Source organism: Pyrus communis, chromosome 16 (assembly GCF_041283825.1).
Source record: "Pyrus communis isolate YQ-2024b chromosome 16, ASM4128382v1, whole genome shotgun sequence".
Taxonomy (NCBI): Eukaryota; Viridiplantae; Streptophyta; class Magnoliopsida; order Rosales; family Rosaceae; genus Pyrus; species Pyrus communis.
In genome coordinates, this window is record NC_142580.1 from 19,614,716 (window position 1) to 19,686,251 (window position 71,536).

At 36.8% G+C, this 71,536-nt stretch overlaps 4 protein-coding genes and 2 long non-coding RNA genes across 10 annotated transcripts; 4 read left to right on the forward strand and 2 right to left on the reverse strand.

Annotated features, from left to right (window-relative positions):
• The first annotated feature begins 14,093 nt into the window (after positions 1-14,093).
• LOC137731915 (nitrate regulatory gene2 protein) lies at positions 14,094-18,925 on the forward strand. 4 transcript variants are annotated; one of them, XM_068471177.2, is made up of 6 exons: positions 14,176-14,307; positions 15,789-15,879; positions 15,968-17,140; positions 17,254-17,465; positions 17,590-17,813; positions 17,913-18,925. In XM_068471177.2, exons 3-6 carry the CDS (start codon positions 16,000-16,002, stop codon positions 18,634-18,636), a joined length of 2,301 nt encoding a protein of 766 aa, XP_068327278.1. In that variant the 5' UTR covers positions 14,176-14,307; positions 15,789-15,879; positions 15,968-15,999; the 3' UTR covers positions 18,637-18,925. The 4 variants fall into 4 exon arrangements, with proteins under 4 accessions (XP_068327276.1, XP_068327277.1, XP_068327278.1 ...); XM_068471175.2 differs by having other exon boundaries at positions 14,094-14,307; positions 15,789-17,140; XM_068471176.2 differs by lacking the exon at positions 15,789-15,879 and having other exon boundaries at positions 14,158-14,307; positions 15,880-17,140.
• A 3,579-nt stretch (positions 18,926-22,504) lies between these two features.
• LOC137731904 (mitochondrial outer membrane import complex protein METAXIN) lies at positions 22,505-28,956 on the reverse strand. 2 transcript variants are annotated; one of them, XM_068471158.2, is made up of 6 exons: positions 28,652-28,956; positions 27,398-27,732; positions 27,213-27,289; positions 26,981-27,041; positions 23,620-23,782; positions 22,505-23,001 (listed from the first exon to the last, which is right to left on the reverse strand). In XM_068471158.2, the coding sequence occupies exons 1-6, from the start codon at positions 28,791-28,793 to the stop codon at positions 22,829-22,831; spliced, it is 951 nt and encodes a 316-aa protein (XP_068327259.1). In that variant the 5' UTR covers positions 28,794-28,956; the 3' UTR covers positions 22,505-22,828. The 2 variants fall into 2 exon arrangements, with proteins under 2 accessions (XP_068327259.1, XP_088544286.1); XM_088688160.1 differs by having other exon boundaries at positions 23,598-23,782; positions 28,652-28,934.
• Positions 28,957-37,791: 8,835 nt separating this feature from the next.
• Positions 37,792-45,344, forward strand: LOC137731593 (pumilio homolog 6, chloroplastic). Its single transcript, XM_068470749.2, has 10 exons — positions 37,792-37,958; positions 38,963-39,638; positions 39,931-41,213; positions 41,295-41,436; positions 41,545-41,652; positions 42,469-42,681; positions 42,791-42,901; positions 43,714-43,908; positions 44,067-44,238; positions 44,806-45,344. The coding sequence occupies exons 2-10, from the start codon at positions 39,006-39,008 to the stop codon at positions 44,817-44,819; spliced, it is 2,871 nt and encodes a 956-aa protein (XP_068326850.1). The 5' UTR covers positions 37,792-37,958; positions 38,963-39,005; the 3' UTR covers positions 44,820-45,344.
• A 3,050-nt stretch (positions 45,345-48,394) lies between these two features.
• On the forward strand, positions 48,395-53,042 carry LOC137731640 (18S rRNA (guanine-N(7))-methyltransferase RID2). Its single transcript, XM_068470810.2, has 8 exons — positions 48,395-48,670; positions 48,797-48,880; positions 49,001-49,056; positions 49,191-49,247; positions 49,860-49,909; positions 50,098-50,250; positions 50,649-50,784; positions 52,600-53,042. Exons 1-8 carry the CDS (start codon positions 48,499-48,501, stop codon positions 52,762-52,764), a joined length of 873 nt encoding a protein of 290 aa, XP_068326911.1. The 5' UTR covers positions 48,395-48,498; the 3' UTR covers positions 52,765-53,042.
• A 3,773-nt stretch (positions 53,043-56,815) lies between these two features.
• LOC148690117 (uncharacterized) lies at positions 56,816-58,302 on the forward strand. The gene is made up of 2 exons (XR_015957412.1): positions 56,816-57,163; positions 57,867-58,302. It is a non-coding gene; the product is annotated as an uncharacterized LOC148690117 (long non-coding RNA).
• Positions 58,303-58,904: 602 nt separating this feature from the next.
• Positions 58,905-60,434, reverse strand: LOC137732528 (uncharacterized). Its single transcript, XR_011068345.2, has 2 exons — positions 59,871-60,434; positions 58,905-59,766 (listed from the first exon to the last, which is right to left on the reverse strand). It is a non-coding gene; the product is annotated as an uncharacterized LOC137732528 (long non-coding RNA).
• Positions 60,435-71,536: the final 11,102 nt, after the last annotated feature.

A 71,536-nucleotide genomic window follows, 5' to 3' on the forward strand; every position in this document is an offset into this window, starting at 1 on the left:
TATAGGAGTAGTGGAGGGAACATATGGCTATGTCATTTGTAGGTGAAGTAGGTGGATGTTGTAGGTGGATGTTGTAGGTGAAGTAGGTGGATGTTGTAGGTGAAGTAGGTGGATGTTTAAATGGTTGAAATGTGTAGATGATTATGAGTGATAAGTGATAAGTGTATGATATGTTAAGTGATAAGTGAATGATTATGATAAGTGATGAATGATATGTGGTGAATGATAAGTGGTAGTGTTTAAGTATTTAAAATAGGGAACAAAGCCCTTCCTTGCATGGCAAGGAAGGGAGACACAAGGAAACACACGACAATGTCCTAAGGTTGCTAGGAATGTTGTTTTTGTGTTCTAAAATGCGTAGGAGTTTTCAATGATGCTCAAACATGAGGTCTTTTTAGGATTTAACTTTCCTACTTCAAGTCTTCAATTTCGTCCATCCTTTTGGCTCCAAGCATATGATATCCATTCCAATCTCTAATTTGCTCCAAAAGGCTCCAAAATGCATCCTTTTGCATACTTTGCCCTTAGAACCTGAAAACACACAAAAGAAGCATAAAGAACTAAAATAACTAAAGAAACATAACGTAAATGTACGAGAACAAGCCATTTAAGTCGCATAAATATGCTCCTATCAACAACAATACCCCTTATCTTTTTCATTGATTCCACTATCTACCCTCTCTCTCTCTCCCGTAGCCTCCCTCTCTTATCCTCCTCCTCGACCACAAATCCAGCAACCCAACCATGGCCTCTCCACCATCTTCCCCGTAGAACGACTTCATCCTCCTTCTCCAATTGGCCCCAACGCTAACCCAATCCCAACAAACCCACCCGAACCCAATGTCACCTTCCTTCCGCTACCTCTCTCCTCCCTACTGGTCCGACGATGACACCATCGCCCTTCGTCGTGCCAACATCAAGGCCACCGGATATGGCAGATGCCGTTGCTCGACAATGCCCCGCTGCTTCTCTGGCGTCGTCACAAGATTAGAGCTTCTACCCTCTCTCTTTCTCTCGTAACCTCTCTCTCTTATACCCTTTCGTCGTTATTTGGGGTGGTGTCAAAGGTCTTGGGGAAGGTCCGGTGGCACACTAGGTGATGAGGTATAGAGCTCCAGCGACGATGATCCTACATGATGGTCCTGATGATAGTCTCGCACGTTGCCTAACCTTCCTTCCCACAGCCATGATGGCTACAAAACATCCAATTTCTATAGAAAATCTATGGGGTTGAGTTGATGAAGTTGACGGAGAACTATGGGTACATTTGTCATTTAATCCTTTGTTCCATTTCTCCATGCACATACCAAATGAGGAATAGAACAACTGTCATATTCCGTGCTGTGCGTACCAAACATAGCACAGAACCTTCATTCTGTCCCGTTCTGTTCCATTCCATCCAGTTCTGTCCTGTTCCATCCCATCTACGTACCAAACGGTACCTTAAGGAATACATGTTAGAGTAGTGGAAGAACCCACGTTTAGAGCAAGAAAACTGCTTGCAGTTGTCAACTGCTGTCCATAATGGGTGGGAGGCAGTTTGATATCGTGTAAATGTATCGGTTCCTGCTCATTTAAAGTACACGTTCCATCTAAGAATTTTCTAGATCCATTACTAGAGTGAAACTAAGGTTTCCATTGAGTAGAAGATTAATCGAGGGAAAAGCTTTATCGATCAACAGAATGTCTTCATCAGGTATAGGTCTTAATCAACACTGCACAAACCAAAGCTAATGATTGAATAAGCATCATGATTTTATACTGTATTATTTCATGCTAACCCTATTTCTAATATTATGCATGTTAACCCTAATGTTTTACATTGCAACACCAAATCATCAACCAATTCACTTCTTTATTCGATTCCATAATGGATTAGAAAATTGAGTTCTGTGAGAATGATTCTGATTTTTGAGTTCAATCTAAACTCACGAGTTTGAAATGGCTAACCATTTGAAAAAAAAATGAGAATAACTAATTAATAGATAGAACTCATGTTTATCAAACTCACACTTAATGTTATAGAAATCAAAATAACATGTCGATATAAAACTCACCCACCATGATTAAAGGACTTATCACTTGTACTCGTTGTTGCTTGTCAGATTCTTAAGACACCAGTTTTCCTTTGCTGGTGTTTGAATGGAATCTAAAGGGTAAAGTATCAGATCTTTGGACTACATGGCAAGATGGAATCACATTAAAACGCTAATAAGGGTTTTCCAATATGTAAAACAATGGATGAAATCTAGTACCCATGTTCACAACCAAAACGGCTTGCAAAAGCGTTCATTAAGCGTCTTCAAGTGATCGCTTAGACCTTAATCATGCGCACCAAGCTATCAATCTTGGCCTGGGGCTATGCAATTTTGCACGCAACTGTGTTGGTCCATCTCAAACCCACCACTACCTAATCATGTTCACTGTTACAGTTGGCTACTAGGTACAAGCATGATGTCTCGCATTTACGCATGATTAGGTGCGTAGTCTATGTGCCAACAACGTCGCCATTGAAAAGAGAGGTAAGAATGTTAATGTTCTTGAAGAACTCCACGAAGGTTTTATCGATCTAATGAAGGTGAGGAGACCACATATACCCGTTGCAAACGCACCTACAAGGAAAGATGTACCTCACCTATGTCGAAATATCGACCCTAAAGGACAAACTTCCCTTGAAGGACAATTATCTGCACATAATGTACGACTTGGTACATTAGCAACTAGCCAATCATTTGCTCTTAAGCATGGTAGACTTGTCAATTCAAAGGATTCAAAACCCCAGAACAAGAAAACCAAGGCTTAGTGAAACAAGTGTGAATTCGACCATCGCCTACTCAAATGTTGCAAAGCATGAAGTTATTCTAGATTACGTAAACATCGTTGAAGAGATGCATCCACTTCCGAGAATCGTGAGATTTTGGTCCATTATGCCAGCTTGGATGAGTTTGGAATCGAAATGAGATGGTAGTCGACGATGCATTTGCATACACAGTAACTACTAATATCATGCTAAGTAATGAAATTGTACCACATTCTATTGATCAATATTGACGTAGAACAAATTGGTCCAGCTAGAAACAAGCAATCCATGTCAAACTCAAATCACCTGCAACATGCAAAGTGTTTGGGCCTATAGTTCCTACACCTCCACATGTGAAGCTTGTTGGCTAAGCGAGTTTTCATAAGGAAGTGTAATGATTAGAATGAAATTGTGTGATATAAGGCACACCTCATAGAGCGAGGCTTCTCTTAACGCCCTCAGATTGCTTACGAAGAGACATATTCCCTCATAATGGATTTTATAACATTCTACTACCTTATTAGTTTGGCAATTTCCCCAAAAAAAAAATAAAAAAAATAAAAAAATAAAAGAAGAACTAATTATTTAGTTTATGGATGTGGTAACCGGAAGGACTTGCATTGACTGGATCAAATGGTTATAGGCCACTAAAAACCTCTTAATTAGGTTGAGGGGTGCACTCTACGGATTGAAACAATCGAGGCAGATGTGGTATAACCATCTGAGTTAGCCTTTGATTAGTTAGGGTTATGTGAACAATGAACTACGTAAATGCGTTTCTATTAAGAAGTTACATTCCAAATTTGCGATCGTTATAGTTTATGTTGATGACATGAATCTCATGGGAACTCTTAAAAATCTTGAGAAAAATCTTGCGCAATTGAAGTCAGAATTTGAGATGAAAGATCTTAGGAATAATCGATACTATCTTGGCCTGGAGATTAAGCATTATTCAGATGGTATTCTAGTTCATAAATCGACATACACTCATAAGGTGTTGCATTATTTTAATAAGGATAAAGCAAAGACTTCGAGCACTCCTATGGTTGTTTGGATGATAGATGCAAAATGAAATCATTTCCAGAGGTTTTGGAGCTTGAAGTTCCATACATTAGTGCAATTGACGTTTTATTGTACTTAGCTCAGTGCAATTGACAGGACAACTCCTTCAATATTAATCTTTTGGCAAGATATAGCAGTGCACGTACACACAAGCACTTAATTGGTATTAAAGACATCTTCCATTACCTCAAAGGTACTATGGATTTGGGCTTGTTTTACCCCTATGTGTCCTTAAGTGTCACTGCCCCCTTGGTCCTCAAGTGTGGTTACCCCTCGATCCTCAAGTTAATTCTCCCTTTTTGGTTATGCTAAAGCAGGTTACTTATCTAATCTGCACAAGGCACGTCCTCAAACAGATTATGTATTTACGGTTACAGACACTACAATATCTTGGACGTCAACCAAGCAAACCTTTATTTCAACTTCCTCGAACCATGTTGAAATTCTCGCCTTACATGAAGGTACACTAAATGTTTCTGGCTGAAAGCAGTTGTGGAGCATATACGAAGCATTTTCGAACTCTCCTCCATCTTTGATGTCCCTATACCGATTTAAGAATATAACGCATCATGTATCAACTAGATTAAGAAGGGATACATCAAAAGAGACAACACCAAGCATATTACACCGAAATTCTTCTTTTCACACCAACAATAAGAGTCGTCAAAAGATTGAAGTCAAGCAAATTTGTTTCCAAAACAACCTAGCCAATCTCTTTACAAAGCCACTATCGAAGTCTACTTTTCAAAAGCTTGTTCATGAAATTTGTATGTGTAAATTGTCTGATTTGAATTGCTTGTACTTCTCATTTGGAAGTTTTGTCAAATTAGGGGAAGTATCCAAAAGTATACTCACTTGATATTAATGTACTCGTTTTCATACAATTATAGGTATTTTTTTTCTACTGTGTTTTTGCTACCTAACTAGGTTTGAGCAAGACACCCATCCTAGGCTGATCGTATCCTTGTATGCATTTTACTTACGTCCTATAGGCGTTTAATTTTGGCTCAGTGCAAGTTCTCATTTTTCTCCTTAGACTATGGGTTTTTATCCTACTTTGGATTTTCCTATAGCGAGGTTTTATGAGTTCTACTACTTATGCATTTTTCTGTTTGTTTTGAAACTCGCATGTGCTCATTGTGTCGACGACTTCATCAACTACTTTTGCTTCATCGCTGAAAACCTGGTGCAACATTTTGTTTAAGTATTTACACACTAAAGGGGGAGTGTTGCAGTCCTAATTTGGTTAGGAATGTGATTGTGCAAATTCTTTTAGGATTCTATAGTATCTTTTAGATAGTGTCCTACTTAAGATGCATTACTTGAAAAACAAAGATTCTCCCTTACTACTATAAATAAATGCATGATGGAGTGAGACAACACACAACTTAGAATTCACTAATTCTCTCTTCTCTCTCTTTCCGCCACACCCTCTTTCTCCTCTCTATAATTCTTCAGTTAAATAAGCCTACAACATAATTTAATTTGTTGGAATCTCATTAGTTATAACTAACAAGATGGGCAACTATAAAGAGTTGAGGCAGTCATAAGTTTATATAATGGGTGACTTTGAATGCGATCCTTATTTATCAACGTTCTTTGACTGAAACCTTGTTGGTTTTTAGTTTTTGACCAAAAGTCCCTGAAATTAGCAATAATGCATTTCTACGTAGGTTATTATAATTTTAAATTAAAATTTGTGTTGCAGTACTATTTATTTAGGAATCTGATCGTGTAATCCTATCATATCTGGTATATCCTTATGGGATTCTACCATATTTATTAGACTAGATATTATCCTTTTAGAGTTGTAATCCTATTAGGATAAGGAATTTACCTTCAAAACTACTATAAATAAAAGCACAATGAGGTGAGATAACACACTCCTCACAATTACACATCTCGTTTTCTCTCTACTGCTGCCGCACCCCTTCTCTCTGTCCTTTATAATGATTCAGTAAATTAGGCTTACAACACATTATCAACATGCTCTTGACGCTGTGCTAAAGAGAGTTTGATCTTCAATCAGGGGAGTATTACGTTTTAATCATTCCTTTTTATGATTAACTTATTATTTTATTGAATTGATCTACCTGCTATTTATTCAATTTAATTTTTCTTTGTTGAATGTGATACAACACATTAGAGATTCAATTCCGGCTTTCCGAGAAGGATCTTCTACAAATTCAAAGGCTTTTGTTGTTTTCTGCCAATTAGGTACGCTTAAAATAAAGGAAGATATTTGAAATGACCGTGAAGCATGAAAACATTCCCCATGATGCATGAACCCCCTACATTTACATTTACCTTCCGATATATATTGTATATGTTTCATATATTTATCAATATTTATACACACACACGTTTCATGCATTACGCAATTTTTGCTATGTGAAATTTGTGAGTCAAAGAATTGAAAGAAATTAGAGGCAATTAGGGTTTTTCAAACCCTAGAGTCAAAAAAAAATATATTAAAATCCTAGAGTCGAAAAAAATTAAAAAATATTAGGGCATGTTTGGTACTCTACTTGAATCTAACTTTTTAAACTCAAAAACAATTTTCAGGTTTTACGCCTAAAAAACTTGTTTGGTAGGATTATTTTCAAAAACTGAACTCAAGACTAACTCAAAAATATACTCTATTATCTAAAAACATAAAAAGTAAGTTTTTAGAGTTTTTAAATTTAAACTCACTCATTTCTTTTTCCTCCCTCTTTCTCTCTTCTTCTTTCTCTCTCCTTTTTTTTTTCTTTTACCTTTTTCGTCTCTCCTCCAATCCGCTCTCTTCATTCTCTTGGTTCTTTCTCTCACTCATCTTCCTCTCTATCTCGTCTAATCCTCTCTCTTCTTTCTCTTTCCTTCAATCATCTCTTACTTTCTTTCCTCCTCTCTCATCTGTCTCCCTCTCCTACGACCTCCTCTTTTTAGATCTATTTGTCTAGTTTAAGTCATAAGATCTAAAAATTTTAAATCGCAAACTAATCAAGTTTTTGAGTCTTAAAGAAAATTGTTTTCAAGAGACATTTTTAAGAAATGTTTTGAGAAATGATAAAAATTTTCAAATAGGATACCAAACAGGCTCTTAGTGTTTTTTGCGACTAAGCTACGACCTCCAGCCGTGCCAAGCTGACGCCGTGCGAACTTCGCCAAGCCTGAAGCTTGGGTCAACGACAGGGCAGCCCTCTGGACTTACTACCTAAATTGGACTAGGTGTGCTACATGGGTTTCACGCCCTCGGTCAATTTCAGAAGCCAGCAGCCTTTAATGGGCTTCTCGGGACTTGGCCTGCCTCAGAAGCCTAGCGAAACCTGAAGCTTGGGTCAACGACAGGGCAGCCCTCTGGACTTACTACCTAAATTGGACTAGGTGTGCTACATGGGTTTCACGCCCTCGGTCAATTTCAGAAGCCAGCAGCCTTTAATGGGCTTCTCGGGACTTGGCCTGCCTCAGAAGCCAGCTTCGCTAGGCTTCTGTGTTTTAGCCCAAAAATTGAAGCCAACAGCCAATGGGCTTCCTTCGCACATCTGCCCAAAGCTTGCAATTCGCTGGGCTTCCCACGCTCCTCGACCCACCAACCAGCAGCCCCTGCGCTGCTGGGCTTTGCTCCCAACTCTGCCCGCTGCTTTGCGACTTAATGGCTGATGGCCTGCAGCTTGCCGCAGGGCTGTGATCCAATGCAGCCAGCAATCACATTTTGGGCTGTGTAATTTTTTACGACCCGATGCTATATGTCGGCATCCCCCTCTTCTCAACCATACCAAAAAATATAATTTTTGGGACGTTTTTGGCTAAAGCTAATTAAGCTAATTCACTTGTCATTTGGCCCGTCGTCAATTGAAGCTAATATGACCCCGCATGTTTATTATTTTTCGTCCATGATCGACTCCGTATGATCCTCATCTATTGAATTAATTAAAAGTAATCAACAGTTCATTAATCTGACAAGAAATCTAAAATTATCGGCTTGAATATTACTTCTTGCCATTAACGATTCAATAATTTATTTTTTTCTTTGAACCGTTGACATCCTTTAGTATTCGCAAAGCACTCACACTTGAGTTCCTAAAGCAACACAAATCCACTACACTTAAATTAGTACGTTGTATTCTGTGTTCTTGTAGGAACCTCCTTTTTATGAACTAAATGTTCACAACTCAATTGAACCTCTAGTTTCGAAATTAGTGCCTTTGAAACTCGAAGTTTTAGTAAAACAATACACCCATGAAAACTCGAAGTTTTTCATGAAAACTCGAAGTTTTTCATGAAAACCATGTCTTAGAACCTAAATATTCTAACTTTGATGCTTATGCATATTTTATTTCCCATAACACCAACCATAATTTTGTTCCCTTCATTCAGTGGATTTTCAAACCATCATAAGTTCCTTTTTCCTGATTTGGACGTTTCTAACCTAAACCACTTTATGTGGGTATAAGACTTGAGTCTCCACTTGACTATCAAGAAGCTGAGAAACTATTGAAGTTGACAATGGCATGGAAGAGCTGAATAAGCCTTTGCCATGATTTTCATTCGAAGACTTATGCCCAAAGCATTACAAATGAAAATACCTCTCGGATGATGATTTCATGGCTCTTTAAGCTCGCTCCTACGGACCATTTAATCATGAAAGATGTTGTCTAAGGCACACCATGATTACGTCCATGAATGAGTACGATTATGAAGTTTATAACTCCGATTGAATTTTTTACTGGAGAACACTTTTCTCATCTTTCCACGTTTCAAACTCGCTCTTGAAGCAGCAGTATAGAAAGCTGAAGTTACCAAATTCTCGAATCTAATTACTACCACAAATGTGAGAGAAATGTATAGACCCAGCTTCAGGTGGAGCCTAACGAATGGTGTAGACCCAGTTTGGCTAGAGTCTACCAAATAGCCTATCCCAATTTCGGTCAAGGACCCCAAAATATATCACTCTACTTTGGCAAAGGTGTACTGAACAGACCTCTCCAGCTTTGGCTGGAACCTTTCAAACATGTTTGTCTCTTTCACTCACTTTAAGGTTTGTTTTTACAATATATGGTAGAATCAGTGTCTGCCAATGTGTGGCATCATGCCCAAAATGTGATCCTTGGCACTTAAGACCTAAAACTGAAGAATAAGGGATAGTATTTCCGAACCTCAACCCAGCACAATCTACTTCCGTTTTGATGGAAGAAATCATTGGTTATGCATGAATTCGTGCCCTTACCAATCTCGTTGAGGAGTACCATTCTCGTTGTCAATATTTGAGACTAATTTTGCTCTACTGAACACCGTTAGAATAGCAGAATTTTGACATAAATGGCGTTTGTTGGTCAAATCCTATTAGTAACTTTGGTTTACTTTGCGAACATATTTTCTATGTTCTTGGATTCAAGTTTGGTATTTGTTTTAGTTTCTGGATAATGTTATTGATTAATAAATAAAGGGAACTTTAATGAAAAACTTTCGGTACTGTTCACTTTAACAAAAAATCATATTTTTACACTAAAAAGTCAATCTTGATACTATTTACTTTACCCTTTATTTTGTCATTGTCGTTAAAACTCAAAGTTTTCAAGTCATTTTCATTAGTTTTCCTATAAATAAAAGGATAAATTATATCACACACTCCTAAATTTGGATCCAATTGCAACTTCATACATCATCTTTAAAACTTTGCAATGTCATACACAAACTCATGATTTAATTTCATTGTCATACATCTATTAATAGTTATGTGAAACTTACAATTTGGTTTCAATGTCAGTTGTATCAAACTTAAACAACTAGGACAATAGTGTAATCTTCTTTATATATAAAGCCAACAATCCTTTTTAGGGTCACAAGCTTCACCAGTGTTTTTTAGACAAAAATGCCCATCAAACAAAAAACTTAAAAAGTAGCCCAAAATAATGCATCAAATGTGGCAGGTGTATTTTCGTCATTTTCAACAGTGTTTTTTTAATAGTTTTTTCTTTTTTGGTACAATTTTTTTATTATAATTAGTACCTAACAATAGGTTAATAATAATGCGATTCAATTAGTTGTTCATTAAATATTATTTTCTCTATTTTTAAACAAGTTCAAAACATCTTAAGAGGCGTATAATGCCGATTATAAAAAAATATATTTTGCACGCGCATAATAATGTGATTAAATTAATTGTCAAATGATTGATTTTTTTTTTTTAAACAAATGATATTATTTACACTAAAGGGGAGGAGGTGGGCTTAACCTCACAATGAGCTAGTAATAATGTAATTCAATTAGTTGTTTATTATATTATTTTCTATATTCTTAATGTAAATTCAATAGAGACCGATTTTATTATGTGAATTTAGCTGTTTTGATTGGTTTATAAGAGATTTTTTTCTAGCATAATCTAATATTATTCATTTATTCAAATATTTGACTTTCCCTTTGTCAATTTAAGCATATAAATACATTTAAAACATGAAAGTCACTCGTAACACGCTGTGATTTAAAAAATCACACGCACATATGGAGGCCAATAAGAATTAAGTTCACAGTGTCCGATTCTTCCATATAGGTATTACCGTGATGTAAACCACTAAGAAATGCCTAAAAATGTAAATTTCACATTTTATTTATGGGTAAATTACATTTTCATACCTCAGGTTTGGGGTCTATTTCAATTCCTTACAACATCTTCAAAACATTTCACTTTCATACCTTAAGTACTATTTTATTTCAAAATAATAAATCTGTTACATTTTCCATCTATGGATCCATTAAGTGCTTACGTAGCTGCCACATATATGCCACGTGGTTGCCAAATGTGTGCCACATGGCAAAAAACCTGGATTTTCTCAAAAAAAAAAAAAAAAAAAGGTAAATTACACTTTCATACCTTAGATTTGGGGTCTATTTCAATTCCTTACAACATCTTCAAAACATTTCACTTTCATACCTTAAGTACTATTTTATTTTAAAATAATACCTCCGTTACATTTTTTATCCATTGATCTGTTAAATGCTGACATGGCTAGCACATATATGCCACGTGGCTGCCAAATGTCTACCACGTGGCAAATAAAATAATTTTTTAATTTTTTAAAAAAAAAACCTGAATTTTCTCAAAAAAAAAAAAAAAAAAATTTGAAACCAGTGCCTTCCCCCGCCGAGCGACCCTAACCCAGAACCCAAAAACCTGCAACAACAACAAGAAGAAGAAGAAGAAGAGGGAGACAAAATATAAAACATATATATATATATATATATATAAAATAAAAAAAAAATAAAAAAAAAAAGCCCCCAATTCGTCCCACTCGAGCCACCCCCTTCTCCCATCCTCTATCACCCCTCCCAAAAATCCCCCATCTCCCACAAAAATTCCACCCGAGATTAGGTGGATCTACCACAAAACCAGTCCAAAAATCATCTCAAACTCAAAGTATTTTCAAAACCCACCCATACTGAAAATCACGAGATCTTGACCCAAGAGAGGCGAGGAAGGGGGGAAGGTCGCGCGGTGCCCCCGCGGGGGGGGGGAGGGGGGAGAGAGGTGGGTCCCGAGGGGGATGAACTGGGTTTGGGGTTTTTTTTTTTCCCTTCTTCTTCTTCCTCCCTCTTCTTCTTCTTTTTCCTGCTACTGCAGGTTTTTTTTTTCCTTCTTCCTCCCTCTTCTTCTTCTTCTTGTTGGGTTTTGGGTTAGGGATAGGGATGTGGGTCTCGCGCGCGCGCAGGGGGGGAGGGGTGGATAGTGGGTTTCAATTTTATTTTCTTTTTGAGAAAATTCATGTTTTAAAAAATTATTTTATTTGCCACGTGGCAGACATTTGGCAGCCACGTGGCATATATGTGGCAGCTACATCAGCATTTAACAGATCAATGGTTGGAAAATGTAACGAATGTATTATTTTGAAATAAAATAGTACTTAAGGTATGAAAGTGGAATGTTTTGAAGATGTTGTAAGGAATTTAAATAGGCGCCAAACCTGAGGTATGAAAATGTAATTCACTCTTTATTTATATTTTACATTACACAGCACACAATTGCATTTCTGATATTTCAGCCGAATTGAAGGGTATTTCGGTACAAAGGGCCCACTAGCGGCATCCCAAGGCTTTAGTGGGACCAGCTCCGTTCCTTTTTCTTTAAGCCGACTCTCTTTTGCTTTTCAAAGTTCTTTTATCTCAATTTTGTTCTCTAAATTTACCAATGTATGGTATGTTGGCTAAAATTACCAAAATATTCTTTTGCCTTATGAATGCAAAGTAAACACGGTTTGTGAGGAAGAGATTTTTCGATATGATCAGAAACACATTGATTACACATACGTCATTATATAATTAAAAAAATATTTTAAAAAAATACTTTTTTTTAATTATGTAATTACATTTGACACAATCTCATGTTTTAGTCACATAAAAAATTGTCATTTGTGAGGTGTGAGAATACAATCTGCCACGTGTACATAGAACACTGTGCACGTGTGATAGTGAGAACGAGGATCCCATGTTTTTGGGTAGGGTTCTGTTTTTTTCTTCAAATTATTATAACTAAAATTTATTTTTAATAAATATTTACAAGAAGAAAATACCTTAAGAGATTAGAGCGTTTAATTTGTAAACCAATAGCAAAACTTAGTTTAAATTTTCTTTCCACAACCAATAACAATGTTGTTTTCTTTCAAATATCTTCATGTACATGTTCAATTACGACTATAAAATGTGTGTTGAAATTCCTCAAAAGTAAAATGAGAAGACTAATGTTGTGAGGTTAGGAGTTTCTTTAATAATCACACTCTGTCACTAACTAATCATATGATATAATAGTTCATAAATATGCATCAATTGCAAGAGTCATTTTTCAATATATCGGAAACACTGTCTGATATACCAAATGTAATAATATAATGGGGCATTTATATTTAGGTCCAAAAAATCAGCTACTTTTGCATTGAGTCCAGTTAGATGTTCTTACCAGTTTAGGTCTAATTGATCTCATCTTATTCCCATTTTTCCCTTTATAGTAAAAATAAATATATATTTAAATTTCCTAATTTATGCATTATTTACTCAAATTTGAATCTTCAAATTCCTTAGTCTAGCCACAATTTAAGGAAAAATTTAAAAGTAAGTTCATGTGTATGACTATAAACCCACGACTTAAGTTGAAATGAATGATATATAAAAAACCTATGAACAAAAACCTATGATATACGTAGACTATGAATAAAAACCTGTAATATAAGCAATGAACGAAAACCTATGGTATAGGTAGATAAATACTTTTAATTTGAATTAGAATATCAAGAACTAATGTGTGTGTGCACTATTAATCCGTGGTATAAGGTAGATAGAACAAAATAACCTATGATACATGTAGATAAACACAATTAACTTGAGATAGATTATCAATAATGTGTGATAGGTAGATAATACAATTTATCCATGACACAAGTAGTATAAAACACACAGAGGTAGACTAGAAAAATAATGTGATATATATTCCAATAAGATCCATAGAAAATGATGAATAAAAAGATGATGCTGAGGGAGTAAAACACGAAGAGGAAAGAAAGAGTTTTAGAATAGAAAAAAAAATTAATAATATATTAATTACTTAATTAGTCAATTTAGGGATAAATTTGGCAGGAGAATAAAAATAAGCGGATGTGTACAATGAGCCATTGGACCTAAGTCAATAATCAAACAAAATTGGACTATACCTCATAAAGGCTCACAAAATTGAACTCATATCAAATTTTCTCTAATATTAATATAATTGATTGAAAATTTAAAAAATGCAGGCACCAACCAATTGTATTATCTAAAGTGTCAAATAACATATTTGAACCAAAAAAGAAAGCCAATAACCATCTTCCTATCTAATAATGTGAATATTAATCTAGTTTCATAAAATTTTAGTTTTCTGTAATTTTATCTTTTTTTATTTTTTTATAAAATGAGATTAACCGGCGACTTCATTTTTGTAATTTCATGTTCAGTTTGGCATTTTTGTTTTATCTTAAGGATGTTGTGCAACAACTTGGTACAACAATTTGATTTCAAATATCCAGAAAGTTTTAACTGGATCAAATGGGAACCCAAAACAATAATTTCAAAATACAACAACTTGATCTGGTGACCTGTCATCGCTCAGAAATACAACAAAAATCGAAAATGGCATATCCGGAATTTAAGCAAGCATGGAGGGCAAAGTTCTAGTGCTGTCATATTCTATGCCCATTGGCTTGTTCCCCCCTTTTTCTTTTTCTTTTTCGAGTCCTCCCAACCTCGAACTTTAAGTTTTGTTTTTTTATGTTTTTTCTTTTTCTTCTCACTTGGTTTTTGACCGTTACTTTTGCCCAACGTCTCTCTCTGCTTCTCTCTCTCCCTATCTCCCTCCCTCTCTCTCTCTTTCTCTCTCTCTCTCTCTCTCTCTCACATTCATCAGTGATCACAGCTCCTGTTCTTATTCCAGCCCGCAATCCCAGGTAATGCTTCTCAACTGCAATCCATTCCACCAATTAATTTGTATTATTTTCTTTCTGTTTGTTGTAATTATTTGTTAAAAAAAAACAGCCAATTAAGCTCCTTTTTTTTCCTGAGTTTTATTTCTTCTTTGCTATTGGAAGCTCTTTTTGTTTTATCAGTAATTTTCAGCTCTAGTTTTTAAAAAAATAAATAAATCAATATATGAAATGGGTTTTTCTTTTTGCATCTGTGTGTTGAGTTAGGCTTGAATCTTCACCATATTACAAATAAAAACCTGTGAAATTTTCAGTTTTCCAGTTTTTTAAATGGGTGATCTGGTTTTCTGGTTCATACGAGATTTTGGTGAGCACTTAAGTTATACACATTACTTGAAGCAGGAAAGAAATACTGTAATTGGTTTCTCGTGTTTATGTCAGTATTACTTTTGATCTCTTCATAAATCATAAATGTTTTAAACTGCTTTATTATTTTCCAAAAAATGATTATAGCTCGTCTTCTTTGTTCATGAATATTAGCTATTTAATTTTGTTTTCAAATTTCGAAATTTCTGTTTATCCTTTTTTTTTACCCAATTAGATCTCTGTTTATTATATCTGAATAATTGCAATTTTTCTTTAGAAGAAAATAAAAGGAAAATGAGAAGAAAAAAAAAAGAAAAAAAAGAGAGGATGGTTTTTCCTATTGTAATCTCTCCTTTTTAGAATATGTTCTATTGCAAATTTCAATAGTAAAATGATTTTAGCGCAGTATTTTTTTTTTCACACCTTATATATTATTTTTATCACTTTATTCTCGTTTGATTTACTCGAATCTAAAACTCAGAAATTACTAGAGTTAGTGTACGAATATTATATCGCTTTTATTAGTCGACTTTAGACCTTTATCTTCTTTTGCGGTGCCCGTCTCTTATTTGACAACCCATTATTTTTCTATCATTGTTTAATATGCTTTTTGCAAATCTTCCTTCGATTCTTTTCTTTCAAATTTGCAAAACAAAAAAAAAAAAAAAAATTAAGATATGAAATTTTTATCCCATTAATTTTATGCAACAATTATAAAAGATAAATCTTTCTTTTCATGTTATGGTAGGAGGTTCTTTAATAGGGTGTGCGTTCTCACACACCTCTTGTTAATTTATATACTTTAATTTTTTTTAATTCATTCGATCCGACTGTCGAAAATTAAAGAAGTGTGTGAGAAGTAAAAATAAATGTGTAAATATCACACTCCTCTTTAATTTGGCAGTAGTTTCCTGACCAAAAGTTATATGCTTTGTTCCCTCCTTTTTCTTATAATATTTTTCACGCTTGGTAAAACTCGGTAGAACAGTTTAGATGTGCTGAAGGTTTCTTTGTGACTGAAAATGTAGATATAAAGAAAAGTATTCAGACCTTTTTTTCAAGTATTTTTTTATTCTGTAGAGCAAATTAGATATCTGAAAATGTAGTTATTTACAAATTAAAATTTGATTTCTCTGCAGAATCTTTCCTGTTGTCGTTCGTTTCTCGCTTTTACATGTTATAATTCTTCATGTTGGAGTGAGGTTATCGAACTCTACTTTCGTTGATCAGGTTGGTAAATATCCTTATGAATCTGGCCAGAAGTACAGGCGACTATCCTCGTGATTTCGGTTTTGATTCTAGCCTGAAAAATTCATAGGGTGAAAGAAGTAGGTAAGAAGGAAGCAAGAGATGGGATGTTCTACATCAAAGCTAGATGATGAAGAAGCAGTTCAGCTTTGCAAAGATCGAAAGAGATTTATTAAACAGGCTCTTGAGCAAAGAACACGATTCGCCTCTGGACACATGGCGTATATTCAGTCCTTAAAAAGAGTTTCAGCTGCTCTTCGTGATTATATCGAAGGCGATGAGCCTCGTGAGTTCTTATTAGATTCCTTCGTAACCCCACCTTTCACACCTGTTAAGAAAGCAAATCCTGGTTTTATCTCAATTTCCCCAAAATCCTTCTCCCCTGCAACAATCCAGTCCGAACCCCGTTCATGTGTGAAAATATGTTATCTAAGATCAGGAGGGAATCCAGCAGTTTCAGTAGAAGAGAGACCTCAATCCCCCGAAACAGGCAGAGTTGAAGCTTACTCTCCAATGCACCATTATGGGATGGACGGGTTTTTTGGAATGCAATCTTCAGCGATGAATTCTTCGTCATTGTTCTCTTGTTCTCCTAACAATAGGCCAAACATCCCTCCACCTTCGCCTCAAAATTCTCAGTGGGATTTTTTCTGGAACCCGTTTTCATCACTAGATTACTATAGTTATCCCACTCGAAATAGTCTTGATCAGACAGTCATGGATGATGAGGTTAGAGGACTAAGGCAGGTCAGAGAAGAAGAGGGGATCCCTGACTTGGAAGAAGTTGAAACCGAACAGGAGGAGGAATGCGATCATGAGGAAAATGTGCCACAAGAAAGGGATAAAGTTGATCTAAACTGCAATAGAGAAGAAGTTATTGTTGAAGATGTTGAGGAGGAGGAGGAGGAGGAAGAAGAGGAGGATGAGGAAACGGATGGCGGAATAGAGATTGAGCATGAAGTACAAATGCCATCACATAATAGTGTGACTATGGAGGTGTCACGATCTCAGACTGCTAGACAAGTTAAAACTAATAGCCAAGAAAGAGCCGTTGGTCTCCGGGAGGGTAAGGAAGAAAAACCGGGCTTTACTGTTTATGTGAACCGAAGGCCAACGAGTATGGCAGAAGTTATCAAGGATTTAGAAACTCAGTTCAAAATTGTTTGCAATGCCGCCAATGAGGTATCAGCATTGTTGGAGGCGAGCAAAGAGCAGTACTCTTCATCTTCCAATGAACTCTCAGGTTTGCTTGCTTACTTGGTTCATGAATGCTTATTCTGCAGTAGAAAACATTTTGGTTTTTGTATTTTATTTAAACTTTCAGGCTGTTATATAGTAAGTACTTTGTTGTTGCAGCCATGAAAATGTTGAACCCAGTAGCATTATTTCGTTCAGCTTCTTCTCGCTCAGCATCGTCCAGATTTTTAATGAATTCTTCGTGCGCTAAAGATGAAAGTTATGAAAGCAGTAGTGATGTCTCTGACGAGACCTGCATGTTTTCGGGTAGCCACCAATCAACATTAGACAGATTATATGCTTGGGAGAAGAAACTCTACGAGGAAGTCAAGGTATTACTTCTAAATGGCACCAATTTCTGTTGCAAAATACTTGATCTACCAAATAGTTTAAATATTTAAAAGAGATTAAAAGAAAATCATGAAGAACTAATATGTGCATCATTACTTAAAACAGTCCGGAGAAAAAGTTCGGATTGCATACGAAAAGAAAGTGACGCAACTACGGAACCAAGATGTAAAAGGAGATGACCATTCTGCGGTAGAAAAAACAAGGGTAGCAATTAGAGATCTGCATACTCAGATGAAGGTTTCAATACACACAGTTGAAGCTATTTCAAAGAGGATTGAAACCTTAAGGGATGCAGAATTGCAGCCTCAAATCTCAGAATTGGTGAAAGGGTATATGCCACGCAGCTTTTATAAATCGTTCGCTCAAATATGTACTCCATGCTTCGTGTAATTATTCTTCTGTATTAATCAATTGATTAACAAAACCAGGTTAGCAAGGATGTGGAAAGTAATGGCAGAGTGTCATAAGTCGCAGAAACGAAGCCTAGATGAAGCCAAGCTTTTACTAGCAGGCACGCCGTCAAAACTGGAAGCTAAACGACAGTCTTCCATTTCAGCTGCTGATCCAAACCAGCTAGCACGTTCAGCAGCCAGTCTTGAGACAGAGCTGAGGAACTGGAGATCCTATTTCGAGTCATGGATCACTTCTCAACGATCCTACGTGCACGCATTAACAGGTTGGCTCCTCCGTTGCATGAGGGCTGATCCCGACACATCAAAGTTCCCATTCTCTCCTCGCCGTTCCAGTGGGGCTCTTCCAATATTTGGAATTTGCATCCAATGGTCAAGACTTCTGGATTCCGTACAGGAGACACCGGTGCTGGATGGACTAGATTTCTTTGCTGCTGGTATGGGGTCCCTATACGCACAACAGCTTAGAGAGGATTCACACCGAGTTAGAGTAGGTTCAAGAAGATTCGGAGGTGGATCAGCAGAGGAGTTCAGCGGGGGTATGGAAATGGTGGAAGCTGGCGAAGTGGAACAAGTAATGACTGCAGACAAAAAGGCTGAGGTCGCGATAAGAGTACTTTGTGCCGGAATGTCAGTTACGATGAGCTCACTGACAGAGTTTGCTTTCGCTTCGGCTGAGGGATATGCTGAGCTTGTGAATCAATGGGACAAGGCCAAGGCTGGAGCTGCTGCAATATTATGACGTGGTGTTCATGTTTATGGGGTAGTTTAGTGATGGTTGTCAATATAATTATAAAAATTAATCTAATATCTATGAATATTAGCAATTTAGCATAGAGATTTTGCACCCTAATTGCTTTTAGCCAGTGCCTGATATAGTTATAAACAGTGTTTACAATATTGGTATCGGTAGAAAGGTTGATATGCAGATTTGTGGAAATATCAACAGATATATCGAATATCGATATCGATATTGGTTGCTTCTAACGGAAATTATGGAAATTTAAAATGAAACTTTAGGGATTATCAAACATTGTTTTGGATGAAATATAAGAATTTCTCTGATATTTAAAAGTAGTGTTAGAAATATCGACGATATTTGTCGATTTTTAGCCTAAAAGAGTTTCTATGATATGAGGTGAAGTTTAGACTTCACCACCCATTTCCATATCTTTCTCTAATTTTTGGATATTTCCATGAAAATATCCACCGTATCGAATAAATTTTAAACATTGGCTGTAATATCACTGATGTGACAACCCGTCCCTAATTTTACGTTTTTATTGATTTTAATGAGTGATTAACGAAAATGTCCCTAGAGGTAAGAATGTTGACTTTCATTGACTAGCGTATTGGGAGACGTATGAAACATTCTTTTAGCATATCCTCGTAGTGCTCGTCACTATGAACCCGTAGTCTCAAGCGGAAATGAATTTGGAGTTACAATGAAGATTTTACAGAACTACAAAACTTAAGGGTGTGTTATGAAATTTGAATTTTGAGTATTTTCTTATTTTAATATTTTCTGAGTGGATATTTTAAATATTTTATCATTTTTCTAGCTCGTGGGGCCCACACCCACACAAGCTCTCCACCCTTTTCTCGCCACATGTCTCTTCTCCCTCACATCACACTCTCGGACTCTCTCTCTCTCTTCTCTCAGTCTTCTCCCATGTCTCTCTCTAACTCTCTCCTCCCACTACATCAGCTGCGTCGAGAACCACACCCAACTCGGCGAGCCCTTAGGCCATGGAACCACCATTTCTTTACCAGACCACCCCTCTCTGTCTCTCGTCCTACATCTCTCCCCCTCATTTGTGTCTCGTGTTCCACCTCTACAACAACACCAACACCAGACCACCACATTTTGATGTCGTCTCCAGCAAGCACCGCAACCCCCAGACTCCCTCAGCCGCGATCTCCTACCGGCAGAAACCTCTTTCTCCTTCTTCCTCACTTTGCACAGTGACACCATTACTGTTTATATTTTCTCCGACGAGATCTTAACTTCCAATGATGGTAAGTTCCAAAAACCACCCAAATCTTCATGGATCATGTTTTACTTTACGTTTCTAGTGCTCTTAAGGATTTTGGGTGACATTTGAATGCAGAGCTACCTCGGGGAGTCTTCCCCAGTTTTCCGGTGATATATGACATGTGTTGCAGACCTTTTCAGGCCAACTCCGACCACGGGTGACTCGGGGGGAAGGTATAATCCTAAACTACACTCGCTTATCTTCATTTTGGTAGGAAGAGGGTGAAAAATGGTTGAGTTTTGAGCTCGTATGGAGCTCAGGAATTTTTGCTCAGAATTCGGCACCTGCCAAAAAAGAAGAGAAGAAAAAAAAATGCCTTAAGCCCAAAACCCGGCCCAAACCTTTGGGCTGTTGGCCCATAACCCAAGCCCAGATCCGTGGGCCAGATCTAGCCCAAACCCATTTCTGAGTTGGATTGGGAATATTCTTTATGTTGGCTTTTTCGGAAATTTTTCGGAAACCCTCCTAAGCTAATTTTGATGTCCCGAGTTCGTTTTTGACATCCATTTAGTGAAATTATAAAGTTTTAACATAGTTGTCCACCGGGGCGTCTCGGTTGACTTTTAGGGTTAACCGTTGACTTTTTGTAAAATATGCTGGGGACCCTCCATAGTGTATTTCAACGCCCTGATTCCAAATCCGCACTTCATTTTTCCAAATTTAATTGTTTTAGTGGAGTTTTACTAATGGGTCCTAATATTATGCTTAGGTGCGATTATTATTGGTGACTTCGACTATTCTAGTTCGAACAGGTCAGACTTGACGACATAATCTATGAGTGGGTGTTTTCTTTATATATATAATGGTTAGTTTCCATATATACAATCATTAATAAATTCTCTATGCGATTGTCATGATTAAATTAACGTTTATAAGAAATACCTTAATGTTGGGAAATGATTAAATAATCCTACGGGATGCACATGTAAGCTTACTATAAGGGGATGCCTTGATTATATTTATGGTCATGAATAGTATGATATTGACTAGAATTGTTGAATGGTTGTGACATGACTATATTTATGGTATTTGCTCATCGTTTGTTGCACTGGTGTTGGTACTCGCCTAAGCCAGGGCCAGTCTTTCACGTGTATGTGCACATCGCACCATACACTCACTTTAGATCCATTGTAGGTGCCAGTCATGTCGTACAGGTTGCCTTAGGTAACTCCGACTCTTATGTGCAACACATAGCGCCAGTCTTCATGTGATTGTAGTACTATAGCGTATATCATTATTACACCTAGTCTTGTTCATGTCAGAATATCTCTGCATGAACTCGTGTGTCAACATGTGTCGATGACCACTTGATATGACATGTTTGTTTATGCAAGATTATACGATATTGGCTGTTGTGTGTTTATTTACTCAATATTGCAACGTATGGCATTCTGTGATTTTGCAGGCTATGGTAAGGATTTTTATACTATACATAGTATGTATATTTTGGAAACTATACTTGTTTTACGACAATGGGTTATAATGTTTTTTTAAAAAGGTTTTATAAAACTTTATTTTTAGGCCCACTCACCCTTGTTTTTCACCCCTCTAGGTTTTAGTAGCTGAGTTTACGTATCGACGAGGATTCTTGGCAAATCTCGGTATAGGAGGCTACCTTTGATGATATAATCCTTATTTTACCTTATTGTATTTTACTTATGTTTTGTCATCATGTGTGAAATGGGTTCATTCCCGCTCACAAGAGCACTCTTGTATTTAGGCACTTTAAGTTTAAATTTATTCACATTTTCCACATCACTACACTTTATGACTTCATCACCTTCCAGGTATCGGCCAGCACAACTCAATTCGAAATCCTAGTGGACATTCCGGGTCGGAGTGTGCTGGCTGATGGGTATAATTAATCTAATTACAGCCCTTTTGTCACTGGGAAAGTAAATCTGCACTAATCATTTTGGTAACAAAAGGTTGTCAAAACCATGCCTGGTGAACTTATAAACCCCCGCAAGTGGGCCTCTACCACAGTGGTGGAGAGAAGTGTTACCCTTGCATCACGGCTTGGGTTCGAACCTTGTCGACTCTTTAATCTAACATCTAATCTAACAAATATATCGTTTGACTAAAATAAAAAATAAAAATAAAAACTTATAAACCTCCCAAATCGTACGAGGTCTTGTCATCGAGTCTTCCCTGCACCGTAACCCAATCGTGTCTTCTTCGAAAATAATCATACGCCGGAATAACCACCATTGAACAACAAATCCAAGTGCTGCCTTTTTTTCGTTTAGAACCTGGACTGTAGTAAACGTAGCAAAATACTAATTCATTTGGACAACAAGATTCCTTGTAAAATCAACCAAGGCAGTCCAAACTACTCCGATGCAGTTCCCGATCGACATGGCTCGGCGAGGCACCAAAACGTTCAAAACCCTAATCCAGGTGCTCGAACATCGGCTAGAAGTCAACCAAATGCATCCTAGCAGCTACATGACCCCTGTCAAAACACACCCACCTGATGGGTTCCAGAATTCAGTCTTACTGTATATGTGACATTGTAACTTTCTTTCTAAGAAATCAACAAAGAACTTCCACAGAATAAAAACAAAGCGCACGAGGGCAAAAAACATAAAAGTATGAAATTGCATCACAGTTAAACCCTTCTCACCAATTCATATCCAATGAAATTTACAAATTGTCAGCACTGCTTCAAAAGTCGAACATTGGAATCCTGCAGGTGAAGAATACCTCCAATTCTAGGTTTATAACTTCAACTTTCCAGCAAATCATATCATGCATTTATACAGGTGCTTATTTTCCCAAAATTTCAACGTCATACTACAAAATTGAAAGAACAGGATTACAGAAATTCTCTCTCTGTCGTCAGGCTGCTAATCCTAGCTGGTTTTCATGTAAAAAATGCTGGTGCGAAGAACACAACTATTCATACCCATCATCATCAACCTCGACGTCAGCCTCATCAACTCGACTTAGGAGAGTGACGAAAAGTACAACCGAAACCAGCTGTGCTGTTAAAAAATATCTGGCCCTTCTCTTAAAACTTTTCTCCTCCTTTGTCTCTTCCCTTTTGGGTTTACTCTTGGGCTTAGAACCTGATAACAAATAAGCATAAGAAAAATTGCAATTGAGAGAATTAAGTTGCGACCTAGGTGACCCTGATACAAATATCATAGATAGAACCAATATGATTAAATAAAACTTCAATCCCATGAATGCCGTATATACAAATAGGTCGCCGTATGTATACAACTGGAAAACTTGCATCTTAAAGTCCACATGCAAAGTGGATACTAGCTCATCAAAAACCTACAACCTACCTCTTTCAGATGATTTATATCACCCATGTCCCTATTAGTCAGCGCATTAGTTATGCTAGAAAGTGGGAAGTATCACATGATCTCAGATTCCGAGCTGCAAAATGCAGCTTCCACTTCAAGAGAGGCCTAATGTGCAACTTGCTCAAGTTTCTAACTGTTAACACTCTGAAGTAAAATACTATGTTTTCTAAAGCAAAAATATGGTGTTGGAAACTGCATGTGTGCAAGCCAAATCTACTCTTGAATTTTCCACGATAAGAACAGAGGTTCACTAAAGAAAAAGAAAATGGAGCAAAAAATGATCCGGTTTGGTAGAGGCAATAAATCCTTTAAATTATAGCATGGAAAAAGATAAAAAGAGAGACACAAGCCTTGAATGTAAAAGTATCTCACACGAGTTTGAAGGACCTCTTCTAGGAGCTGCTGATGAAGAGTTTCTACGAAAGTTTGGAACTGAAGATGGTGAACCTGAGTCCACGAACTCCAACTTAAGCCTATCAGCATACTTAACCAGGTTTTCATGTTCTAAAAGCTTGCTCTGCAGTACCGATGTTTCCTAAAAGCACAAAGTGTCAGGAATCATGACCAAATACTCCACAAAACTAATAAGATTGAACAAAATCTACTGTACAACTTGGTGTTGCCCATAGGCCAAGTTCATTCAGTGGAACCAATTATAGTAATGAATAAATTAATTACACAAGTTTAGTCATCTGTACAAAGATCAAATTCCTACTAACTCGTGAGTATAATAATTGATTATCTAAGATTGAAATACCAAAAAGATTGATAAAGAAATGATTGTATTAAGAGCCGATCATAGGTCACATGGAAACTAGGCTAATGCACGATAAAAAGTAAGGAGGCAAGTTTAATGCGAGGCAATAAAAGAAAATAAAATAATATATAAACTGGGCTACGAACATTGAAGGCATGATACTTGAAACTAGAGGTAACTAAATAATGTAATGCTCATAATTCCATTGAGAGAGAGAGAGCGAGAGAGAGAGAGAGTATAATGCCATTAGGAAATCTGAAGGGCCAAGGGGAGATCACGCATAATCCCATTTGAGTGATGAACACAAAGATACAAATTGGGAAGTTAAAATGAAAATCTACGAAAGTGGTTCCAAGACTTCACTAACTCAAAAATTAAATCCCATGGTCTAATTCTGTGACCAAAACACTGACTTCTGAGCAATGTATTAAAAGGCGGGGGCGTGGCAGAGGCGTCCAATGGATAGCCCAGCCTAGGCGCAAGGAGCGAGGCGTGAGGCATGAGGCGTGAGGCTTCGAACCTAAAATTTTAATATATATTATATATATAAGTATATTTATAACAATTTAATACTTTGTAAAAACAAATATAACTATAACTAAATCAAAGATAATATCATCTTCTTTATTACTAAGTCTAGTTGTACTTGGAAACTGTCATATGGTCTCAAAATGTTATAATTATTTATTTTATTGTAAGCAATTATAGAGAACTTCAAGGAAAATAAGGATGAATGGTCACGATTATAGGAAAATTTCAAGCAAAATAAATGCTGAATGTTGCAATTATAAGTAATTTAAAAGGAAATAAAGGCTGAGTGTAGTAATTATAGGGTATTTAAAATGATATAAAGCAATAATTATGGGAATTTAAAGGAAAATAAAGGATTGAGTGGAGTATATATAGGGTATTTAAAATGAAATAAAGGCTGAGTGGAGCAATTATTATGGAAATTTATGGGATTTGGAGAGAGAAAGTCTCTCCTTCTTCTTCGTTGAAACTAGAATGGCAGAAAACATTTCAGAAAACCTGGATTTTGAAGAAAAAAAACGCCCAGAACGCCCTGAATGCCCTGAGGTGCGCCTCCGCCGCCCATACGCGCTCCGGCGAAGCCTTCCGCCCACTCCCTCAAAACAGAGGCGGGAACATTGATGCCCAGCCTCAGAGGCCGCCTAGGCAAGCCTTTTAAAATACTGCTTCTGAGAGAGGTCAGAACAAGTATCATTCTTTAGTTGTTCAAACTTTTAACTTTGATAGAAATGAGTCTTATGCCAGCTGAAACTGGGTTATTTATGGGGTCCGAATTTTGTGCACAAAACACTGACATCTGAGTGTAAATTCAGACCAGTATCGTTTCTTTTGGTTTTAATTTATCATTTTGGTGGAAAAGGTAGTCTTCTGCAACTGAAACTGTCATTTATAAGTGTAGTACCTCTTCCTAAGCTCAAATTCAGTCAGAGTTCCAGACCAGATGCAAAAGTGTATATATCAAAGCCGATTTTCCCATTTTGATAGCTGAGAGTGCAACTTGAAATCCAAGTCGTTCAGACCAAAATTTTAATCTCACTGACCCAAAATAGAGTCGAAGAATTCTGCTTCCTATTGAATTATACATATTGTACTGTATGTTTATTCTATGTATGGGTTTTTATCACAAAGGTCCTTGATGTTTGGAAAATCATAATTTTCATTCACTGTGTTTCAATTCAATCAATTTGATCCTCCATGTTTGTTCACACACATCAGTTTGGTCCTTTTGTCCAAATTCGTTTAAAGTTACAATTGTGTGATGTGGCACACATTCAACCCGAAACACACCCCCCCCCCCCCCCAACTCTCCCTCTCTAAAAAATGGAAAGAAGAAGTTGTACAGAAGATGTGCCTCAATTGATTCAATCACCAATTTATTGTATCAGTATGAAAACAATTAAGGTGGTTCTGTTTGGGTTGTAGAGAGGAGAGAAAGTTTAGAGACAAAGAGGTAGCATTTGTGCCTTGCACAGATTGTTTTTTTTTTTGTCGGTCTTGCACAGATAACTGGGAAAATCTCAGGTGACAGAGGTCTGGAGATTGGGGAAATGTATAGTTGGATTTTCGGTGGGTGGGTGGGGGAGTGTAGTGAGGGGCAGTGATGTCAAGGGAGGGGTCCAATCTGGGTTGAGGTGGTTTGTGCGTTCAGAGTTGGGGGCCGATGGTGGATGAAGTTTTGAGTTTTGGCCCTTTTGGGTTGGTGTTTATTAATTTACCTTTTCGTTTCAGTTTTTTAGTTTTTCTTTATGGTTTGAAAAACTTTAAGCTATTTTTACAAATTGATATTTTTTTAATCCACATGGCAACACTGAAGTGTAGTTATGAGTCCCATACATGTGCCATGTCAGCACATTAACAGAGTTTTCAACGGATTTGGATGGCAAGGACCAAACTGATGTGTGGGAGCAAACGTTAAGGACCAAATTGATTAAATATTGAAGCATAAAGGACGAAATTATGATTTCCAAAACATCAAGGACCATTTGGGATACCCTTCTTTATATTGCGAAAAAAAAAAAAGTTCGTAGAAGTGATGGTGGAAGTTAGAAGCATAATGTTCACTTCTATGGAAGTATATTTCTCTTAGAATTAACGCTAGGGGCACTAAAATTTACACAAGGTTCTGTAAGCTCAATAAAGTTTTAATGCTAAAAGTAATTAAGGGACGGATAAAGACAATGGTGCTGGTCTTAATTTTCTACATCAGGGTACCATTCCAAATTAAAATTGGCATGCGTTTTCTATCTCTTTCATCTCCCATTCAAGCAAATAATGTTATCTGAATTCATGCAGAATACCAATATTCAAGATAAGCTCAAGATTCAAGTTGGAATCTCAACTTCTTAATAGATTTAAACTATATAGTTGAGCTAATAGAACGCAAATGTTGTTTAATTGCTAATATAAACTTTTCTAATCTGTCTGCCTATAAATACAATGACTTACTGGCAATGCTTGAAGAGTGATAAGTGCCTGCCCAAGAAAGACTGCGTCCAAACTTGATGGCCTGCATAAAAGGAACAATGCATGTAGATACATAATCAGCATGATACTGTTAATTGCCACTTTTCGTGTAAAAAAAATACTAGTACTAAAGAAAGGAAGTTAAATAATAACAAGCAGTTCCCATGATTTCATGTAAAAGGAAATAGGTACCTAGAATAGGATAGAAAATCACCTGTCTTCAAATAAAAACTTTTTTTCCTCCAACCGACGTGACAGAGCTCCAAAAGCAAGGCTGGCTCTCCTGTATATCTGTCCATCAATTTGTCAAATCAATAAACCACATGATTTGAATAATAATCAAACAAGACAGCACTTATTACTTAGCACAAAGTAGTAGGGTCAGTGAGAAAAAAGTACATGTTCCTCTACTTTCTCAGCGCTGTCATTAGTAATCCCAAGTTGCTGCTTTACAGTGTAAAATTTCTTATAGAATAGAATCTTTCCAATTGGCCATGGGAGATCAGAATAATATATCTCTTTGGCAGAACAACCATCAGTTCCCACCCAGAGTTCATACGTAAGGGCATCAGAAATCCAGGAGCTGATCATTGCCTTTGTAGATATCCATTCTGGGATTGTGTGAAATTCAGTGTCCAAATCAGCGATGCGATCTTCTTTTAGTCTTTCAATAATGCCACCCTTCTCATTATTATAGATCACATACTCGCCAGATTCAATGTAAGGGATTTTGTCTACACAAAAGCCACAACCGATACCATGATTTTCATCTTATTGATATATATGTGCACGCTTACATGCATACTAAAATATAAATGCGAAACAATAAACCAACAGAAGTGCAACCATAGAAACTAGACTCATTCTTATATTAGTTCAAATATATTCTGCAAGTGAAAAAAGAAACAGTTGCCAATGTCAAGGCTCCGGCACAAACACAGTGGCAATTGCTCTGGCCATGTTTGTCCAGTTACATAAGATATACCTTAACTATACAAAGAAGCCCATTTAAATACATACCAAACACACAAATCCTATATATGTTTAGCTACGTATATATCCCAATTGTACACATAACAAGCACCATTCACAGAACCAACGATACATCCAAAAAAGTTGGAGAGGGACTTGTAGCTTGGGTACACAGCCACCGTGGCGACCCGCGCCAATGATATAATGACGTGTAAGTTTCTGTCCACCCGTCATTGAATTGTTAGCACAGGATGCCTACAGTGGCAGTGTACCCTTACCACGTAAGGTACTCTCCTACAGTTGCCAATATAATACAAAACTACTTGAATAAAAAAGAAGTTGGTAATTAAGAACACATTCAAGTAGCAAGCCATTCCTCTTCACTTGTATGTAAGAAACCTTACGTTCAATTCTTACCAAAGGCGAATTTGAGTCACATTATTGCTAGTTTATTATGAGGTTTAGCGTAGATAATATAGTTCAAAAAATAAATAATGTAACAAATCCAAAACCCATATGCCATGGAAGTTGGAACAATCAACTCAATGCATGTAAAAATAAAGCCCCAATTCAAAAAATTAGCAGCAACGAATTTCAGACCACCAAACCTGCCAAACCCTCCCAAAAAGAATAAAATCAAATTAAATTAAATATTTGCAGGGAAGGGAAAGATTTGATTACCAGAGTCGGGGTAGGTAAGATTGAAATCTAAGCGGAAGGGAACTTTGGCAAATTTGAGGTAAAAGTAGACTGTCAAGCATGAGGGGCATGCAGTGGGCAAGCCGAAGCAGGACTTTCTCGCGACGAGGGTGTAATCTTCCATATAACCTGTAAAACCCAGTCAGATGCTGCCTTTCTGAATTCAAATCCACAAGCAAGCAGGTTAGGGTTTTTTTTTCTTGTCAATGGCGGGTGTTGCAGAATAACAGTGAGAGAGAGAGAGGGAGAGAGAGAGGTTCTTGCCTCGTGGTTCTGGGAAATTGGGTGTTTCCGCAAATGGGTCGCGGAGTATTAAATGGGCCGGATCCGAGTCAAGGCCCAACTACAAAAGGCCTAGGGCATTCACTTCAATTTTTCGTTCAAACTACTGTATCCGCTGAGCCGCTACATGCCGAAACCCTAAACCCTTGGATCGGAACGATTCATTTCACTGGTGTCTTCTCTGTCTAATTCCCCCAATCATCATCGACTTTCGGTGACCTCTGCAACTTGACTTCGAGAAGTCATTTTCATGACTGGAAACACGAGATTCTAATAGAATGTCGTCGGGATTTGCACCTTGAAACATGACAAGTAATTTCGGCATCTCTTGGGCTCCTTACAATATATTACCTTAACTAGTCCAAAAATTGCATTTGTTGCTTAGTTTATGTCTCATCCAACAAACACTCATCTTAGTACTAGTGGCGGATTTAGGAATATTATTGTGGGTCAGTACAAATAGCGCAACATGCAAAATCTTTTGGACAGTTGAGCATGCAAATTGGTATTTAATCAAGCCTTGGTAGCCCTAAGGTTATTTGTCAAGTCATATTGCATGCATGTCGCCAGATGCTAATAGGTTCTGAACGAGCATGTCGACTTATGTCAATAGTTTTTGAATGATCATACCTACAGATGTCAACATATGCCAACTGAACATATCGACAAGATGCCCATAGAAATGTATACAAAGGCATGAGGCTAGCAACTACCCTGCCTAGTGCCCCTAGAGTCAATTCGTGGAGTAGTTGGAAAGCATCTTTTATAGGCATCTTAGATTTTCAAAGGGTTGCACCCAGCTCTTCCATTGAGGAATTCCGAGCTTGAGGTGTTGATAGGATACTAAGAATGGTTATCCAAATTAATGTGGATGTGTATATCTCTACTAGCTCAAGGGACCCTTGTTAGATGTTTGACACTTGTTATTAGTTTCGAAGATTAGTTGTGGTTATTGTTGTGGAATCTTAGCTTGCAAGACTAAGATGGATATATATCAAACTAATTGTGCAAGGCAAAATATTGCAAATATCGAAATTTTGATGAAGTAAATGTTCACCAATAGATTAAAGTTTCGATATATCATGGCTTATGTGGCATGCGCCATGTGTCTCACAAATCGTATACATGGATGTGACTCATCCATATCGGATGTGTCATCAAGAAATAAACGTGTCAACACTTGGCGGAAATGAATTTTTTGATTTTAATTTAATTGAATCAAATATTAATTGATGGAGTTAAATCACGAACCAAGCCACATATCAAGTCCCAGTTCTTTCGTCAATTAATAAAGCCACACAATGAAGGTCAAATCTATCCATAGGCAAGGCTTAGAAAGTCCATAAATACGAGACTCCAAGACAGAAAAAGGGGTCAGAAAATCATTCTGACACCTAGACGAATACTTGAAGCTTTGCTTACCTACCATTTCTTGCTCTAGTCTAATTTGAGTGTCATGCCCAGTTTAATATCGTTTCTTTCATGTGCCCATTCTAATTAGCGAGAATTATCCACAAAGCATCCCGAAGGAAAAACAAGTCCTAGAGAATGAATGCTTTGTTATTCTTCCAGCAGCTTATAGGTGCTTGGTTTGGTGTTATGTTGAATGCTTCATCACTGATGGAGTGTTTCTGATGGCTTTGAGGATGATCTATTAAGGTGTTTCTTGCGGTTGTCGATATTCTTTTAGCAACTGTTGAAATGCTTCATGCGACTGTTGAAGTTATGAGTTAACGTTAAAAAAGGCTTGGCATGGAAGCTTGAATTGCGGGAGCTATAAATCCACAAAGTTTAGCAAATGAAAGTGCATGAGCCGTTTTGGTGTAGTGGCTGGTTGGGTTTTCTCGTGAAATGAGAAAGCTTAAACCTGGATTTTACGGTTTGCTGGAAGGTTTGCAGTCATCAAGAAAAGTTTCTACTACAGGGATAAAGAATTCCTACAACAGGAAAAAAGCATTCCTATAACAAAATAAAGATGGTCTTCTCTAAGCATAAGGTTGAAATGGCGTGTTGGAGAAGGTTTGGTCTGTAGATTTGATATTTTTGTAGTAGATGAAGGAAAACATTGGAGTGAGGAGAGTGGGAAACTTAGGGTTAAGGTTAGGCCTGCAACTAAGATAATGTGTATCCCCTACTTGCAATTGAGCATGATCTCCTCGTTTGCTTCTGATCCTTGCTCTGTTTTAACAAAGGATGAAGACTCTTTTTTGTTTCTCTTGGGTAGAAAGTTGTGTTGGAAACTACTTGTTCCAGCAAGTAAATGGATGGCTTAGAACCTCTATATGTCCTATGGATAATAAGGAATGCTGAAAATATATTATTTCCAACGGTTAAAAAGTGGAACAGAATTTATTTAGCAACCTATAGACCAAAAGTTGAGATGGCTTTGCAGTAGGAATATGCTTATGGGTAACATATGTCTAGTGCAGTAACATGATGAAATAGCTTGGTGCAAGATTAAGTTTCTTGGGAAGATAAGTTGTAGTGGAGTGGGGGCCAATGACAGTGCACGACTAAAATAACATGTAGGAAAATATGTCATTTGCTTACCCAGCATAGGATCACTCTAAGTTGGGATTGGACTTTGGTACTCCCAAGTATGCCAATGTCTCCAGTATCAAAGAGTTTCCCATGTGTCTTGTGGACCTCCGTAACCTTCCACATCTCAACCCCTCAAGCAAGCCCCATTAAACTACATATCTTGGGTTCCATATGAGTTTGGTAGGTGTTGTGTTTAAAAGAATGTGCACAATCTAGCATGATATATTTTTTGGTTGGCGTCACATGATAATTAATTAAAACCTTGCTTAACTACTACTTTTTTAGATAAATATGTATAATATAAATATGATTATCACGAAATTGTATGACTGTGTATTAAAAAAAAAAAAATTGTATGACAGTATAAAGCTTTTGGGCCTTCAATCCTCTTGAGCCTTGCTTGAAATCTTTGGATCCTAATAATAACCAAATAAATGAAAAAGTAGATGGGTTCTATTAGTTTTGGGTATGACACGTGAAAAATGAAGATATGTTTATCACATGCGTATTCATTTTCTTTCATTTTTTATTTCATAAATGTTCCCTCTCGTGTCCATACCATGTAAGTAAGCATGCTCCCAAAACAGTTAACGATGTTTGAAAAAAAAAAAAATTGTCAAGACACAAAAATTAATGGGTAATGCTAGGGAAACCAAAATTTTAAACCAAATTTGTAAACCAAATGATGTGTCACTAATGAGAAATAAGTATGTTAATCGACATTTAATTAATAATCAAATCATCTATCATTTGGTTTAAAAAATTTGGCCTCCTAGCATTACCCAAATTTAATAGGTCCCGTATCAAGTTTCTTGAAAATAAAAAAGCTAAATATAATAGTATATTAATCATGTAAACTTTTCTTGTACATAATCAGTTATGCTTGATGTTACTTAACTAGAAACGCAAAGACAAGATGCTAGGTTAGGTAGCCTATGCAAAACAAGATGCTAGGTTATAACTTACTAGCCCTTCATGCACGTGCGTACTGCTAGGTTAGGTAGCCTATGCAAAACAAGATGTTAGGTTAGAACTTACTAGCCTTCATGCACGCGCGCCCCTCCCCTTAGTGTAGATAATATCATTTGTTTAACAAAAAAAAAATCAATCATTTGGCAACTAATTGAATCACATTATTATGCGCGCGCGAAAACCTTTTTTTTTCTATAACCGGCACTACGTGCCTTTTAAGATATTTTGTGACACACCCCGACCTAAATCGAGGCATGCTGGCCGTCACGTGATGGTGACGTAGCCATGTGCGCAGTGCGAAACTGATAGTGATATGAAGATGTGAGAAGTCAAAAACCAATTAACTAATGCACACAAGACAGGTAAATAAGTGCGGGAAGAAGTGTTAGAGCGTAGATACACATAGTCAGAGTGTAGGTGCCAAGGTGCAATCCAGCAAGCTAAATACTAATTATACAGGGTATGAAAGAAACCCTACATTGATGGATGTCTGTCAGAACCGTCGTATAGTCCTCATGAGCCACCAACAAGCACTTCTATCTAGAACCTAGAGGGGCACAAAACAGAAAACGTGAGTGGGCACAAACAAAGCTTTTCAAAACCATTTCTCTTTCCAAAAATAATAACCCCTCACCGTAAAACCCGTATAGTTTCCCAGAAAATAAAAATACATACGTAATTAGAAACCATTCTTGAAAGCAATGGAAATCAAGAGAAAGGATGAGGGTATGTGCATGTGTGTGAGTGTGTGCGTGTGGTCCGGATTGGGCATAGATAAAAGGAATCTTAAGCCCTAATTGGCCCTAATTGGGATGTTTAGGGTTAACAATAGACCCCAAAACAAGCCTAAAATTCTAATTGGACCCAAGAAAGTAGGAGGTGTGGTGATTGGTCAATTTCCTTAGCCCAATTACACAATCATTTATTCGTAACATTTTCGTTACGAACCCAATTCAGCCCTAAATCACATCAACACTCTCATGACATCGAATATGATTTAATTACGTTAACGGGAAAATAATTTAAAACCATATATGTACATTCATGTCACTACGACTTGAGGGTACAATCATCATTTTCATACATTCGAGGATAAAATATATATTAATTCAGGATGGGTTGTCACAACCTACCCCCTTTAATAAAATTTCGTTCCCGAAATTTCTATACACTAACATAACAAACCACTAATATCCATAAAATAAGTGTGGATACATATCTCGCATATGGCCCTTCATCTCCCAAGTGGCTTCCTCCATCGAGTGGTTCCTCCACAAAACTTTCACCATGCGCACAGTTTTGTTCCTAAGAACCTTATCCTTCTAATCTAAAATCGTCATTGGTTCCTCATTATATTTCAAGTTTGGATTAATTTCTAAAGGCTGAGGAGGTATCATGTGTGATGGATCAGACACATAATGACGAAGCATAGAAACATGAAAACATCGTGCACCCGTGATAATTCTGGAGGTAACTCAAGTCTGTAGGCGACTTCACCAAGTATCTACGCTCTAACACTTCTTCCCACACTTATTTACCTGTCTTGTGTGCATTAATTAATTGGTTTTTGACTTCTCACATCTTCATATCATTGTCACTTCCTCACTGCGCACATGGCTACGTCTCCATCACGTGACGCCCAACATGCCTCGATTTAGGTCGGGGTATGTCAGTTTGGTATCAGAGCGTAGGTGCCAATGTGCAGTCCAGCAAGCTATATACTAATTATATAGGGTATGAAAGAAACCCTACATTGATGGATGTCTGTCAAAACTGCTGTAGAGTTCTCGTGAGCCACCAACATGCACTTCTATCTAGAACCTGGAGGGGCACAAAATAGAAAACGTGAGCGGGCAAAAACAAAGCTTTTCAAAACCATTTCTCTTTCCAAAAGTAATAATCCCTCACCGTAAAATCCGTATAGTTTCCCAGAAAATAAAAATATATACGTAATTAGAAACCATTCTCGAAAGCAATGGAAATCGAGAGAAAGGATGAGAATATGTACGTGTGTGTGAGTGTGTGCGTGTGGTCTGGATTGGGCATAGATAAAAGGGATCTTAAGCCCTAATTGGGCTGCTTGTTTAGGGCTAACAATTGACCCCAAAACAAGCCTAAAATTCTAATTTGACCCAAGAAAGTGGGAGGTATGGTGATTGGTCCATTTCCTTAGCCCAATTACACAATCATTTATTCGTAACATTTTCGTTACGAACCTAATTCAGCCCTAAATCACGTCAACACTCTTGTGACATCGAGTATGATTTAATTACGTCAACAGGAAAATAATTTAAAACCATATACGTACATTCACGTCACTACGACTCGAGGGTACAATCGTCATTTTCACACATTTGAGGATAAAATATATATGAATTGAGGACAGGTCGTCACATTTTGAATGTGTTTAAAATTAGAGAAAATAGTATTTAATAAACAATTGATTGAATCACATTATTACTAGTCCATTGTAAGATACTAATTATATATAAAAAAAAAATGTACAAAAAGAATTAATTATTAAAAAGGGTAAATCTCTGTTGACTACCCTCATGTTTCATGGTTTTCAACATTTAGTACATCAAGTTTTTTTTCGTCCTAGAATCATACCTAAAGTGTAAATTTTGGGACAGTCTTATACATTCGTTAGTCAAACTATTAACTCTGCTGTTAACTAATGACGTGGCGCCCATGTGGACAATGACTGGACGCCATGTGTCATTAAAGGGTCCACGTGGAATTTAAAATTTAAAAAAAAAATTCGCCCAAAATTAAAATATTAAAATAATTAATTAAAAAAAAAAAAAAAAACCCCAACCCCTTCGACTTCCCCACACCCGACACCCCTCCACGGCTTCACCCCGTTCGTCTTCAAATTGTCGCCTACTTGATTAGCTTTCCATCCGTCAATGTGAAGCTTCCTTAGCAGCTTGCAGAGTTCGGCGACGGAGACCAATCTTACATTGGTCCATTCGGGGCTCTTAACCAGGTGCAGAATCTCTAGATCCAAGCAATTTGAGATGGCCGCTAGTCCCACATCGTTGACCTGAAGCTTTTCCAGGTGGAACTCAACCATGGAGGTTACTTGCTTGTTGATTTCGACGACCCAGTCATTAGAGACCTTCTCGAGCAGGCGGAGGAAGGAGACCTCGTTGGGGGGAGGGGGAGGAAGTGGTTCTGAGGAAGAAAACGAGGAAAGCTAATGCGACGAAATGGGTGGAGATGGAAGATGCGGCCATGGATGAAGTGGGTTGGAGTTGAATTTGGGTGGGGATTGAGCAATGGGGTTTTTAGGGCTTGGGGAAGATGCCCATTTGCAATAAAAGGTGATTTTTTTTGGTTTTTTTAGGGTTTGGAAGTGGAAGAAAGCAGAGGAGGAGGGTAAAGAATATGGAGGGTCCGCAACGACGACGAGTACTGCGAGGTGGACGACAGCAAGGGGTTGTTGATGAATCTCAAGTCGTTATGCTTGAAGATGGGTTCTGGAGGTTCGTGACGGCGAAGAAGAAGGAATTGGAGGCTCTGAGGTCGCAGATGCCTCTGGCTTTGGGCGATTGTGTCAATCTGACAAAGTTCGTGAGTGGAGATGAGCGATAGGGGGTGTGCAAATAAGAGGGGTTGCAGAGGAAAGAATGGGAGGGATAGGTTGGGGGAAGGTAGAAGACGGTGTATGTGTTTTTTTTTTTTTTTTAGATTTTTGAATTCCATGTGGACCCTTTAATGACACGTGACGTCCAGTCATTGCCCACATGGGCGCCACGTCATCAGTTAACGGCAGAGTTAATAGTTTGACTAACGGATGTATGAGATTGTCCCAAAATTGACACTTTAGGTAGGACTCTGGATGAAAACAACTTGATGTACTAAATGTTGAAAACCATGAAACATGAGGGTAGTAAACAAAGATTTACCCTATTAAAAAACACTGTTTATATGACGATAATGCCCCTGTATTATTTTGGGCTGCTTTTGAACTTTTTTGTTTGGGTGGGCATTTTTGTCCCATTTATTTTGGTGAAGCCTATGATCCCAAATGGGCTTCCGGCTTTATATAGTAGTATAGATAAGTAGGAATGATAATTTTGTGGATGACCCATTAACTCGAGACTAAACGATACAAAATAATAGGTTCCGAGTCGATACGTTAATGATTGACGATACTAAGTCACCCTTTAAGAACCGATTAACGAGTCGGGTTATTATCGGGTCATTCATTAAAAATCCAATAAGATATCATTTTTCAGATCTAGACATTAGGTATAATAATTTCTTGTATAGTCTTATCCCGACACGACCTTTTAATGAATCAGGTTGTTATTGGATCACATGTTAGCGTTAAGATAACGAGTTTAACACGACATAACCCATAAAGATAACGAGTATAACATGAAAACAATACGAACACAACAAATAAGACACATTTGCTATACCTAATTAAAGCATACATTTTTGTTTGTCCATTCTCCGTGCCACTTCAAGTCAACCAAACCCATAACCCCACCAATAATTGTTAGTGTTTAAACTTTTTTTTTTTTTTTGAACAAATGATATTATCTACACTAAGAGGGAAGGTTTAGCTTAGCTTCACAATGTGCTAGCAATAATATGGTTCAAATTCGCCTTTGACAAAATTCAAATCTAAGACTTCTCACTTACAATACTACTAGACCGTAGTACTAAGTGACTGTTAATGTTTATACTTTAAAATTTGTTTTTTCTTCATACTACTAGACTGTAATAGTAAGTGAATGTTTATACTTTAAAAATTAATTTTTCTTTGGAACTCTAGTATGTCCCTAATAAGAGTATTTTAATCTCCAATGCATTTGGTAGATTCAGTTTATTTACCTCGATTCTTTAAAAGTTTAATTATAGAAAAATCTTCATTTATCTTCATAATTTATTCTTAGTTGTGGTGTCATTTCTCATTACAAAATAATTTCAATTATTATTATTATTTTTAAAATTCTTGAGCTTAAAGTGATTTTTCATGTAATACAGACATTGAATAGTGGAAAAAAATCATCACTCGAAAGAGGAACAGAAATAAAAATGATTTGAAATGGTAATTAGTGAAAACCGTATCTGAAATTAGCCACTTTTTTTTTTTTTACTAAAAGAAAGAGATCTTTAACCATTTAGTACTAAGGTCTAGTAACAGTCTTTTTCATTTGTAAATGATAGGTCTTGAGTTCGATTCTTACCAGTGAATTTGAACTACATTATTACTAACTTATTGCGAAACTAAATCTATTTTCTTTTCTTTATTTAAAAAAGAAAAAGAAAAAAAAGAAACCTTTAAATTGTAAATACCCGCTGAAACGAGCCAAATACATCATTTTTTTCAGTAGACCCATCGGATAGGAATAGGAGGGGGCCAGTGCATCTCCCTCTCGCTCTCTCCCTCTCTCTCTCTCTCTCCCCTCCCGAATAGAATCTAGGGTTTGTTTGCAACGGTGAATCTTTCCTTTCCCGTCAGCTGCTGGTATTACTGGTAAGGGAATCTCTAACGTTTCACCCAAACTTTCCTGTCACAGAGAAAGTCCACCTAGGGTTTTCAAAACTCAACTCTCTCTGTCTCTGTATTTCTACTTAGTCTCCAGTTATTTTTCTGAATTTAAATGCTTGGATTGTAATGGGTTTTTTCTACTCTTCCATTTCTATCTGTTTGAATGGTTGCTGCTGTAAAGTGTGGGGTTTTCACATGGTTTTGGCTGGGTAATATGCTGCTGGGGCTTTGCTTCTTTTGCTCCTTTTCATTCATGTATGATATTTAAGATCGTTATCTGCTGGTCCAAGCACTCACTTGCAATGACGTTTCAGAATTATTATTTTTTTGCTGATATTTGGAAGTGAAGAACAAAATTGAAAAGGGTAGAAACCTATTGAGCATACAGTCTATTTGTCTAGGACTATTTGAGAAAAGGTGGATATGAAGACCGATGAAGCGATTATATGATTGAGAATTTGTTAATACCTCTGCTTCTTTAGGACAACATATTTTCTTGGACATTATGTTTGGATGAAGAAATTTAAGATTACTAAGGAATTTTAAAATGACGGAAATTGGAATGACGGGATTTTATTTCCTAGTATTTGTGAATTTTCTTGTTTGGTTAACTTAAAAAGAACAATGGAATTGAATACGGAATATGTTATTTTTAAACTCTTAATCATAGAAATTAGGAAATGACACCTATTTACATGGAATTTAAACTTGGGAATTGGAGGTCCCAAATTCCAAATTTTTTTCCACACGGAAATTCTAAATTTCCATGTTAATGAATCCTAACAAGGGAATTATCAATTTATAAATTTCGAGTTTAATCTAAATTCCAAGTTTATTTCCCTCATCCAAACATAGTAGTGAATTTCTCCACAAATCATATGCTGCTTAAGGACTAGGGGGTCCTTGTCACCTTTCTAGTTACTTTGCATCTTGTCTTGCTCTTTCCCCCATATTCTGACTGAAATGCCCCTTATATCTTGGATTTTCAGGGAGCATGTGAGGTTCCTTATACTATCATACTAAGAAGGGGGCATGTTATTTTCTGATAGCATGGCGACAGAAAGTCCAATAAGAATGTCAGAAACTAGTGCAAAATGGGCGCCTCATAAGAAGACTGCTATGGCAGCAGAGGAGTTGAAATTGCTTCTCAGGGGCCATAAGTTTAAAAGCAGCAGACAGGATATTTCTCCTAATCGAAGTGGAAGTGCACCCCCAAGTATGGAGGGTTCGTTTTTGGCCATCAATGACCTTCTATCCCAGCAGGACACTAGCATGAATGGAAGCTTGGCAAGTCTAAGTAGTGTTATTGAAAGGTGTGAGACTGAGGAACAATTACGGGCTGATCCAGCTTATTTGGCATATTATTGTGCCAATGTCAATTTGAATCCTAGACTTCCTCGTCCACTTATTTCTTGGGAGAATCGACGTCTGGCACGCCATATTGGTAGTTTCAGCCAGAACTGGGGACCTGAAGATTGCAGTGGCAATTTTCTGTTGCATGTGTCTCAAGGATCACTTCCTACACACAAGGAAGAATCTGAGGATGATCAGTCTTCCCAACACGTTTCTAATGATTGGGTAGATCAGACAAGTGAAGTTTGGTCCGGTGAGGGTGCAGCATCATTTATTGACCACCAACACCAAAATGCGAGTGATTTAATACAGGTTAGAACTCGATACCTTGACATTTTACTCAACAAGGTGCATATATTCCTATTTATGATTACCTTGAGAATTTCATTCTTGTTTATTTTTAGTTGGGTTGTAATGTCTGAAATATTTCTCTTAAAGAATAGCTTCTATTGTCCAAATGAACTTAAAATTTTGCCCATATTTTGAATCCAGAAAAAAATTACTGTTGGAGAAACTCAGGAGTTGTTGTCAGTAAAGTAGTCACCAGTTGTTTTTTCCTTACCATATCATGGTTTGTAAATGTAACTTATCTTTTTACTTTCAGGAAGATTTTGGAGGCTCTGCACCACCTGTACCTAATCACTCTCATACATTGGGCAATGGAATACCTGAGGAATTCATTGATCACAGTAGTGATTCCAGTTCCTTGCATGATCCTGTTATTAATGCGACAACCACCATTAGGCCCAGCGTGGGTGCAGATACTGCCGATGCTACAGAACTTTCACCAAATGATAATTCCTCGCCAACTTCTGTTTCCAGGAGCACGGCTGTTAATGATGCATGTGTTGCGGTCATTGAACCTGAAATGAAGGCTCTTAACATATCGGACTTGATAGAGAATCAAAAGAAACACGAACAATGGGAGCGCAGTTGCCAGAATCATTTCTTGCAGCAGCAGGCTCAGCAACAAAACAATTTTTGTCAAGTTCAAAGTGGCAAGAAGCAAATAACTTCTCAAGGAACTGACAGTACATATATTAGCATGGATCAGCATCTCCATAATACATCCAAGTTTGCGGCGGATGTACAACCAGTTCTTCAGACATCTGGGTTCACACCACCACTATATGCAACTGCAGCAGCCTACGTGAATTCAGCTAATCCATATTACTCAAATATTCAAGGACCAGGCTTTCTCCCTCCACAGTATGTTGGCGGATATATGAATCCTACTGCTTTTTCTCCATATATTGGTGGATACCATCCTCCGGTTGCTGTCCCTGTGGTTGTTGATGGAACTGTGGGTCCAAGCTTGAATGCTCGAACATCTGGGGTTGCAACTGCGGGCATCCTTTCACCTGGTGCTGATATGCAACATTCAAGCAAGTTCTATGGTCAACTTGGATATCCGCTGCAATCTTCTTTTTCTGAATCTATGTACATGCAATACCATCAACGGCCTTTTGTGGAGTCGTATGGTGTTCCTAGCCAATTTGATCCATCGGCATCAAGAGGTGGTGTTGACTCAAAGAAAGTGTCCAGTCATGGTACTTATTTGGATGAACACAAAAGCCAACATCAGAGAATTGGAAACATGGGGAATTTGAACCCTCAGAGAGGAGGGTCAGTGACTTCTAACTATTTTGGAAGTGCACCAAATGTTGGTATTTTAATGCAGTATCCAACCCCTCCCCTTACTAGTCCAGTTTCGCCAGTACCACCCATAGGTTCAGGCAGAAATACTGGCTTGTATGCATGGCCAGGGCACAGAGGCTTTGAGAGTTATGACGACCCCAAGATTTATAATTTCCTTGAAGAGTTGAAATCTGGCAAAGGCCGCAGATTTGAGCTATCTGATATCACAGGACATATTGTTGAATTCAGGTACTTTGTTTGTGCTCAAGTTGTTGATTTCATTATTAATTGTTTGGAACAAGTAAGTCATCGTGAATTTTTCAATTTCAGTGCTGATCAACATGGGAGTAGATTTATTCAGCAGAAGTTGGAAAACTGTAGTGTTGAAGAGAAGGCTTCTGTATTCAAAGAAGTTGTCCCGCATGCTTCTAAACTAATGACTGATGTTTTCGGTAACTATGTGATTCAGAAGGTATGTTCTAAGTTTTGTTTTGTTTTGTGTTTTTATTTTATTTTATCTCTCTCTGTAATGTCAAGGTTCATGCCATTTTATTAATTTCAACTTCGTTTGTTATTTCAGTTTCTTGAGTATGGAACCCCTCAGCAGAGGAAGGAACTTGCCAATCAACTTTTAGGTCAAATTTTGCCCTTAAGTTTGCAGATGTATGGCTGTCGTGTAATCCAAAAGGTATGAGAGGGTGATAAGGTGTTGCAGATTGTGTGCGAATGAACTTCATGTGGCACGTTCATGTTTGATGATTTGCAATTTTATAATACAGCTCATCTTTTCGCTTTTATTTTTTATTTCATTGTGTGCGGGTGGTCTAGAACAGTTTTAAAGGGGTCTAATTGTATTGAATTGACTGATAGCTTATCTTGACTTGTCTGGAAATTATGCTAAATTTTAGCTCTGTATTGTTGAGATGTTTATGCTATACATATAGATGTATTTGGAGGTGCTGAATAGGTTTTTGATACCAAGTAGTATTACCAGTGATGTTTGAAAGTACAAAACTGAATGCAGAGATTTGTGGGTGTAATTGCTTATATTTCTGATTTTTTTAGATAACATTTATTATTTATCTTTTCCAACATCAAATATTTGTTTATCAATATTGCTATTTTTGCAACAGCAGTATTATGGCTTTTGCCTTCGTTGTATTGTATTGTGTTTTATGTTTTATAAGAACCTTTTATTGTAGTTATTGGCTCATGAAAGAGTCGATGCACTTTATTCTTTTATGTCTGACTTGTTCTATCTCCTTGCATCTTCTTTAATTTTTCTGAGATGGGGCTGAGGAGTGTAGATGCTTTAATATTCTTTTTAGAATAGTGCACCCATTGACAAGCTGCTAACGATATTTGCCATAATGACATGGTCTGTTTCTTAAAAAAGTGTTAACAGTAATTGGAAGCAATGTGTATTACATAATTGCCTTCCCAGCTTAGTGTTCTTGGTTCAATAATAATATGCCTATGTCATTTATTGTTACGGTGGGTACAGGCACTTGAGGTTATTAAACTTGAACAGAAAGTGCAGCTTGTACATGAGCTGGATGGGCATATTTTGAGATGTGTTCGTGATCAAAATGGAAACCATGTCATACAAAAGTGCATTGAGAGCATTCCTACAGAAAAAATTGGGTTTATAATCTCTGCTTTCCGTGGTCAAGTTCCAACACTTTCAATCCATCCTTATGGCTGTCGTGTTATACAGGTATCACTAAACTTGAGGGGTTGGAGCACTTCTCTTCCCCTTTGCCACCCTTCCTTTGGTTACCAGACAAAAGATGAACTTGTTTCTCTGTTTTTTGGTTTTGCTGTAGAGAGTTCTGGAGCATTGTACGGATGAGCTGCAATGCCAGTTTATAGTTGACGAGATATTGGAGTCTGTTGCTGGTCTTGCCCAGGACCAGTATGGCAACTATGTCACACAGGTTTGTATTGGACTCTCTACTATGATTACTATCCATTATGAATTTATGACACATAGTCTCACGCTGAAGAACTAATGTGCCTTGCTGAACATTTAATTTATGCATACTGGAACTCAGTCGACGTCTTAGTGGTCATACTTAATACAGTGGTATTACGTATAGGTATCACAGTCACACGTATGTCATGAGAAGATTTGCCCTCTTATAGGATGAGGATAGCCATAAGGTACTAGCAATTCAAAATCTCTTATGTGTTTGGCTCAAGCAGTAAATGGTGTAGTTAATTGATGGAGGAAATTTCTTTGAAAGAGGCATGGATTTGTGGAGAAACAGGCATCCAATAGTGAGAATAACTCAGATGGCATAAATTTTTATTGGAAAGGCATGACTCCAGAAGTTGACTAGCTGTTTTGCAATAGAAGAGGGCTTGTAGTTCAGTGTGTCACTGTCTACACCAGAAGTTGTCCAGAAATTGCCTTCGACACACCTACTTACACTGTTAGGCACACATGTTTTTAGTAGAATGACACGAGAGAGGTGTTGAAAAACCATCTCACTCATTCCTATTTGGTTCTCCTAACCTCATGACTTTGTAGGTATACATGTACATGTTTAGCCTTTTTTTCTGTCCTAATAGTTGAATGTTGACACGTATATTTCGTGTCCTATATGTGCAACACTTCTTTCCAACTATATTTCTGATGTGCTTTATGCTTCCTAGTTACAACTACATATTTCATTATCTCTATATACATGTGATTGATCTTTCATCATTTGTTTGGCTAATGAATTTTTTTTTTTATGCTTGACAGCATGTATTGGAGAGGGGAAAACCTAATGAAAGAAGGAAAATTATTAACAAGTTGTCGGGTCATTTTGTACCGCTGAGCCAGCACAAGTTTGCTTCAAATGTTGTTGAGAAATGTTTGGAGTATGGTGGTGCAGCGGAACGAGAACTGTTAATTAGTGAGATTGTTGGGCATAATGAAGGAAATGATAATTTGTTGGTATGAGGAATTCTTCATTGACCCTTTAGTCCTAGAGGAAAAATCCATTAGTTGTGTTATTTACGTGTATATGCACACACATATGCCAATTTATAGTTTACAAAGCAGCACAAGTTCATTTGAAGCTTTGCTTAACCTCCATTTCTTTTTTGTCCTAGGTAATGATGAAGGACCAATATGCAAATTATGTGGTGCAGAAGACTCTCGAAATCTGTACTGATAGTCAACGGGTGTTATTAATTAATCGTATAAGGGGCCATACAAACACATTGAAGAAGTACACTTACGGGAAGCACATCGTAGCTCGGTTTGAGCAGCTATTTGGTGAAGGTGTGTATTCTTAAACTCTATATCACTGTTGGTGTACTGTATAATGATTACTGCTGCATGGATTTGAATATGGAATACGCATGTTGAGCACTCTACTAACTTGGAGAGGTGGAAATGACCAAAATGTGGTTGAAGTAGCTTCAACTACATTTGAAATCTCTTTTCTGTTATTTAATTTTTTTTTCTTCTGAAAATTAGAGAAAACATCCAAACAATTATCAGTTTTATAAAAAGAAAAACACTTCAAAAAATCAATCAGAGAAAAAACCCTTCGACCATCCACTTGTCACGTTCTAATTGAATCTAAAATGGAAAATTTGGTGCCTTCTTCCATTGCAAAGTGAGAAGGTGGTTTTTCCAAAGTATTGGCTTTTTGAAGTGTTCTTCGGTAAAGTGTAATATTATTAGGGGCTTGTATGTCCTCTTTAGTTGATCATATGGCAAGAAATGGATGGTTGAAAGAGGAAATGACAGGGAAACATATTTGGCGTGCCTCATTTTGCAAACACAATCTCACAAGTATTTTCGGTTATTTGAACCATACGCTTGTTTTTCTTTGGCCTGCAGAAAATCTATCATGATCGTGATGGCAACAAAGGGAAAATGTCCAAGTACCTTCAATGAATCGGTGGTTTGTCAATGCATACAGGGAATGTGCACCCAGTTGAAACTGAGGAGAATAGCATGAGATTGGTTTACTGTGGCACCCTGTTCGTTGGAGCTGTAGCTTGGCTGTGTAGCCTCAGTAAGAACCAAAGTTGTCATGTGGCTTCATGTGCAATTCGACCATCAATAAGAGAGGGTTGATGTTTTGTAGGTAGGGGTCCGTCGGGTTGGTAGTTGCAAGTAAATATATGTTTTATGGTGAAGCAGTATATACTTAAGTACTCTTAGGATGATTTGATTGCGATACAATTCAGTGGGAATAGTAATTGGTAGGAAAACTTGATGGTGTAAATCTATTTAGCACGTTAGTTGTTGCAATGGTGTGGTTATTCATGAAAAATTAGAGGCGTTTTGATTCAAAGTACCATGTTTTGTGACCACCCCTGCAAGCATAAGGTTCATTCTGACTCCTTTAACAAACTCATACCTCATCTTTTAAATATTACAATGTCTTGCATCAACTTACGGTTCATTGCAATATCAGACTGTTGTTAAGTTTTCTTTCAATTTGACTGTTAAATGATGACATGATTGGCACAAGGTCCACTCCCTAGTCCAATTTTTTTTTTTAAAGGACAAATTACATTTTACTACCTGAACTATGGGTATAACAAACCCATACCTTATCTTTTGAACATTGCAATGTCATACATCAACTTACGAATTTGTTGCAATGTTAGACCTTGTTTCCTTGTCCGTCTATTTGTCTATTAACTACCCTCACCCACAGAAACTCCATATTGCTGACTTGTACATGGGGAAGTGTAGCTAATCCCATTCGCTAAATGTATCCTATTTGCTGAACCAACGAGTACGGATACTGACGTGATTGTTGAACTGAGTAGTGCAGCTTCGTTTGGTCTTTACTCAAATTCAGATTCACGTTCACGTTCATATCTGTTCTCTCTTTCTTCACTGCAGACTGCTCATCACTTGAGAATCATTTCGTCCCCGACTTTTCTTCTGTTTCGGCTTTCTCTTCGCTTCCTACTTTTTCAACGCCTACATCTCCCACTTCATCTGTGAATTCAGAAGTGCGCTCTTCGGCTTTGATGACTCGATTGGCGACGGAGACGGCTCGTTCGGTTAGGATGACACCCTTTGGTGCTCGTACTCTCTCAGATCTACGTTGAATCCGTTAGCCAACTTCGATTTCTCTAAGTTTCAAAAAATGTCGTCGATTAACAGCCCCAAATTTGGCTTAACCTCTTCTTACATTTAACTTTGAAAATCTTTAGGGTTTTTTGGGTTCAGATTTTCCGAGGGGGAGAAAAAGGGGAAAGGGAAACAGTTGGAGACTAGGGGTGGGCACAGTGCGGTTCGATGTGGTTTCGAGTGAAACCGCAACCAAAATCGAAACTTTTTGCGGTGCAGTTCGGTGCAGTTTTGAAGCCAAAACTGAAATGAAAGCAAACCGTTTGGTTCGATTCGGTGCGTTTTCAAATGGTTTCAGTTCAGTTTTTGAGAAAAAAAATGTACAATTTAAAATATACACCTATTTGCAGGTTTTTAATGCACTACCAGCACCCTGCAACTGCAATATACTCTCTCTCTCTCTCTCTCTCTCTCTCTCTCTCTCTCTCTCTCTCTCTCTCTCTCTCTCTCTCTCTCTCTCTCTCTCTCTCTCTCTCTCTCTCTCTCTCTCTCTCTCTCTCTCTCTCTCTCTCTCTCTCTCTCTCTCTCTCTCTCTCTCTCTCTCTCTCTCTCTCTTTTCCTTAAATATTGATCCATGACATCCCCAATTTTCTTTTCATTGCTTTCACTACACCCTTTGCCCTCAATTTCACCATCATGATTATCAATATATATATCCTCCTGAGCAGTCAATCTTCTTCAACTTCTTTGTTTTCTTCATTTGCTAAATAGTTCTATATAGTTGATGCAACATGTAGGGAAAATATAGTGTTTTGCATATATATAATTACCTTATTGAAATAGTTACTGTGATGTTGGCCCGGTTTCACTCAGAGAAGAAGATTGTTTACTGTTGCATCTGCATGTACGTAGGAAAGTACATTGTGGTTGGTCTCCTGAATCTGATTGAGCCACACCAATATCGTTATGAATGAGGACAGGAACTTTCTAATGCACTGGGTTGACTTTGAGAAGCAAAGGGCTCGTTTTTTTGGGAGAAGATGTTCTTCTTCCAAATAGAGGTAATGAACTCCCTTCTCTGCCAAAGCAATTTTCACTCTCATGACATAATGACTTGTCCAGAATCCCACGAGTGCAGCAAAAACAGCAACAACAATGTAGCAAAAACATTCAATATATGGTGCAGTTTTGGTTTTGGTTTCGGTGTGGTTTTGAAAACCCAAAACCGAAACCAAACCGTTTTATTTGCCACGGTTCGATTTCAAAACCGCAACCGTTTCAAAACCGCAAAACCAAACTGTTCGGTGTGGTCTGATTAGATTCGTGTTTCGGTTTCGGTTTTCGGTTCCAAGTGCCCACCCTTATTGGAGACGGAAGCAAGGGAGAGAGCCATGTGGCGGAAAACGAGAAAAAGACAAGGATAGTGGGTGGACACGGAGGATATTTTGGATATATTTAGCAAATAGGATTGGCCACACTCCACCGTTGACATGCTAATAGCATAGAGTTCCTATGAGCGAGGGAGTGGGCCTCACGTTTACCACGTCAATAGCTAACATACAAATTAACAGACAAGGAAAAGAGGTATGACATTGCAACAAATTCATAAGTTAATGTATGATATTGTAATGTTCAAAATATGAGGTATGATCTTGTTTTGTGACTCAAAGTTGAGGTGGTAAAATGTAATTTTTCCTTTTTTATTTTTTAAAGTTTGGGCGAGGGAGTGGGCCCCTACACCTGCTACATCATCATTTAACGGTCAAATTGATAGAAAATTTAATAAAGTCTAACATTGCAAAGAATTGTAAGTTGATGTATGACATGACATTGTTTAAAAGCTGAGGTGTGAGTTTGTTATTTGCCCTATTCTCATCATGTGCATCTTTTGGAGAAACTTAGTCCTTTAAGAGAGGGGAGTTGATTTTTCTTTCTATACAATAATTGTGATTTAAGCTAAACTGCACAATGGACTAGCAATAATAATTTAGTATTGAACCTAAAATCTCAATGACAAGTAAAACTTGAACTGCGTGACTCTCACTCAATCAACCAACTGTGGAACTTGAACCGAACTCTGAAAACCTGATGACCGAGACCCTAATGCCTAAAGCTCAATTTCAGGGTTGTGGCCCCTAGAGACTGATTTGGGTGACATCGCCACTCAATACCAAGGTCTGAAACTCTAGTGTCTAAGACTTGAAACCTTGGACCTCAACCAATGATCCAGGTGGTAGGGATACAAATTTGGGACCTGTATCCCCAACACCAAACAAAACTCTTCCTCGCATTTTGGGGCTGGGCCACAAACTAGACTACTCCTATTAGAGACGTAAACGGAAGCCCATGGAGCCCAAAACTTCTAAAACTCACGAAGGAAGACGCTGCTAGGGTTTAAGTTCTCTCTGTCTCTCTCCCTCCCTGCCTCCCTCCCTCCCTCCCTCCCCCACCTCCCCTATCTCTCCCTCCCCTTTCAAGGAACAAAAGAGAAAAGCGAACATGTCTCGGCCGGAGCTGCAAGCTCCACCCGAGATTTTCTACAATGAAGAGGAAGCTCGAAAGTACACTCGCAATTCCCGAATCATGGAAATTCAGTCGGAGCTCTCCCACCGAGCCCTCGAGCTTCTCGCTCTCCCCGACGACGGCGTCCCCAGGTTGCTCCTCGATATTGGTAGTCCTTCAAAACCCAACTCCCGCAATCTTTCAATTCTGTTTTCGTAAAAAAGTCCCAAAGGGGTTTGGTTTTATTCACTGAATGGTGAAAAATCGGAGTGAGTGATTGAGCTTTTTACTGCAGGTTGTGGGTCGGGGCTCAGCGGAGATACATTGTCAGAGAGTGGGCATCAGTGGATTGGTTTAGATATTTCCCAGTCGATGCTTGGTATGTGGTTTTTTCGGGTTTCGTTTATTCGTTTTCGATGTTTTGTTTTGGTTTTGAGCTGCTTTGATGGATTCCATGGTTTGTTTCTAAATGGGAATTACATTTCTTTGATGATTGGAGATGTGGCATTGGAGAATGAAGTTGAGGGTGACCTTTTGCTCGGGGACATGGGTCAGGTATCACACTTAATGCCTCGTGCTTCAGTTTTTCGTGGACGGAAAAAGGAAGAAAAAATGCATACAAATATGATATGGTTCAACCTGAAATTGTTTTTCTATTAGCATATCGTAATTGTTCGATTTTGTTTCAGGGCTTAGGACTTCGTTCAGGAATTATTGATGGAGCGATAAGCATCTCAGCTGTTCAGGTTTACTTTGTGTTTTCAGTCACTAATACTTGCAACAATGGATAATGGATATATCCCCACCACATCGAATTTCAACAATCCGAACTGTCTATTTTTTAAGTTGCAGCTCTTAGATCATCCTTGCAAAATATTAGCCAAATCGGAAATATTTGAGACATCTAATTGAGTTCAAAGAAATTGACAAACACTTTGTTTTATAAGAAACACTAAAATTTCATTGTGATAATTAAATAGGCAAATGGTTTTGGATTGAATTGAAGGGTTACAAAATAAACGGTTCGGATCGTTGAAGTTCGATGTAGAGGGTTCCCAATCCCTTCACTTAAAGGCTCTGTTTATTTGGATTTTTTTCCTATCTTAGCTTGTGTCCCTTGTTTTGTCAGTTTTTTATTTTATATTTATATACCCAATAGTAAAGATCTCAAAATTCAATTATTTCCTTTCTGTTTTGAATATTTTTGCTGAAGTTTTTGCAATGTTTGTACCTGTTTTTTTTGTTTCTTCAATTTTCGAAACTACTGAGATTACTTCAGGTATGCATTTTTTATGTTTTGATACGGTTTACTGTATGAATGTTACGCCAATTTCTCTTTATCATTTTGTTCAATGCAGTGGTTGTGCAATGCTGATAAGTCATCACATAATCCACGATTACGATTGAAGTATGTTGTGTTTCTTGTTGGTTTTTATATCCTCGTCATAAATTCTATATCATTATATGCTTGAAATGCAATGAAAAGTGTGCCATGATCTTCTTATTCTTGGACTTTTTGCGACATTAAGCATCGATTGAGACTACAATCCCTTTTTCAATTTCAGTATGAATGTTGCTGTCTTAATTCCTTTGCAGGGCTTTCTTTGGATCATTATACAGATGCTTAGCAAGGGGAGCAAGGGCAGCATTTCAAGTTTATCCTGAAAATCTGGACCAGCGCGAGTTGATTTTGAGTTCTGCAATGCGTGCTGGATTTGCGGGGGGCGTCGTTGTTGATTTTCCCAACAGGTATGCTAGAAACCAATTATGCGATCTTGTGTCATAGGCTGTTAGCTCGTCTGAAACAATGTGGTTACTAGATTACTTTCTAAGCTGCTCATGCATGATCCCACATATCCACTAAACAAATGACTTCTGGTATATGAACCTTTGTAGGGCTTCTGCATCAGCTTTTGCAAAATGCATCTGATCGGCCTTTATAATACATAAAGGGTCTGAACATTGCTAACAAAAATGCACATGCATGGAGTTTGAATATTTATGCTTCAAGGAAACTATTGAGACAGGGTCAGGGAACTAGTACGAAATATAGGGCAAAATGTCGGATTCTGACTTCACATGGAATTTTTAATATCTAAATTCTTTCAGTAGTATTTTCCTCTAACTTAAGGAATATCTTGTTACAGTTCCAAGAAACGAAAGGAGTACCTTGTCCTCACTTGCGGTTCACCATCTATTACTACTTCTACTCCCAAGGGAAAAGGCGAAGATGGCGAGGGTTCCTCTGATGATGAGAGTAGTGAAGATGAAGAAAATCAGACAGTAAGTTTTTACGGATCCATTTACTATTACTATATTTCTTGTTTTTCTCGAAGTCTAATGTAAATTCAAAGCTCTTTGATGTGGTAGAAACTAACACACAAATTAAACCCTCTTTTAGATAATTGTAGTATGCGTAAGTAGGATCGTTCTAGGCCGGGGATTAGGAGGGATGCTAATCTACACTAATTAGACTAAAAAACATAAAACTAAGCTAAACTGACTCAAATAACTCAAAACAAGCACTAATGGGTGATTTGGACGAAAATCTAACTAAATGGACTCAAAACATGAAAGGGGGGTTTGTTTGGACGAAATTTAAAACTAAAACTAAGTAATTTGCAGGAAACAAACTAATTGATACTAAATTGAGGTGAATGAAGGGGGTGAAAGGCCAGCTAGAGGGTCCTTCTTCACACATGATACATATGCATACAAATCGATTTCCAGTTATTATTCCTATAAACCACGAATGACAATGCCTCAAATTAACCGTGAACTGCACAAATTAACCATAAGATTTTCCTAAATTCATTGAATTGGACTTAGTGACGCAATCAAATTATTCTCATCAAGTTCCTTATATGAACTGCATGATAGAGATACATATCAAAGATCATTAAGTTCTATGAAAATCATAAGCATTGACATGACATTCGTAACTATGAACTGCATTATACTCCTGCCAGGAATTTACTTAACGCGATTGTGACTAGCAACCTCCACTACTTGTAAATATAATTTCATAACTATTAGGTGAAATTCCTTTATATTTTAGCATCAAATTCATGCATGCAAACTAAGTAGACCTGCTTAATCAACATACAAAAATAAGTTATCTATAAAACAAATAAGTAAATCACATTCCTGTTTTACGAAACAATAACTGGATGTAATCAATTCATATCACATATATGTTCATGGCTTTGAATTCACCTCTAACTAAAATGAAATTAGTTCCACATGTTCATCATAATTGAAAACCTAATTAAAACAACCATTGGACTAAAACTAAGCATAGAATACATTTAGAAACGCTCTAGTAATCCAAAGGCTTTGGATGGCAGGCATGGCTCCAAGCTCTCCTTCCTTACAAAGCTGCGTCACAAAGTGTTTAATTTCTCTAAATTTCTCTCTCTATGGCTCTCTCTCCCTCCCCCAAAATTGCGGCACAAAGTGTGTATATATAGGGTAGGGTTTACGGCACCAATCCTTGGAGGACAAGGATAAGGTTATTTGCATGATTTCAGGACTTTTAGAATTAGATATGCATTGTAAAACATGGTAAGTACTCCTAAATTCAAATGGGAAGGATTTAGGATAGGATAAGGACTCCTTTTGTAGCTGGAGATAAGTTTAGATAATGTTGGATTAAATAAGATAATGTTTGGATAATATAGGATAAGATAAGATAAGACTGGATAAGATAGGATAAGGTTGGATAAGATCTCCTTGTTTTCAGTTGATTCCTTGTCTTCCAAGTCTTAATTTAATTTTTTTCAGATTTGTAGCACATTTTTAGCATCATTTGTCACTGAAAACGTCCATCCATTATGCTCCTTACACATGCTATCCAATCCAAGTCCAAAACTATTCCAAATTGCTCCATTTGGCCATTTACTGTCATCTTTGCTAATTGGACCTACAAACACACGAAAATAGATTAAATCACTATAATAAATAGAAACTAACTCACTAAATGCAAAGAAACAAGCTAACAAAGTCATATAAATATGCTCCTATCACTCCTAAACTTAAATCTATCTGTGTGCTCTTACATGAATTTCTAATTCGTTATGTTTTGTTCGTGGGGAGCAGGTTTCAAACTCAGACAGGCACAGGCCGAGGAAAAAGCAGAAGACAAATAAGAAGGGCAAGGGAAGAGAATGGATACTAAAGAAGAAGGAACAGATGAGAAAAAAAGGAAATGTTGTTCCGCCAGACACAAAATACACAGCTCGGAAAAGAAAAGCTCGATTTTGATCTTGCACCCAGCCTATATCGTGCCGTTTTGGAGCGATGGCTTTAGTGTTTGCTTTACACAGTTTATACAAGCGTCTACGAAGGCATTACCATTTTCTCTTCAGTGTTGGAAGGTGCCGTGTAAAGCAGATTATAAACAGATCTCTCCGGGCAACGGATCTGGTTGTAACATGATTCAGTCCTGTAACCTTAACTAGTTCAAGAAAAGAGAGACTTTATTCTGTTTTACGACATTCTCCAACATAAAATTACTAAATGCTAAATGTTGTTTACGTAAAGTTAGACTTATGTTTTTGGCTTTCCTTGTCAATAATGTAAATATGTACCATACATGCTCGAATTAGTTTTAGGACAACCGCACAAAGGGCTGCTATTGTTGGAATTTACAAGGGTTTGGGCCACTTCAAAGGTTGCTTTCCAGCTAGTTGGCCACGAAAATTAAAGCTCCGCACATGGGCTGATTGATATTTTTTTGCGAGAGGGATTGCTTTTAGCACTTGATCTACTCAGATCGTTTTTTGAGTTGACAAGTGCTTCTTGTACTTGCTAGCTGAGAACAAGCAATCTTTTTGCTTAAAGCCCTAGCTTGGCTTCATTTTTCATTTGGTTGTCCGTATTAAATTTCAAAGAGAAAGAGTGCCTTCAAAAGCTTTTGAGCTTGCCTCTTCTCAGTTATGGAACCCTAGCTGCCAAACTATTTTTCATGCACAAAAATTCCCCATTGAGAAATAGGTTTGCATTGTTTACATGGTCTAGCTTTTAAGTTTCAAATCTTCATTTAGACCTAGTTTTAGGGTTCAATTTGGTTTCTTCCTTCAACTATTTGATTGGAGAAACTGCTTGATATGTGTTCAAATTGTTCTAGGAACGAGTTAAGAGAGATATTAACCACCACATGTTGATTTAGTGAAACTTGACATGGATGAGGCAGTTTCAACTATTTATAATGCACTTTGAATCGGGAGCTTTAATGAATGAAAAGGATTTGGGTTAAGTTTAATTTAACCAAAAATCACCCTATGCTATTGTTTAACCAAAAGAGTTTCATATTTAATTATAACGACAAAACTAATCTATATCACGTCTACACAGATTTAACACACATGGGCTGAATTAAAGCCCAAAATGAAACAATTTTTTTTCCACCCTTGCCCCAAACAGCAATCCCATTATGTCAGCCAATTCTGTTAGAAATAAACTTCTCTTTATTTACAAGTATGCCATTCTATCAGCAAGTTCCTTCTCCCTTTCTTTTTTTTTTTTTTTTTTTTTTTAGCCGTTTGTTCTCTCATGGTTTTGCCTTTTTTTTTTTCCTTCTTGTTTTCTTCTTGTCGTCCTCTTTCCACTTGAAAGGGAATTAAAACATAACGTGTGCGAAGGAAAGTGGCCACCTCCTCTTTTATTATATATATATATATTATTATTTATTTGTAATTAGGTGGTTCAGATTCTTTTGTTGATCAATCTCCACCCTTAATTTTGCTTGTCACTTAGAACCCACTTTCCTAGAATGCAGGAGTCACTTCCATTGGAAATTATCCCAGTTTCATTTTCACTTGGTGAGTTTTTGTAGATTTGCCCGTGGGGTCTCAACTCTTGACGGATAAAACAGTGGTCTTATAGATTTGCCCATAGAGCTTCGGTGTTTTCACCGGCTCGAATGTTTCCAACACCACCACCTTTTCCTCGTTATTTGTCTTTCTCGACGGTGTTGTTCGTGGCTTTCTTCTGTCCTAGCAACAACCTGAAAACAAATTAACAAAAAATGCATCGATATCGTACTAACAATTTGATACTTCATGTCTTCGAGTAAAAACAGGAAAGTAAACAAAATTATCAATTATAAACACTAAAGACTAACTATTTCTCAAATTGGATATGAGTACTGTCACTAATCTTAAATTGAAAACTGGTACCATCATTATTTCTAGATTGAACATTGACTATTCTAGTTCTAGAACTGAACATGAATATTATCACTATTTCTTAATCTGAACACTGATACTATCACTATTTCTTAAACTGAGCACTCACTATTTCGTAAACTGAACACAAGTATTATCACTATTTCTTCTTAACAGTGATATTATCACTATTTCTTAAACTAAACACAGACTATTTTTAGAACTGAATACAGGTATTGTCACTATTTCTTAAACTAACACTGACTATTTCTAGAGCTAAAATCTGGCTATTTATTAAATTGAACACTTGTATTATCATTATTTCTTAAAATGAACACTAATCATTTCTTGAATTAAACAAGGGTACTATCATTATTTTTTAAACTGAGCGCTGATACTTTCACTATTTGTTAAATTGAACCTTCACTGTTTTGTAAACTGAGCATTTACTATTTCGAAAACTGAACACGAATATTATTACTATTTCTTAAACTGAATACTCACTACTTCGTAAGTTGAATATTTGTATTATCACTATTATTTAAACTTAACACTAATATTATCTCTATTTCTTAAATTGAATACTGACTAGTTCTTAAACTGAACACAAATTATTTTAGGACTGAACACAAGTACTGTCATTGTTTCTTAAATTAAACACTGATTATTTCTAAAACTGAAAGCTGACTATTTATTAAACTGCACACTAACTATTTCTCAAATTGAATAACGGTACTATCAATATTTCTTAAACTGAGCACTGATACTATCATTAATTTTTAAACCGAACAATGACTATTTCTATTATCATTATTTCTTAAACTGAACACTGCTACTATCATTATTTTTTTAAACTTAACACTTAATATTTCTTAAACTAAAAACGGGTATTGTCACTAGTTTTGAAACTGAATACTAGTAATATCACTATTTCACTAGTAGGAAAAAGCTCATCTACCACAGTGAATGCCCGTGATAGATTGCAATCCACCATGGGCACTGCGTCCGTTAGTAATCTAAATGTGAAAAAAAGTCTCAGTTTCTACCACAGGCTATGCCTGTTGTTAAATGTGATATAACCACATATTGTGACCGTGGTAAATTGGGATCTAAAACCACGTGCACTATGGCCGTTGTGGATTACAGATAGGGGTGGGCAAGCGGGTAGAAGAACCGCGGGTTAGGGCGGGTAATCTAGGTTCGTGACGGGTATGGGCTAGTTCCAAATGTTTTAGAAAATAAGCGGGGCGGGCCAAGTCCTAAGCCCTAGAAAAACAGGGCCTCAGATCGACCCGTTTCTAATTATAATCAATGGTCGAGATTGAATGATAACCTATCATCTAATCTAAACCGTTAGACCATCTCTAACTGAAGCAGGGCCAGAGGGCTAGTTTTAGCCCTCTGGCTCTCCAAGAAATTAATATTTTAATGAACAATGCATGGCTATATTTCTTACCATCTCCAATCGAGGGCCAAAAGGCCATAGGGCTCGTTTTAGCTCTGTAAAAAAAAAACTATCTCCAACCGAGGGCCATAGGCCAAACATAATTTATTATTTAAATTTAAAAACTACAACAACTTAAATTTAATAACTAGAACTTATATTTAAAAAGTACAACTTAAATTTAAAAACTAAAAATTAAATTTTAAAAGTACAACAACTTAAATTTATAGGAAAAAAAATAAAAATTTAAAAACTCATGTTGTTTTTATTTTTATTTTTTATGTTGAATATTTTTTATTTAACGTTGTTTCATATTGTTTAATGTTGTTTCATGTTACTTAATTTAATTTAATATTTTTTAATGGCTTAGGAAGTTATAGGAAAAAAAATTTAAAAAAATTTGTAAAAAAAATTCAAAAATAACGACTAGCTGACGTCACCTTGACGACAGCTAGGTATCGTTGAGTTTGAACTTGTGGCCCGGCCTGGAGCTGGTTGGCTGACGTCACCTTGACGTCAGCTAGGTATCGTTGAGTTTGAACTTGTGGCCCGGCCTGGAGCTGGTTGGCTGGCTCATTTGAGCCGGTCAGTTGGCCCTTTGGCCCTTTTTTGTCCAGTGGGGCCCACGAGCCTTTTGGTCTGACCCTCGGTTGGAGACGGTTTTCGGGCTATTTTTGGCCTTCTAGCCCTCTGGACCCTTCGGTTAGAGATGTTCTTAGTTTCCACCCTAGTCCCAAGTCCAGGTATCCACTTTCCAAATTAATCTCACACTCACTCCCACCTATCCACCATCCGTCATTCCCTCGACTCTGACGAGATCTAAGAGAACCAGCCTATCATCGTCTCCGTGACCAACACAACGGCACCACCTATCCAACCATCCTCCTCGACGACATCCCACTCCTAGGACCCAGAGAACCCAGATCCCAGATCCCAGAACCTCAATTCTCTCATCTTCGACAACACCACCGCCATCGCAAGCACCATCACCCCATCACCGACGTCGAGGACACTGCTACCAACCTAGATTCTTTTTTTTTGGTCGGCTACCGTAAGTCTACTTCTCCCATAATTCTGCCCAATATATTTTAAAATTTAATTTAATTTTTTCGAATTTTATTTTTATTGATGCGAAGGATTAGTAGCATGAATAATGAGATTTGATTAGAGACTAAATCTTTAGGTGGGAGTAATTTGATGAATGCATGAACATTTGGGTGAAGGAATTGTGGATCTATTTGGATGGGAGTGGGATTTGGGATTTGTGTTGGGATTTGGAGTGTTTGGTTATTGATCATGAAACCCTAGAAATGAAAAGCTAGGTCGGCTGGTTGGGATTGGGATTAGGATTTTTTTGAATTTAATTGAATCAAGAACTGTGTTTTCAGATTTGGTTTTTTTTTTTTTTTTTTTTTTTTTTTTTTTTTTTTTTGGTTATGGTTTCGTGTATGCTTATTCTGCTAGGTTGTATATATGTAAAATATGCTTATTTAACTATGTGCTGTTTGGAAAAGCAATTTATGCATTCTGAAGTAATAATAATTTTGTGAAATTAATGTGTGGTATGATTTTGTTTTATGTTCTTGAAATCATTCCAGCTTGATGATTGTTAATTTGAGCATGCTATGTGTGTTGTGTGTGTGTGTGTGTGTGTGTGTGTGTGTGTGTGTGTGTTTTGTGGTTTAGTTATTATTATTTGATACTGGATTGCTTCTTGTAACGGTGAATGTAGATAATTCTCTTTTTATGTTCAGTGTGAGTGATTATCAAGTTGGTTTTTTTGGCTGCAAGTAAGTGAACTAGAGAAGTGGGGCTACTCTGCTAATTGGGAGAAAGTACTAGTCTTCTTCTTTGGAACCCAACATATGTAAGTACTTAATGCTTTCTTGATATTTTTCTATAGATTGCCCATGAAAAATAGGGATGGCACCACTCTGTTGATTTGTTGTTATTAGTTATGGCTCTTATTGCGGATGTCATGTTTATGTTATTTTGGATTATTTGATTTTAGACTTTGAAATTTGGATGTCTTGGACTCTTGAATATTTTGTATGTTGGTTTGATCTTTAGATGTCTCTCGGATGTTATTTTGAATGTCTCGGATTTAATGTTTCGAACGATGTTGGACGATGTAATGTTGTTATTTTGGATGTATTGTTAATCTATGGACTTGGATGTTGGACTTTGTAATGTTTGGATTGGATGTGAATCTGTGCAGGGACTAGGGAGTGAATCTGTGCAAATTTTAGTTTTATTTTTTATTTTTTAATAAACGAAAAAAAAAAAACAAGGGACCCGTGGACGTTGTCCCTAGCTTGGCCTAACCCATCTCTTCTAAGCCCGAGTCCGGTCTGGTCCCTTCAAAATTGGGCCCGGCACGGCCCGTGCCCACCCCTAATTACAGATTGACCAAGTCTAATCCGTTATACAAAATTTCCAAAAATATAAAATCATTCTCTCTCTATCTCTCTCTCTCTCTCTCTCTCTCTCTCTCTCTCTCTCTATATATATATATAAAATTGCACATTTACTATGATTTAATAATTCCATAAAAAATCATGATTCAAATATTACAAACTATACACTAAAGCTAACAACAAAATCGATAAATTATACTAAGAAATACCAAACTACCCACAAAGTATCAAATACGCCTCTAATAACAAGAACATTGTCATTTGAAGACTTAACATTTCTTTGGACACCTCCAAACAAGGACATTTAGAATGAACGCCCATAATGCTTGAGCCTCAACAATTGTTGCCTCTCTCTATCTGCATGGACATAAGCATATAGATCTATAGGTGGGAATATACATTAGATCTCAATCAAGAAAAGTGAATAGATATACAAAACTTGAAGCCAAAAGTTAACCAGTAAGACTTGAACAGATGTACGAGTCTCCAACAATCCACACAAGAAGCCAAAAATTAACCAATAAAGACTCGAACAGATATACAAAACAACTTTGGCAGGAGCATGAGTGTAAAATTAACATTGTATATACAATGAATGGAGTAAATACAGAACTTAAGGTTCGAAAAGTGTATGCAAACAAATGAGTAGAGGTTCGTCTTAATCCAAATAATTATTGAACGGTACGGATTTATTGTTGTACCTTGTATTGTATCAAATATAATTCAATAGTAACTTGCAAATTGTATAACCCTGAGTTAATAAAAGCAAAAGTAAAAGAGAAAGAAGCATTAAGACCTTTAAACTAATAAAAGACTAGTCGACGAAAGTTGTATTTAAAGAACAACAGACCCGCATCCTTAAAATTGGAATCCTTAGATGCTTGAAGTTCAACAGTGCAAACATTGATCCCCATACTAAAATATTTGAGAATATCAAACACTAAATTCACTGATAACAGAAAACTTGATCGAAATTGTTCTTTAAAAAATGAAACTGCATAATAAATCTAAATCCAATTCTATCAGGCCACACTCAAAAGGAACAATCACATATCAAATTCAAGCTAAGCACCTCAGAATTCCCCTAATTCATACCTCCTTCAGCACGAATAAATTCGACATTCCCCTTCTCTGCATAACCCAGCCACTTGCAAAAACATCCATACCGGCGGCATAACCCAAATTTCAACCCGTTTTTCCTTCGTTTCTACTTCTATTAGTCACATAATAGCAGTTCCTTTACAAAATGGCAAAAAAAAAATTAGGGAAACAAAAATAGGCTCGAAGATAGCATCGTTGAGTCTTCGAGGACATCAAAATTGAAAATGAGAGCATGACTACCTGAGGGAGATCTTTCCCATAACAGGGCCGGACATTGCATCCAGCTCCCGGTGGTCGGCGTGAACTTTGGCATCGCGAAGACGGAAGCACGATGCGACGACTGCTAGGGTTTTCTTAGAGAGACGGTTGCGATTGCGAAGAAGGTGGGGGTAAATGTGGGGGGCGGGGGTGAAGGTTTGGGGTGGGACTTTGAGAGAGAAATGAGTAGTTTAGTTCGGAGAAACCACCGATGGAAGCGAATGGGTGAGACTTGGTGGTTGGTGTCGTCAGATATGGAATTGGTATATTTTGGGAATTTTACTAATAACAAATATCAGATTATATTATTATATTCGTTGATTAAATAAATAAATTACATCTACAACATTTATGAACTGTGGTTGATTTCAAAAAGGCACTGTGATTAAATTTAGGGTAAATCTCAATTTACTACTCTCAAATTTTGTGGTTTTCAACATTTGATATATGAAGTTTTTTTTGTCCCAGAATCATACTTAAAGTGTTAATTTTGGGACAGTTTCATGCATCGTTAATCTGGATGTTAAATCTCCCGTTAACTGATGACGTGGTTCCTATATGGATAATGACTGGGTGCCACGTGTCATTAGGAGGTCCACATGGAAATTAAAAATTCAAAAAACCCAACATTTTAAACCATAACTGTGTACTACCTTCCTTTTTTCTTGCCAAATTTTTTTGAAAAAAAAAAAATTAAATAGGGAAAAAGCAACAACTTTCTATTCCAAATTTGTAAATTCAATTCCAAACAGACTTTCAATTCTAAATCTGCAAATTCATCTTTTAAACTACCAACTACCAACAAAGTTCACAACAAAGTTTCAAGGGTTCACAACAAAGTTCAATTGTTAACAACTTTCAATTCACAACAAAGGTCAATATTCCAAGTTGTACACCCTCCAATTCATAGGAAAGTATCAAAAGACCACAACTTTAACAACTAATGGGTCAAGGTGTTCTTTCAAAATATAAGTACACAACTAAACCAAAATAAGAGTACCAAAAACACCAAAGATCTGTCCAAAACACTAAAGATCTATCTGAAATGAACCCTTAAACAATTTAAAGCATTAAAGCAACATCATGAAACATTCCTCCTCCTTTTCTGACCTCTTACAGTAGACTTTGAAGTGGTTTGAGAGGCTTGAGTTGTCTGAGATGAAGGTTGTGGAGCTTCCTGAGTGCATGGCTGTGATGATTGAGAGGGTTGCGATGCCTTAGATGTTGAGGCCTAAGTAATGAACCCATAAAACATTAGCACTCACATATACTACTCTTCACAAATAACAAATTCACATAAGAAATGAAAAATCAACAAAAAATATCAAAATTATACCTCATTTTTCTTGCTTTTTCTTCCTTTTTTCTTCATTTTCATCACCTTCATCATCTTCATCACATTGATTATTAGCATTTGATGTGAGAATTTATACGCACACAAATTAAACCCTCTTTTTGACAATTGTAGTATATGTATAAGTAGGGATCGTTCTTAACCGGGGATTAGGAGGGATTGCAAATCACTTGGAAACTGACTCAAAAACGTAAAATAGAGTTTAAAACACTAAACTAAACTCAAAGAATGCAAAACTAAACAAACGTAAAATACTAAAATAAATCAAATGACTAAGACTTAACAAAATATGGGGGGGGGGGGGGTTGAGTTTTTGACGAAATTAAATTAAATGGACAGATTATAATTAAGGGCAAAATGTAAATATGAATGCGATGAAAATATGGATGGAATGCTAGCTAGAAGGTTCTTCTCCACACATGTTACACTTGTATAGAAGATTGATTTTCAGTTGGTCTTTCGATAAATTATGAAACTCAATACTCCGGGTTAATTAGGTCTGCTTAAATTAACCGTCAAATTCTCCTTAAGTTAATGAATTGGATGGGTTTGCGCAACGCAATTCACAACATTCTCCAAAAGTCCTTTACGTGAAAAGCACAATAAAGATACAATCAAAGATCATTAAGCATCATGAAAACTATAAGTGTTGACGAGGCATTCGTTACTATGATGAGCATGAAACTAGTGCCAAGAATTCATTTAATGCGATTGTTTATAAGCAACCTCCACTACTTGTGAATATAAGTTCATAACGATTAGGTGAAACTCACTTATATTCTAGCGTCATATTCATGCATGAAAATTAATTGTGCACTCTCAATAAACATACATAAATAAGTTATCAATCAAACGGTTAAACAAATTGAATCCAACCAAAGGTAATCAATTCATATTGCAAGCATAAACATGGTTTCGAATCACCCCCTAGCTAAAGGGGTTTTAGTTCCTCATACGTACAAGATAAAGAGAATTGAAATTAAACATTGAAATCAAAGAAACACCTAAACATTCCAACAACTCAAACTTGAATTGTATGAACGTTTAGGCCCTCTTCTCTTCCTCTTTGTTGTGGCACAAGGTCTAAGGATAGGTTGTGTGATGGTGTGAAGTGTTTTGGAGGGATGGGAAGTGGTTGGAGTGGCTGCAATGGAGGAGAAAAACGGCAGAAAATGGAAGGGGATGCACGGCACAAAGGTTGTGTTTGTGATGGTGTCTTGTGTGATTGATTTGTGGTGAATGAAATGAATGAATTGTGGCTGCAATGGATGCTTATTTATAGGTGAAAAAGAGGGAATATGACAGCTAGGAACTTGGTGGAAAGCTGGAAATGCAAAGGGGAATGCATGTGGCTGATTTATGAAGGGAATGCATGTGCAAAACAGCTAGGAAAAGTTGTGGAAATCTGGAAATGGGATGGGAACTCACGGCATTGATGGGAGTGAATGATTAAATGTGCATGGCTGGAATGAATGTGTTTGCATGTGAATTAAAGCTAGGGTGAATGATGATAAATGCATGTGGATTAAGGAGTGAATGCATGTGCAATGAGTGGTGTTGTTGGTGTGTGAATGGGAATGCAATCTGAAATGGAATGCTGGAAATTTGGAGTGGGAGTGCACGACAATGGTTTATTCTAGGTGATGGGTGAATGTGGTTGAATGATTAAGTGGCTGAATTGGATTAAAGAATGGGAATGCTAGGTTGGAAATGCATGTGGATTAAAGGGGGAATGCATGTGGCTTGGCTGAAATGCAAAGGGGGAAGTCACGGCAATGGTTGTTGTTGTGATAAGTGATAAGTGTATGGTTATGTGGTTGAATGATTAAGGAAGTGTTTAAGTGTTTTAAAAGAGGGAACAAAGCCCTTCCTTGCACGGCAAGGAAGGGAGACACAAGGAAAACACACGGCATTGTCCTAAGGTAGCAAGGAATGTTGTTTTTGTGTTCTAAAATGCGTAGGAGTCTTCAATGATGCTCAAACATGAGGTCTTTTAGGATTTAACTTTCCTACTTCAAGTTTTCAATTTCGTCCATCCTCTTGGCTCCAAGCATATGATATCTATTCCAATCTCTAATTTGCTCCAAAAGGCTCCAAAAGGCATCCTTTTGCATACTTTGCCCTTAGAACCTGAAAACACACAAAAGAAGCATAAATGACTAAAATAACTAAAGAAACATAACGTAAATGCACGAGAACAAGCCATTTAAGTCGCATGAATATGCTCCTATCAGCATTGAGAGGACCATCTTCAGCCTCATCTCCACTTCCTTGTCCTCCCTCAGTTGCTTCAGCCTCATGTTCATCATCACCATTGTAGGCTATGTCATTCAAAAGAAATAGCAGTTTTTCTAAGTGATCAGCACCCCCTTTTGCTCTACCCTTCTTCAATTTTGATCCACTTCCCATTGTAATCGAAATTGCCACCCTCGATTCATGAATATCTTTTATAGTGACACCTTTTTTAATATGCCACTCTCATCTAGATTCATTAAAAGCTTATGTTTCATGGCAGCTTGTTTCAGACTTAGATGTTCTAGGTACATTTCTATTTCCCTAGTCCCTGGAACATACTTGCACATTTTACCCACATCTTGGTCCCGTTCAATAAGCCTTAATCCCTCCCTATAAGACATCCCTAGAATCCTATAGTGATACAAGATAAACCCGTCATATCCTAACTCCTTAATCATTTCATCAATCTCGAAAAAAGACATGAAGTCTTTGTCTATGTAATCAAACCAAGCCTCAAACCCTCTCGTATATGCATTTTCAGACCACTTCCCATCGTGGTTAATTTTAAGGGTAAATAATTCAGGCATGCCTGGAAAGTCAAGGAAAAAAGTTTTTAAACCCAAAAAGTTAACCTAAAACACTAACTTGTAGGACCATGAGGACAAAAAGGTGAAAACAAAACCATTAGGACCATGAATACATGGTTTTTTAAGGTTGCAATTGAGACCATGAATGAAGACAAAACCACATACACATTGAAAACAATTAACAATGCAAGAAACCCATTGCAAAACACAATTCCAGAAACCATAAATAAAAAAAAAAGGGATTGGAACTCACAAATCTCTAAAATTCAAAATTGAAAAATCAGAAAACCTAAACCCATATTATCTACACTTCTAAAAAGGTAGGTTACTTACAATAAACTGGTGTTTCAGCTACTTCAATCCTCCTTTTTTGCCACCCCATCGCCATCGATGCCTTCACGACAACCTTGCCTAGAAACGGTGCCCCTTCTTTGATGTGCAAAGGTGTGCGCAACGTACGACGACATGTGACTAACAGTGAGTTGGACCGACAGCGAGGTTGAGCGACAACGAGTTGGTAGGGTTTCAGACGGAGATGGGGGATCGAGATTTCTAGGGGTGTGGTGTTCGAGTGAAAAGTGGTTTTCACTTTTGATTTTTCACTTTTAACTGTTCCAATTCTAAATTTTGAAATTTTTTTTTTTTTTTTTTTTGAATTTTTAATTTCCACGTGGACCCCTTAATGACACATGGCGCCCAGTCATTGTCCACATAAGCACCACATCATCAGTTAACGGGAGACTTAACAGCCAGACTAACGGATGTATGAGACTGTCCCAAAATAACACTTTAGGTATAACTCTAGGACGAGAAAAACTTCATGTACTAAATGTTGAAAACTACGAAACTTGAGGATAGTAATTGAGATTTACCCTTAAATTTATTTAAACAACCGGCTACCCTTGTGGTCATATCAATTAAATACAATGGGCTTTTGATGTGGTAGAAACGAACACACAAATTAAACCCTATAAATTATGCAATTGTAGTACGAGTAAGTAGGGATCGTTTTATTCCGGGGGTTAGAAGGGATGCTAATCAACACAAATTAAACTTATAAAACTGAAAACTAAGTTAAACTAACAACAAAACAATGACTGGGGGGGGGATTTTGGACGAATTTAGTAAAAACAAGAGTAAATGGTAGAAATTAAATTAAGTTGTGAATGAAATATAGATGAAAGAATAGCTAAAGGATTCTTCTCCACACATAAATCATTTGTATACAAATCGATTTCCAGTTATGTTTTCTATAAATCAAGAACGACAATGCCCTAAATTAATCATGAATAGCACTAATTAACTCTCAGATTTTTCTAAGGTCATTGAATTGGACTCAACGACGCAACCAAATAATTCTTCTCAAGTTCCCTAACTATGAAAAGCATGATAGAGATACATCTTGAAGATCATTAAGTTCTGTGAAAATCATATGCATTGACAAAACATTCGTAACTATGAAAAGCATGATACTCCTGCTAAGAATTTACTTAACTCAATCATGACTAGTGACTTTTACTACTTACAAACATAAGTTCATAACGATTAGGTGAAATTCCCATATATTCTAGCATCAAATCCCTGCATGCAACTAAGTGTGCACCCTTAATAAACATATAAGAATAAGTTCTTTATAAAGTAGATAAGTAAATCGCATTCATGTTTTATGAAACAATAATTGGATGTAATCAATTTATATAAAACATATGATCATGGCTTCGAATTCACCTCTAGCTAAAAAGAAACCTAGTCACACATGTTCATCATAACTGAAAAGCAATCTAAAATAAATATTGAAACTTAAAACAAAGAGAGAAAGAACTCTGAAAACTCCAACAACTTCAATGGATGAATGGAAGGCGCGACACACTCTAAATCGCTGCAGGAATTTCATATATATAGGGGGAACGACTGAATCCAAGGAGGAAAAGGTTTTAGCATTTTGAATTATTTTAGGACTCTAAGAATCAGGTAGAGAGTGTTGGAATGTGATTAGGATTCCTTCTTGTAGCTGGAGATAAGATAAAATAAGATTGGATAAGATAAGATAAGATAAAATAATGTTCCTTTCCAACTAGGATTCCTGTTTTTTGTGTAATTCTTTGCCTTCCAAGCCTCAACTTTAATTTCTCCATATTTTAGCACATATCTAACACCATTTAAACACCAGAAATGTCCAGCCCATATGCTATCCACGCATGCTATCCAATCTAAGTCCAAAACTGCTCCAAATTGCTCCAATTAGCTATTTATTGTCATCTTTACCAACTAGACCTACAATAATACGAAAATAACTTAAATTACTACAATTAATGGAAATTAACTAAATAAATGTAAAGAAATAAAATAACAAAGTCGCATAAATATGCTCCTATCAGCTTTACTCGCATGTTATTATTTTAATATTTTCTATTACGGGCCAGTTTTGCCCATTGTTAAAACCATTTATTTACTACGAACTTTCAATGTCCGTGGTAAAATTGGGTTTTCTACAATGGGTCCTTTATGCCCGTGGTGAATTAATTGTGGTAGATTTGATAGTCTTGTAAATTTCTTAAACTGAATACTAGTACTATCACTATTTTTTTAAACTGAATACTGACTATTTCTACAATTGAACGTGTATATTATCACTATTTATTAAATTGAACACTGCTATTATAACTATTTTTTAAACTTAACACTAACTACTTAAACTGAAAACAAGTATTATCATTATTTCTGAAGCTGAATACTAGTAATATGTGACATCCCACATCGCCCAGGGGAGTGATCCTTATATGTATATTCCCATCCCTACCTAGCACGAGGTTCACTGGCTTCGGATTCTGTAGGAACTCCGAAGTTAAGCGAGAAGGAGGCTAGAGCAATCCCATGATGGGTGACCCACTGGGAAGTTGCTCGTGAGTTCCCAAAAACAAAACCGTGAGGGAATGGTAAGCCCAAAGCGGACAATATCGTGCTACGGTGGTGGAGTGGGCCCGGGAAGTGATCCGCCCCGGGCCGGGATGTGACATAATATCACTATTTATTAAACTAAATACTAATACTATCACTGTTTCTTAAATTTAATACTGACTATTTCTAGAACTCAATACTGATACTATCACTATTTATGTAACTAAACATTGACGTTACCACTATTTCTAGAACTAAACACTACCACTATTTCTAAAACTAAATACTGCCACACCATTTTTAGAACTAAATTTGAAAGTATCAATTTTGAGGAAGCTACATGAAAAGGAAGCGCATGAGGAGAGAATTAAACTTTTCATTTAGTTACAATGAAAAGAAAAATGAAAAAAAAGAAAAACAAGAACTTTAGACATCGATAATCGTATGCAACAAAATAACTTCTACAATCATCTTTCTTTTCAGGTAGTATGATTGCATTATGGTCAACAAGGGCTTGCAGGCTGTTTAGTCATGCAGTCACTGAACTCCATTGGTGAGAAAATGACATAGTAAGTACATATAAAAGTTAAAATATTCAAATCCAATTAATTCATAATTCAATTATAAGTTACAAAAAAGCGACGCTTTGATAAAAGAAGGGCATGATCCCGCAAATATATATTTTGTTTTATGCGAACAAACAGAAAGGATTGTGCGATTGTTAACTACACAAAATTTTATTTGAGAAAAGAAAAATGCAATAAAGTTCTAAACCTCATCTTATGCAATTCTACATAGTGCAAAGCTACTCGATCAAAAAGAAAATGATTGTATTTTGTTGGAGTGTCAGTTCTTACCAAGGATTAGTCATTTGGTAATATTCTTGAATCTTTGTGTTGATACTTCTGCTACAATAACCTGTACACAAAGCCCAGATACAAATTAGGTTTTCTGTCATCTGCAGTTAATTTCTAGCTAGGTCCATTTATCTTGCCCCGCTTGTACAATTTGTACCATTTGCCATTTATCCATTTTTTTTTAGCCTGGAATTAGAGTTAAAGTACTGTGTGGCAACCTTCGGGGCCTTGCCCCATCCCCCCCAACACCAAATAACAAGGACTTTGTCACAGCTACCAAGTTACAAAACCAGGCACCAATTGTAATAAACAGATTACGATCATCTAAAGTTTCAGATGCATTTAATATATATATATATATATATATATATAAGGAATTGTTATTGCTACTCCAAAAATCTCATTCTACACTCTAAACTTTTTATATTTGGAAAGAAAAATACACTTGTGAGGAGTGTAGTATGAGATTTTTGAAGTACCAATAACAATTTTCTATATATATATATATATATAATATGGAACCAATCCATTTATAACTAGTAAATGGCCAATTAGTAATGAATTAAACTCCTATGCTTCTGGGTAGTTTGGATATATTAGTTAATCCAACATCTTATGTGCACATTTCACACAAATACATCTTCATCAACGGGTTCAAAAACAGACTGCTTTGCTTTCAAACAATTAGGCGTGCGCCTAATTAACAGGCGATGAGATGATGCTTGCTATACTGCACACTTCTGGTCCAAATCAAAACTCAAACCGCAAAAAATAAGCAATAACAAAGTCATCAACAACGTGATTTGAACAGAAAACAATTTGATTTCGGAAAACTCACCACCAATAGCAGTAAAACGGTGGAGGAGACACGAAAAGGCTACGCTTTGGCAGCCCGAGAAGAAGATAGAGGTTTTATGCGAGAAGGCTACGCATTGGCAGCCATAGAAATGATCTGAGAGCTGTAGAAATTCTACGATTCACAGAAGCACTTCTCTCTCTTCATCTATAGTGAAACGGAGCAAATAAACGGGCTAAGGCTCCAATTAGGGGTGAAATCGAAAAATCGTTAAGTTATTTTGCTTGGGCAATCTTATTGGGCTAACTGGATATTGAGTTTTGTCCTAATGTTTAAATAAAATTATTAGATGATTTTTAGTTAAAAGTCAAAATTTTGAAATCATTTTCATTAATTTTCTTTTGAATCAGAGGATAGAAAGTATAATAAAGAAATATGAAATACCATCCTCCAATCTTTTTGTCATCCTAGGAGGCCTCTCTTCCGAAGAATATTGAGTGCTAATAATATGATGACGATGATACACCCAACTCCAACCCTTGTACCTATAGGTACATGATTCTTAAAATGCAATATGCTACTTATGCTTTTTGTTGTAGGATCAAAGTCTAACAAAACAAGTATGTATTTATTAGAGTAAATCTAATAGATGAGATAATACCTGCAGATATTCTATAAAATAGGCGAAACTTATTTGGTGTTACAAAAATAGCAGATATAAAAGGCTCATAGACACCTCAATAAGGAATGGTAGTCAATCTCCAATGTGCTACCATGAACAGTAATATTGTAGAATTCTCTAACAGTGCCCTTACTAACCCCACCTACATCGTCCATAATATTAAAGTCTTTCTAGACCAAGTTACCCTGCACATGAATTAAACCATAAATTCAATATGTAACAACAATAATTTTAGTTTCATATTTCCATTCCACTAGAGAGAACTCATGCAATAAGGTACAAATTGCAGCTAAATCCTGTTGAAACATACAAACTTCCTAAAATAAGTAAAATATATATACTTGTACACAAAAAACTAGCAAAACACCACCTCCGTCTCCCTTCCACAAAGAAAATAAAACAAAATCAAGTGGCCTTAAAATCAAATCGATAAACTTCTGTTCAAGTGATAAAAGAAAGCCTACATGAAGTAGTATATCAGGCAGAGAAGGAAAACTAGGCAGCACTAACTTGAGGCTTAAACTGTTAGATTAGATGAGCAATGAGAACTTAAATAAACAAGTCTACATCTGAAAGTTGATGGTAAATTACCTGCCATCAAAGAGATTTTCATGGTCCAATCCCCGATAATGTCTTGAATATTGCTTCTACTAAATTTACCATATAGCAAACTAAAATTTGTTAATTAACTAGCAAAGAATCACAAATGATAAATAAAAATTGACAATAACAAAAATTCACTTGTACTCATTTAAATTGAGATGTCTATGCTAAATGTTTGGTCTTATGTAAACGATATCTCGGAAAAGTAGGGCTGCACTTTGTAACTGCCTTTTAATATCCAAAGCTAATAATACTTGAGTGACAAAGGGGCAACACATGCTATTTGATAAAAATATGGGCTAGTCATATTCAAAGATAATGCATTTGTTGCAGTGTAATTTGCATCAGACTTGACCATGTACACCTTCATACTGTTGTAACCCCACTTTTGAGATGATAGAACAAAGTGTGATGGTCCGACAATGCTAAAGTCCTCCTCATATGTATGGCCCCTAACTTCGTCTTCATCCCTCCACAATTGATAAATATAAAATGATTTGCATGTGGGAGAAGAATAGTATTAAAGATTTATACTCCAAAATTCAAATGTATGACACCCTATCACAACCATAAACTCATAAGCTGTAGCATGTATGTATGACACATTCATTCGTATCTTGACTCTAAGCTCACAAACCATCAATTCGTTAACAAGAGAAAGCATATCCAAACACACAATATTTAAATCTAACCCTTTGGATAAATAATCCTAGTAATATAGAGAATTAGCAGAGTAACCAACATCCAACAAATGTATCAATAAACCACTAGACTATAAACCAACCAATTTACTATGATAATCCTACTATCCTATCGATGTTCATGAAAGAAAAAAAATTAAATGAACATAAACTCACATTTTGGTTTTGAGAAGCAAGGAAGACCCTTCTTCAAGCACCACATACGCATTGAAAAAAATTAAGAATTAGTCATACATGTATCTTATGATGTTTGATGAACACTGAATTACAAGTTTTGATGAACTTACGAGTTTTATTGAGACGAATGATTAGAAACTAGATTCATGTATTAATAAATAAAAAATTAGCAAATATTCTCTTGATGAGAGAGTCGTTGCAGATTTTCTACAACATATACAAAACTTACTTGGTGTCACACTAATTGCATATATAAGAGGCCAATAGATATCTCTGTAAGGAATGATAGTCATTCCTTTCCCCAACATTATAAGTAGATCTCTAGTGTGCTACATGAATATAAGATTGTCGAACTCTCAGACAATGTGCATTACAACCACTTCATCAAGCTTGGCCAATTCATAGCTAGATATCTTTGGGAATGATTTCGATCAAGTAGCACATTAAAAACCTTGATATCTCAATGAATGATCTTCAAACTCGATTCCTTATGGATATAAACCAAACTTTTTACTATATTAACACAGATATATATCTTGTGCCTCGTTGTCCAATCCAATAATGACCTTAGGCTTGAAACGTGCTCGCCTAAAAATGGACTAGGTCGGCCCAGCTCGCCTACTCATATGTATTGCCATAACCCTATTTTTGGATAAAGCAACCTCAAAATTGAACTTCTGAAGTTAATGACCATGTTGTGCACATCACACTACTATTTATATTCCACTTTATTTTTAGAAATTGTGCTAGTAACGAGC

Bases quoted from the DNA above. Each gene is read 5' to 3' on its own strand.
- LOC137731915 (XM_068471175.2), top strand. From the start codon at position 16,000: ATGGGATGTTCTACATCAAAGCTAGATGATGAAGAAGCAGTTCAGCTT. The intron at 17,466-17,589 runs GTATTACTTCTA...TACTTAAAACAG, and splicing joins AACTCTACGAGGAAGTCAAG to TCCGGAGAAAAAGTTCGGAT. The intron at 17,814-17,912 runs GTATATGCCACG...TAACAAAACCAG, and splicing joins ATCTCAGAATTGGTGAAAGG to GTTAGCAAGGATGTGGAAAG.
- LOC137731904 (XM_068471158.2), bottom strand. From the start codon at position 28,793: ATGGAAGATTACACCCTCGTCGCGAGAAAGTCCTGCTTCGGCTTGCCC. The intron at 27,290-27,397 runs GTACTTTTTTCT...ATTGATGGACAG, and splicing joins CTGAGAAAGTAGAGGAACAT to ATATACAGGAGAGCCAGCCT. The intron at 23,002-23,619 runs GTGAGATACTTT...ATTTGTTATCAG, and splicing joins AAGAGGTCCTTCAAACTCGT to GTTCTAAGCCCAAGAGTAAA.
- LOC137731593 (XM_068470749.2), top strand. From the start codon at position 39,006: ATGTTATTTTCTGATAGCATGGCGACAGAAAGTCCAATAAGAATGTCA. The intron at 41,653-42,468 runs GTATGAGAGGGT...CGGTGGGTACAG, and splicing joins GCTGTCGTGTAATCCAAAAG to GCACTTGAGGTTATTAAACT. The intron at 42,682-42,790 runs GTATCACTAAAC...GTTTTGCTGTAG, and splicing joins ATGGCTGTCGTGTTATACAG to AGAGTTCTGGAGCATTGTAC.
- LOC137731640 (XM_068470810.2), top strand. From the start codon at position 48,499: ATGTCTCGGCCGGAGCTGCAAGCTCCACCCGAGATTTTCTACAATGAA. The intron at 50,251-50,648 runs GTATGCTAGAAA...ATCTTGTTACAG, and splicing joins GTTGTTGATTTTCCCAACAG to TTCCAAGAAACGAAAGGAGT. The intron at 50,785-52,599 runs GTAAGTTTTTAC...CGTGGGGAGCAG, and splicing joins AAGATGAAGAAAATCAGACA to GTTTCAAACTCAGACAGGCA.